General features: G+C 33.2%; 2 protein-coding genes and 1 long non-coding RNA gene across 4 annotated transcripts; all 3 read right to left on the reverse strand.

Annotated features, from left to right (window-relative positions):
* Positions 1–12,520: 12,520 nt before the first annotated feature.
* LOC130677787 (uncharacterized) lies at positions 12,521–21,599 on the reverse strand. Its single transcript, XR_008991704.1, has 3 exons — positions 21,511–21,599; positions 21,282–21,437; positions 12,521–13,083 (listed from the first exon to the last, which is right to left on the reverse strand). It is a non-coding gene; the product is annotated as an uncharacterized LOC130677787 (long non-coding RNA).
* Positions 21,600–23,430: 1,831 nt separating this feature from the next.
* On the reverse strand, positions 23,431–31,716 carry LOC130677733 (hemicentin-1-like). The gene is made up of 13 exons (XM_057484585.1): positions 31,618–31,716; positions 31,239–31,392; positions 30,954–31,117; positions 30,709–30,874; positions 30,507–30,621; positions 30,134–30,318; positions 28,618–28,790; positions 28,387–28,525; positions 26,999–27,144; positions 26,731–26,890; positions 25,188–25,333; positions 24,938–25,109; positions 23,431–23,591 (listed from the first exon to the last, which is right to left on the reverse strand). The coding sequence occupies exons 1-13, from the start codon at positions 31,714–31,716 to the stop codon at positions 23,566–23,568; spliced, it is 1,845 nt and encodes a 614-aa protein (XP_057340568.1). The 3' UTR covers positions 23,431–23,565.
* A 14,133-nt stretch (positions 31,717–45,849) lies between these two features.
* Positions 45,850–48,283, reverse strand: LOC130677250 (uncharacterized). 2 transcript variants are annotated; one of them, XM_057483932.1, is made up of 3 exons: positions 46,725–48,283; positions 46,432–46,624; positions 45,850–46,067 (listed from the first exon to the last, which is right to left on the reverse strand). In XM_057483932.1, the coding sequence occupies exons 1-2, from the start codon at positions 48,180–48,182 to the stop codon at positions 46,559–46,561; spliced, it is 1,524 nt and encodes a 507-aa protein (XP_057339915.1). In that variant the 5' UTR covers positions 48,183–48,283; the 3' UTR covers positions 45,850–46,067; positions 46,432–46,558. The 2 variants fall into 2 exon arrangements, with proteins under 2 accessions (XP_057339915.1, XP_057339916.1); XM_057483933.1 differs by having other exon boundaries at positions 46,432–46,642.
* Positions 48,284–72,089: the final 23,806 nt, after the last annotated feature.

The raw sequence follows: 72,089 nt of genomic DNA on the forward strand, positions 1-72,089 counted from the left end.
TTTCGGTCCTCCCCATACTAACCGGAAGTTTATTTAAAACATTAGCCATTTAAAGTTTGAGTAAATTCCAAAAAACCCCAAAAAATTGCAAAAAAGCGAAAAAATTCTTAGTGTTGTGATAAAAAAAATTTTTTAAAGCATATTAAAATTTTTTTATGTTTTAGGCCAAAATATTTTATATATATATATATATATCACAGATCAAACAATATGATTTCTTTTATTTATTTCGATTTAAAAAATGATTTTTGTTATACCAAATTTTATTTTTTTCGATTTTTTGGGAATTTTTGCCATTTATTTAAAATTTTAGAGATGTCTGAGCCATGGATGTTCGAGAATTATATGTGACAGATAAACATACATGAAAATAATTATTTATTTAGCCCTATAAAATTTTTTTCATCACAATACTAAGAATTTTTTTGCTTTTTTGCAATTTTTTGGGGTTTTTTGGAATTTACTCAGACTTTAAATGGCTAATGTTTTAAATAAACTTCAGGTTAGTATGTGGAGGACCGAAATACATAAAAATCATGCTTAGTTAGGGTTAAAAAAATTTATAAATTTTAAGAACGGTCGATTTTTGTGTATTTTTGAGGTTTTTTAAAGTTTTCTAAAAATCTGAAGGTATACGGGTTAAACGGACCTCAGATTCGGATTCAGCGGGTCAAAATACATGGGAATACATCGGTCCCGTCAAAAGTACAGAGAACTTTTTTTTTTTTGTATACCGGTGTAATTAAGTTTAGTTATATGTCAGTTTTCCATGATTATTGTTTAATAAATAATTAATGTATCAATAATTACTTGATAATAATTTATAAATTATTATTAATTAATAATTAAGTTTAGGTATTACTTATTTTTGCCTGATTATTATTTAATAAATAACTAATGTGTTAATAATCACTCAATAATAATTTCTAAATTATTATTTATTAATAATAAATTTAATTATTAGTTTGTTTTCTCTGTTTTTCAGTTTAATAATAAAAAATTATTTTATTGTATTAATCATGATATTGTTTAAAAAAAATAAAATTTGTTTAGTAATAATATTTTTAAATGTTACTTTCAATTATGACTAACCAAAGCTGCAGTAGAGCTTGAGACGCTCGGCCGCGCACTGTATTGAGAACGCTCAGCGACCGGCGCGCGGTGATAAATAAATTCATATTGTTTAAATTAATGACGAGCACTCAAATTTTCTTTTGGGATCTTAAACTTTAATAATAAACGCATGTAACCCATGAAAAAAAGTTTCATTTTTTGAGGGAGAAGTCAATGAAATTTTCATTTGTTTACTTAAAAGTTAATTAACAACGGGATAATAAACAAATAATTTTATGCTATTAATATTTTTATAAAATATAGATATTCGACAATAAATTCTGAAAATTTCATTAATTTATCTTTAACGGTTGTTTTGGAATCTATTTTTTAATTAAAAGTACTCAAAATTTTTATTGTAAAAAAAATTGTTGTTAAAATGAAAATTTTGAAAAATCGTTTGAGGGATTAATTTTTCATAGTGACTACATACGAAAAAAATACATAGACTTAATTTTCATGACCAAGTGGAAAATGGGGGGTCCACTTGACGTGATCTTGCTCATAGTTAAAAAAAAAATTTTTATGTTACATTTTCGTTCCTAAATTTTATTTAATCGGTTATTAAAATAATATTCGTCCATCTATTGGTGTACTTACCCTACATCACACAAAAAGAATAACAGTTAAAATATTTAGCTTTTCTGAACGTTATGTAAATGTAAATTTGACATAAAGTTAGGGCTGCTATTTGATGTTAAATTTATATGCAATTCAACGCGTACGTAGATAAGATGTCAAAAGTTTCATTTCAATTTTTAAGCTCAAATTTTGGTAATCTGGGGAACTCTTACTGAAGTCCGTCTTTGTTACTCAATTTTCAATCTCACGTTTACGTAAAATATTTATTTTGATTTAACGTCACATTTGCACTCAATATGATTATTTCTTGAGCTCAACTAGCTATCTGGGCATTAAAGGTGCTAGAAATTGTTTTCATAACTTTGTTTTATTTTTTTTATAAATCGTGATTTCTTTTCAATAGTTTATTCGGCAAAGATACACTTTTGTAGCGTTTTTAATTAAATTTAATAATATTTAAATTTTATTACAGACAGAAGATGAGCTGATATTTTATCAAAACGAAAGAACTAAAATTTGCGAAAAATACAACTTAAGTGTACAAACATATGTTGTTATCTCTGGGCCAATCAACAATTTAGTGTCGTCATCAGTGCATACAAATAATACCAAATACAATTTTGATTCTCCTGAAGAAGCCATTGATAGCTGTTTTAAAATTTATTATAGCTTAAATGAAGAGTACACAGCTGAATGCAGAGAAGTTTGGACTTTTCTCGCAAATTTTATTTATGAATTTAATGAAAAACATAGTTATAGCTCAGTGTATAATTTAATTAGTAATCTTAACTGTTAAATAAATTGATGATCAAACACTATTGGTTTTGATATTTAATTGGTAGATAATTTTTATCAATTTGAAAACATAACTAAAAGTAAAAAAAAACTGTAACATAATGGCATCTGCAGATGAGATCAGGATTAAAATTATCAAATTTACTTTGGATTTATACGGTAACAATCTTATTCCGCGCAACGTGGTTCAAAAGGTGATAGATTACATCCAGGAATTTATTAATGATATATTAATTCCTTCTCTTGACCAACAAATATCTTCACTTCTCGAACATAAATGCAATATAAACATTGTAAACGATGTGAAGGCTACTTTGAATTACAGTAAAAAGTTATTTGAGCCGGTTTCATCGGAGCATTTAAGATTTGCATTATATAGAAGAATGGGATGCTTTATAACACCTGAAAAGTTTGTTATTGGTCAAGCTAACGTCAAAAGAACATCAGAAGATGAATTGGTTTATGTTAATAATGAAGATGTTTATGCCATGCATATGCCACTTGCACCGAAACTCACTTTATTTTTTCAAATTCCTGGTGTTTTTTCCCAAGTAGAAAATAATATGGCCATGTTGCGAAAAGAAAAAAAAATTTTAGCAAATATAGTTCAAGGTAGTTTATGGGAAAACTTATCTGCGTCACATGAAAATAAATGATTTCTACCAATAAATATTTTTTATGATGATCTAGAAACGAAAAATCCATTCGGAAGTCATGCTGATCGAAATAAAATTGGTGTAACTTACGCAACGATTCCATGTTTGCCAACTCATATCGTATCACGATTAGATTCTATATTTTTAGCAACTCTTTTTTATAGTAATGACTGAAAAATCTTCACTAATAAAGGGATATTCAAAATAGTATATTACAACCCTAGGCCATCATATCACATGTGTCAGGGCATCCAACTTTTTGGGCGTGGGTCGTATACTATTTTTCTTGATCCTCCGCCGAAATTACATTCAACAATAATTTTAATACTTGAAAATAAGAGTTACTGTTAATTTATGACCGCATGTCTAATCTTTATTACAAAAATCAGAATATAGTTAGTTATTCTAACGCAACTCTCATGATTTTGCAAAACCGAGGCGAAGCCGAGATTTTTGCTGGTCGGGGCGCGCATAAATATCAAATGAAAATTAAAATCCACTAAATAACTACAAGATTAATAAACGTAGAAAATCGTTGAAAATTCACACTTCAAGTAAAACTTTATTATCTTATTCAGTGCTAATAGCATAAATTATCTGTAACTTTGGAACCATAATGAGCGATAAAACGTAATAACATAAATCCACCGTGCAAGTTTGACTGTTATATATCTATCTATTCGATATTATATATCTATCTATATCATAATATTATTATAGACTTTAATTACTTATATTAATTTTACTTAATTAATATTATCACAAGTACTTCTTCTTCATCTGTGGTACCTTCAGATCACGAGTCATTCATTTTTCTGCATTTGCTTATTTTTATTTGAGTTGATTTAATTTTACTGCTAAATGCTTAAAATTATAAACGATGGTGTGGAAAGAATTTAATATGAGAATTTAGTATTGTTATGCTACTGTTATATTATAAATTATGAGTATGATAATTTTAAAACGTTGTTTATTTCTTGTTATTGTCAAACTGGAGGTTATGTTTGTGAATGAAAACACCGGCACGACACTGAATATTGCTATACTATTCTAGCATGGGTACTGCTACACCGGCCAGAAAATACGGTTGCCCGTCCGAGCGCGCTGCTGCTCGAGCAGGCCAAAAAAAGCCGCTCTTCCCGGCCTAAAATGCGGCCGGGAACATAGTACGTTCGGCGGGTGGATCATGAAAAATTACTTGATGATATAAAATTATTGCAAACTGATGGAATTGAAATCATAGTTGATAATGTAAAAAAAAAAAAATTACTTCGAGTGTACATTAATTTTGGGAGATAATTTAAGATTAAATGGAGTTCTTGGATTGGTTGAATATTTTTCTGCACATTATCCATGTAGAATGTGTTGCATGAAAAATTCAATTTTACAAAAAGCGATTATTGAAGACAATCAATTACTGCGTACAGTAGAAAACTACGAGGGAGATATTTAAACGAGTGACGTAAGTTTAACTGGAATTAAAGAAAAGTGCATTTTCAACCAAGAAAACCATTTCCACGTTTGTAAAAATAAATCTGTTGATGTAATGCATGGTGTGTTTGAAGGTTCCGGTCATTACTGAATGTCAATGATATTATACAGATTGATTTTTATTGACTCACTATTAACTTATAATAGACTAGTTAATAGAATGGAAACCTTTCATTATGGATTATTAGAAACAAGCAACAAGCCTCCGGTTATGAAACTCGAAAATATATCCAACAAAAATATGTTAAAAATGTCAGCGTCTGAAATGACTTGTTTCATTCGCTACTTCGGGCTTATGATAGGCGATTTAATACCAAGAAATAATAGTGTTTGGAAGCTATATTTAAAATTGCGTCAAATCATTGATATTATGACAGTGCCCAAATTACTTCGCGATCACGCGATTGTATTAGATGACCTCGTTAAAGAATATAATAAATTATACATCGAATTTGTTGGGCCATTAACAATTAAATCTCATAATATGACTCATTATGGACGTCTGATACTTCAAAATGGTCCATTGGTGCATTGTTGGAGTATGAGGTGTGAGCCTAGATATCGATAAATAAAAGCAGTTGCGAATGCTACATGTTGCACAAAAAATTTACGAAAGATCAACTGACAATGACAAGTACCATAATTTCTTCAGATTTTTCCAACAACATCTCTTTCGGCCCTAAGAAACAAGGAGATTATTCTAAAATAAAAAAAACATACTTTCCAGCTACTGTTGATTATGACTTTGAATGTTATAAACATATCTCTATGAGTGGTCAAAAGTATCAAAAAAATACAGTTGTTTTCGTTGACGTTACTGATAATAGTAATCCACTGTTTGGAAAAATAGATGAAATTTTTTCTGTGAATGGCGAATTATCATTCCTAATGTATTCGATGCAATCGAAGTTCTTTGATGAGCACTATCATGCATTTTGTGTCTGCATCAGTTCTGAATCAGATATGATGAAAAAAATAAAAACATTACCCGACGTAGTACCTTGTTTATTAGTTAAGAAAAAAGAAGAATATTATGTGGTGGCTAGAAATTTGATTTAAACTTAAATACTGGTCATTGTATAATTTAATTTCCACTTAAATAAACACTAAAGGTGATGATGGTATTCAAGCAGATAAATAAATTCATGAATCTCAAATTGGTAGGCTAAGTTGATTATTTACACCACAAAGTAATGTATCTTATGGTAAAGATAATGATAATGATGAAGATGGCAATCATGATACTGATGATGACAAACTTCTACATGTAGAAAATAATAAGATAGTAAATGGAACTAACGAAAAAAAATTTTTTTTGTATACATTTCATGTGTATATATATATATATATATATATATATATATATATATATATATATATATATATATATATATATATATATATTAGGGTGATCCAAAAAATAACAAATTTTTTTTTTTTTCTTCCAAACAGGTTCAAAAGTTTCATTTAGATAAAAAAAGACGCCTGTAAAAATTAGAGCTCTTAATATTAACATTAAGAGGTTCCTCATCGCACTTTTCTATTTTCCATAAGAATAACATGGGAAAATTTTTTTTTACGGCTTCTGATTTTTATAAGTAGCTAACGATGCGTCATAGGAATGATTGGCAGGTATATTTTTGTAGGGAATTGAATGCTCTACAAAAAAAGATTCTTATCATATTTTGAGAAATCTATTTGTTCAAAAGTTATTTAAGGTTGAAGTCTAATTCATATTAAATTTTGAGATTTTCTACTTTTCCGGTGAAACTATCAGACTTATTACAAAATATTATCAGACCTTTTTTGTAGACAATTTTATTCCCTAAAAGTTATTTCCAATAAAGTTTTTTCGAATTCCGCATTGTTTTCTAGTTATTTTTATTTTAATGTCAAGCTCTTAAAATCGATGAGAAGACTATTTTTTTATGAGCATGACATTAATTTTCAGATTTATAATTCTACTTTATTTTTTTAAAGATCAAAGAAATTGAAATTGATTAAAATGACTAATCGCTCAAGCACTTAGTCATCACTCGGGTTTTTCCTTACTTACGAATCAATGTTATTTTTTTTTTTTTTTACTCAATTAATTTAAAAGCAATTAATGACCTTATTTTTTATAACTTCCAATAAATTTAATCTGCTGATTCTACAATTACTGTAACACAAAAAAGATAGACGTAATTTCGACTATCCCACCACTTAAAAACACTTTTTTATTTTAATGCCTTCCAATAATTTAAAATAATTATAATCTCAGATAGAAAATTTATGTAACAAATGAAAAAATTCCATTGATAATAATCTTTTTCAATGTGTCTTAAAATAGATTAATTTTCGAAATATTTATAGATTTCATTCAAGTAAAGAAGTAAAAAAATGTCCCAGAAATGCATAATCATTTTTTTCATATTTGCTTTGCTTGTCAGTACTATTTATTTTGAGAGCTGCATTCAATCTCATGAGCAAGTAAGTATTTATTTCTAAATTCTAAGTGATCCCCTAGTAGCATTACTGAGAAAGTCTTACACGGTAAGAAATGCATGGCATTCAACACCATGCTAGTATGGTCTCAAGACAGATACTAAAATAGTATGTGAAATATTCCAAGACAGTATTGTAACGAGCCCCAAAAGTATGACTTTATTGACTATACTGTATAGTACTGGAGCTATTGTATTGCTGACACATATACATAGCAGGCACGGCGAAACAGCATGGCTCTGAGACCCATACTACAATGTCAAGGGCACAGTGCTACTAGTTTTCCCCACCATAATTTCTGGCGTATTAATTAATGTATATTATCGTGTTACCACCAAAACTATATAAATGTCGGATGTCGTTAGACTAAGATTATCGGCCAGAAGCAATGTGGATACGGCAATGCAGTATGGGCCTGACGGCCATACTGACATTGCGGCGTCCTCGACAACGATCGCCAATGTTACTATTCCCGCAATAGTTGAATCATCAATGGATACAATTTTATAACCTATAAAAATCTTCGATACTATACAGTATGGCGTTCACGCCCATACTGGCATAGTGATCTCCGCAAAATATTTCTTTCCATGTATGTAAATCTGTGTCTTCAGTCAGCAGCAAGTCTGCATCATCAGTCTCAGACAAGTCTGGGGGACGATACTTCCATGAAATACGTTAAGTAAATCTCTAGTGATATTTGCTTAAGAAGAGATTTTTGCGCAAGATGCATGAGCTCAGACTTGCTACAGAATTGTTCAAAATACCTGGACATGGCTACCCTCTTCGTTACTTCATGATCCGTCTCTGCAGCATTAATATAGCAAATTCAGTGGCGCCCACTTAATGTTCAATGTAATTTTATAACGAGACAATACTATCAATTTGTAGCACTTTGAACTTAAATGAGGACCACTGAAGTTGCTAAAATACTGTGTTTGAGCTTCAAATGACTCGGGAAAATCAAATCAGTTTATCGGTTGACCCTGCGCGCCAGCCCTAAAACTTTCCGCTATTTTCAAGCTCCTTAAGCTTGAAAACATTTATGTGAATACATTTTCAAGTAAAAAAAATTGTAGACTTACTATAGTACTAATATTTTTTACTGTAAAGTTTTAAACTGCTTGTATCTCATGAACAGTGCACTTGAGCAATATAAGTGTGATGTGCAATTTTGTAGAAGACAAAATTTCCTACATGATTGGTCCTATGCAAATTTTTCGTCAGATTAGCCGTTTTCTCACTATTAACAAAAATAAATTAAAAAAGTGAAACATTGACTTTGGGAGCTGATTCAATCGACATAGATCGAGTTAAAGCAGAACCATTCTATACGCTTTTCAAAAACATCAAATAAACTACAAATAAAAACTGGTTTCAACCGGTTATCAACGATAGCTTTAAATCGGGCTAATTTACAGTAATTTAAAAAAAAGTTATTCGATTTACATGTTTTTTAAATAGGAAAACTTTGATGCTCGAGACGAAGTACTTCAAATTAAAATTAAAAGCTGAAATTATCAGGATGTTTTTTTCTCAACATGAACAACGAAATTTTCTTGTGTCCGCTAAAAAAAATTAATGTTCGTTTCAGACGAAGCACCTTAATCTATATATGAACATATATACCCATATATTGCCATGTATTCCCATATATTGCCAATTATGGCCATATATGATATAAAAGGAGGTATAAAAACTAGGGTGGTCCAAAAAATAACAAATTTTTTTTTTTCTCGGAAACAGGTTCAAAAGTTTCTTTTAGATAAGAGAAGACGCCTGTGAAAATTAGAGCTCTTAATATTAACACTAAGAGGAGCCTCATCGCACTTTTCTATTTTCCATAAGAATAGCATGGAAAAAAGTTTTTTACGTCTTCTGATTTTTATAAGTAGCTAATGATGCGTTATAGGAATAATTGGCAGGCATATTTATGTAGGTAATTGAGTGCTCTATAAAAAAAGTTTCTTATCATTTTTTGATAAATCAATTTGTTCAAAAGTTATTTAAGGTTGGAGTCGAATTCATATTAAAATTTGCGATTCCTGAGTCGAAATTTAAGTCGTAGATTCAACGTTTTGAACGTTGAAATCGTAGATTCAACGTTTTGAACGTTCAAATCGTAAATTCAACGTATTGGACGTTGAAATCGTAATTTGAACGTATTGAACGTTGAAATCGTAGTTTGAACGTATTGAACGTTAAAAACGTTAGTTGAACGTATTCAACGTATTGTGAGCGTAAATCAAACCGATAAGGAGTGTAAATAAGTAATATCAAAACTATTCAGATAACCACATGCTTTCAAATGGAAGTACGATAAAAATTATTTTTATAATTCTGTTAGGAGAATTTCAGTTTTTTGGTTGAAATTCTACCATCTGTTCAATGAAAATACTTAGTCCGAATTTTTTATTTGTGGAATTTTCTGTTGGGATTTTCTATAAGTGATGGAAAAATAATTTATGAACGAATTTCACGATATTCCACCCCTCAGCGGGTTGCGGGGGTGGGTATTAACAATGAAAATTTTAAATTTCCAAGCTATAGCTCCTATAGACTTCAAATTCGGTAGGAATCTTCTTTAAGTGATGTAAAAATAATTTATGAACAAATTTTACGATAGCTTACGCCACAGAAGTTGCGGGGGTGGGTGTTAACAATGAAAATTTTTAATTTCTAAGGTGTAGCTCTTATATGCTCTAAATTTGGTAAGAATCTGTTATATGTAAGGTAGAAATGATCTAAGAGCGAATTTTATGACAACCTACTTCCAATATGATCTGCAGGGGTGGGTGTTAACAATGAAAATCTCTCATTTTAACATAATAGTTTCTATGGACTCGAAGTTTTGATGGAAGCTTTTATTTATAATGTAGAAATCATCTCGAATAGGATCTTACGAAATTCTATATTTTTTTTAAACAGTTGAATCTATATTTTTTACGGTCAATACGTTCAAATTACGATTTCAACGTCCAATACGTTGAATTTACGATTTGAACGTTCAAAACGTTGAATCTACGATTTCAACGTTCAAAACGTTGAATCTACGACTTAAATTTCGACTCGGGTTGTTTTACTTTTCCGGCGAAACTATCAGACCTATTACAAAATATCATGAGACCTCTTTTGTAGAAAATTTTCTTCCCTATAAGTTATGTGTTAAGTGTTTTCGAATTGCGCATTGTTTTCTAGTTATTTTCATTTTGATGTAATGCTCTTAAATTCGATCAGAAGACTATTTTTTTTGTGAGCATGACATTAAAATAAAAATAACTAGAAAACAATGTGGAATTCGAAAAACTTTATTCGAAATAACTTCTAGGGAATAAAATTTTCTACAAAAAAAATCAAATGATATTTTGTAATAGGTCTGATAGTTTCGCCGGAAAAGTAAGAAAATCTCAAAATTTAATATGAATTTGACTTCAACCTCAAATAACTTTTGAACAAATAGATTCCTCAAAAAATGATAAGAATCTTTTTTTGTAGAGCATTCAATTCCCTACAAAAATATGCCTGCCAATAATGCCTGTTTCCGAGAAAAAAAAACGTTTGTTATTTTTTGGATCACCCTAATAAAAACAGACAGTGCGCTATCTAATAATACATAATACATGACTACACATTAAGAGTCTGCATTTATTGTAAATTGATAAGAAAATCGCTTTCATACTATTTTTTTACAAAAACAAAGTTTTTCGAAAATAAAAAAATATAAAATAATGCTGAATTATATTTACAAAAGTGATTTTGGAATGTATGGAAAACATGTAAGAAACAAACTTTTTTTGTAAAATTTGGGGAGTACCCCCCCCCCTCTTATAGTTTTATAGAATTACATCGGGCTACATTTTGTTTATAATTCTAAGGGAGAGATTGCACCCTTAAAAATTTTACTATTTTATATCAACACAACTGGTACATTCAATCACGACCGTCTAAAAAATTTGTATATTGGTGAGGGAATCAACTATAAGATATCATTTCTCGGTTACTTTACACAGAGATTCAAATTTTTTGATTTGGGCTGTCTTTTACGGCTTTCCGGAATCTTGACCAATTTCATGAGTCACATCTATAAATGTGTATACAGATATACACAGATATCATAGTTTTTGAAAATAAATATAATAACAATAGTAATAAACAACATAGTATAACGAAAAGACTCGAGTTGTAACAAGATGGCGTCGGTTGAGTGGCTATTGAGATTGAGATTGGTACGACGAATATTGGAGGCAATGAGCCAGCTTACTTTTAACAAGGCGTCTTGGTACTATCTTGCTTAAACTCGAATGGTCCCCTTAGTGAAAAAAATATGAAAATAAAATTCAAATATCCCATTGAAACTTACCACAAAGACGTATTATTTACTCAGTCAATTATTTTTGTAACCTAAACAAAGTTTGTCAACTGCTGAAATACTTATGGAAGAATTTGATTCATCTTATTATTTAAACTTAAATTTGTGATGCGGATATTTAATTGAATATAGTGATAGTTAGAGCTATAATTATTATAGTAATGAATAATTTATTCCATCTAATGTGTTGATGGTTATAATTAACAATCAATTACATGTGATATTGATAGTACTATTTAATGAATGAATACATCTAGAAAAAGATAATTATTCACAATCTAAGTAATTCCAACCAGGACTTTATTGAGAAATTCATATGGAATCATATGTTGCGTACATCCAGATGTTCAAATTGAAGGAAAATAAAACAAAAGATAAAAAAAACATTCCACCCACAAAGAGTACACTTGAAGAAAATCAATCAACGCACTATTTAAGAAAATCCACATAAGAATCTATCTGGATTCTTATGGATTTGCAGTTGGATTCTTATGGTATTATCAGTGGGATTTCCATGCACAGAAGAAAAAATTGACTTGGTTCAAGTAAATTATTATCTCCATGATATCATTCTTATTTCAAAACATTTAAATATTTTAATTCAAAAAAAGTTCAATCTTAAATAAATAAATTATTACTCTTCAATGGAGAATAAACATTTTTCTCTAAAAAATTTTACTCTTGAAAGAAGCATTTTTTGTTGTCAAACAAGATGCATATCTCCCAAGAATTTTTTTCTCTTGGTTTGAGGCTGATAATATTGATTCATGATGATAGTGACTCAATTCGAGTATGGCGCATTTTTCGAACCAGGATCTTATTTTACTTGATTTAAAAACATACAAATACATTTTTCAAAATTACGAATCAGTTTATTACTAAAATAGTTACTCATACCAATTTTTGATTTAAAAATTTAATGCATATTTTTCTTTGAAAAAAAAAATTTATTTATCCTGAAAATTCGCAGAATATTATTTTTTAATGACCACATTCAAAATAAAAGAACATTTAAGGTTACCCAGTAAATAAACATTGACGACAAAACTAACTACAACTAACCGAGAAAAAAATATATACGCTGTGCTCATTGAAGCGCCACCTGGCGTTGACATTTTTACTTCACTTTAGTAAATTTGTTACTTGGTCAGAGAGTTAGATTTGTTGTGTAGAAAAAAAGAACTTTTGAACAAAACATATACGAATCTTGATTTAAGAATCCTTAAACTCTTCGAGCCAAGAAATAAATTCTTGAAGCAAAAAAAAAAATGTCATTTTTCAAACTAGTAATCGTGGCTTAAGAATATTTCACTTGAATCAAGTTAACTTTTTTTTCTGTGTGGGATTCTTCACAGAGTATTATACAGATCTGAATGGAAGCACATATAGTTTCCGATGGGACCTCATATAGATTTAGATCAATACCTCCATGGATTTTCATGAGAATCAATGGAGAAACTCAAATAGATACTTATGGGAATCTAGATTGTGCGCCAGATGGATCTTTAGCTTGATGATAGTATTACATTAAAAAGATTACTAAAATTATCGATAATAGTACGCTAACTGAAGCTGAAAATGTTGCAGAACCTGAAAAAGATAAAATATGTATGGTATTAATATCACCGAAGATTGAGTAGTATTTACGAAATTGGCAATTATTTAGATGCAGCACGCCACCTATTTTTGTTTCGTGGTTATCTAATTTTTAACTTATTGCTTCCAGATATATTGTGTCAGCAAATAAGTAACGGCATGTTGATTATAAAATTTACTTTACTAATTAAAAATTCCCCCCCCCCCCGAGTTGCTCTCAACTGTGATTTGACTTGAATAATTTGAGTGTAATTTGCTCGGGAAAGTAGAAAATCTATCAGGGGATGAACAAGTGATTTATGGCTTATTGGGAACCCAAATGAAACAAGTGAAGGAAACCCTTTAAATAGGGTATGGGGAGAAGTTGCACCCCACCACTAATCCTACGCAACCATGTTGACCAGAGCTGGAAGTCTGGTATCACGGGGGGCCTTTCTGAGTCCAGTGCAACCAGAGTCTCTTTATTTCCTGAGATGGAAGCAGTGTTTGGCCCGAAAGAGGTAGCACTCGTGGTGGCTGTGGTTATATACCACGCGCAATGAAGATTTTTGATTATACCTCGGGTTAATGTCCACCTTAGTCGTCACTTGATTATATTTTCCGACTAAGAGTGTCGTCTGGGTAGAAGATGTGGATGCCCGCAGCACGTGTACGCCCAATAGGGTGAGGAAACGGCCTTCCGTCAAACGGAGGTGGACTCCGGTCCCGTTACATCAATTAATTAATGAAAAATGCCCCAAAAGCGGTTTTGGTGCCTTCTTGGAGGGGCCGAACCAAGTAAGTGCCACCCTCTTCGTGGGTTTTGGGATTATTACTCCAACCGTTAGCAGTAGCCACTTTATAATAATACTTGCATTATTGTAAATGTGGCAATTCTGTGGTTGCAGGAAGCTAATAGGCACCGCTGCGCGGACGATTCCAACCCTTCTGACTGTCTAATATATCTGAGGGATACTAGCCCGTACATAATGCTATCACTAGTATATCGAGGGCAATCTTTAATAATTGCTGTCTTAGATGCAAGTAAAGTGGAAGAAACCCTTATTAGGGTACTGAGAAAAAGTTGCATCTCACCACTAATCTGCAATCTAAAGACCAATACAGGGAATTGGTACCATTGGAGGCCCATTCCAAGCCCCACTTCGACCAGAGTCTCTCTATTTCCTGAAGTGGGAGGAGTGATGGGCCCAAGTGAGGTTGGACTCGTGGTGGCTGGTGGTGAAGCACCCACGTGCATTGCATGCCTATAGGGTAAGCTAATGTGAGCTTGCACTCACATTTCGCTTTTATAATAATATGGTAGAGGATAAGGTTTAACGCAACGCATATGCCCCAAAGGGCGAGGCATCAGCTTCTGGTTGGTGGAGGTGTACTTAGGTCCACTTACATTAATTAATTGATGAAAAATCGATTTTCCGTATATTAAATTATTGTTCACGCAACAACTTACGCCCGTGCGTCTTATTTTTATCCAAATTTTTCAAAATGATTAGTCAATCTCAAAGTTCTAATTAGCCAACATGCATGAAGTGACATAAAACTTCAAAGCCTAATGAGTTAATTGGTAGTCCAATCATTGAAATGAAGGCAAAGGATTTTTCGTCACCATAAATATCCTCAGGTCAATAGATGTGCTCCGAGAACGCCAACGAACTCATCAAAAAGGCTAAGATTAACGTATCTTAACGCAGAACAACGGTCTAATAATACAAGCGAAGTCGAAGCACTGAAGTAGATTTTTCTATATTAGCTCAATGCCGTTCAGAGGTGGATAGTAGCGTATCTATATTAGGGTGATTCAAAAAACAAACCATTTTTTTTTCTTCCAAACAGGTTCGAAAGTTTCGTTTGGATGAAAAAAGACGCCTGTGAAAATTGGAGCTCTTAATATTAATATTAACATTGTCCGCATTGCACTTCTCTATTTCCCATAAGAATAACATGGAAAAAAATTTTTTTACGTCTTCTGATTTTTATAAGTAGCTAACGATGCGTCATAGGAATAAATGACAAAAAAATTCTTATCATTTTTTGATAAATCTATTTGTTCAAAAGTTATTCGAGATTAAAGTCGAATTCATATTAAATTTTTAGATTTTCTTACTTTCCCGGCGAAACTATCAGACCCATGACATAATATTATTCGACCTTTTTTGTAGACAATTTTACTCCCTAGAAGTTATTTCGAATAAAGTTTTTTCGAATTCCGCATTGTTTTCTAGTTATTTTTATTTTAATGTCAAGCTCTTAAAATCGATCAGAAGACTATTTTTTGTATGAGCATGACATTAAAATAAAAAATAACTAGAGAACAATGCGGAATTCAAAAAAACTTTATGAGAAATAACATCTACGGAATAAAATTGTCTACAAAAAAGGTCCAATAATATATTGTCATAGGTCTGATAGTTTTGCCGGAAAAGTAAGAAAATCTAAAAATTTAATATGAAGTTGACTTCAACCTCAAATAACTTATGAACAAATAGATTTATCAAAAAACGATAAGAATCTTTTTTTGTAGAGCATTCAGTTTCCTACAAAAATATGCCTACTAATTATTCCTATGACGCATCGTTAGCTACTTATAAAAATCAGAAGACGTAATAAAAATTTTTTCTACGTTATTCTTATGGGAAATAGAAAAGTGCGATGCGGACAATGTTAATATTAATATTATGAGCTCTAATTTTCACAGGCGTTTTTTTTTATCTGAACGAAACTTTTGAACCTGTTTGGAAAAAAAAAAATTTGTTTGTTTATTGAATCACCCTAATCTATATGTATCTACTTACAACGTGTTGAGATTTGTAGTGGTTAAAATAATTGAAACATTCCAATTGAAACTCATTCAAAGCGTAAAAATGTCTACTGTCAACTTTATGTAGACTCTTCTGAACTTCACCGTCCGTATTACGGCAATAATTAACGAAATCTATTCGTGAAAATTATTTATTAAGTGAGTTCTTGTTCAAATAATGATTATTTGTCTCTACCCTAGTAGCATTTTCATAAGCAAGTTTTTAGACGAATATCTGTCAGCAAATTACTTACAGAAGATTCAAACTAGACTTTGAGAAGATGTATTTCATAAGTATACTTGCTGCAGTTTTGTCAAATCCTTTTTAAGGTTCCTCCTTAAAGACTTACGAAACTTTTTAGCAACAGCCTGCAGCAATTTTAAGCGATATAGGTACTATATAACAATTTAAGGTCAGTGTAACTGCAGAGTTGCTTAAAGTATTGGGTTTCTTTTTTTTCCAAGTCACTTTAAGCTCAAGCGCAGGACTTACAGTGAAATAAAATTAGTTTAGCGGGACCGAAGTACAGCCCTATTTGACGAGAGGCCAATTCCTCACCCTATTTCCTATCCCTAATCCAAGAACCTTGGGTATACAAGGGCCAGGTCTTAGGGATAGACAGGAGAAATGGCTGTTTGATCCATGGTGACGCGGAGCTGGGGCCTGGGGCCTGTATCTTTATCAATAAGAAACACACAGCGCTCAAGTTGCACCAACTCTGCAGCAGGGATCTAGCCGTTGCTTCCATGATAATCTCCGTAGGGGGGACTAGAACGGAGCTGATCGTCGGCTCTGCCTATTTTCCATATGAAGATGCCAATGTACCTACCAAGGAGGTCACTAACTTGGTAGAATACTGCAGGTCCAAAGGGCTACCACTCCTGATAGGCTGTGATGCAAATGCACGCCATACGGTTTGGGGTAGCTCGGACATAAACGAAAGAGGCTCAATACTACTAGAGTACCTTTCCATCACTTGCCTGGAGATCCTAAATGTGGGATCTAGGCCCACTTTCGTTACCTCTCGGAGGCAGGGAGTGATTGATATCACGCTGGGCTCTAATAAGATTGCACAGTCTGTCACGAATTGGCGGGTGAGAGAAGAAGATTCTCTTTCTGATCACCGTCGAATTCACTTTGTGTTGGAAGGCAGCAGGAACGGCAGGACTGGGAGCACATATAGGAACCCTAAGGCCACGGACTGGCTCATCTATAAGAAAGAGGTAGTAAGTAGGCTGGGGGAGCCTTGCGGGACCCTACGAACGGCCGGTAGGATTGAGCAGGCGGTTGAGCATTTGCAAATGGCCATTGTTCAGTCCTATGAAATTGCATGTCCTTTGAAAACTAGGAAATGTAGCAAGCGGTGATGGTGGAATGCAGAGCTAAGCAGGCTCCGTTCCTGGTCCCGGAAGCTACTCAACAAAGCGTTAAAAGCGAAACCAGACCAAAACTGGGCTGAGTATAGAGCAGCCCAGATTCAATACAAGAAGTGTATTAAGGTCTCCAAAGCTGAGGCCTAGAGAAAGTTCTGTGGGGAGATTAAGGATCTACCATTGGTGGCCCGTCTCCGTAAGATCTTCACTTCAGGCCCTACAGTTAAGCTAGGTGGTCTAACTCTCCCGGATGGGAGGGCAACAGTAAACCACGGAGAAATACTCGCTCATCTCTTTGAAGTACACTTCCCTGGCTCGGAATTGACGGGACAGGAGGGAGATCAAAGAGAGGAGAGAAACCTCACAGTTACCAGACGTGGTGACTGGAGGACTGCTGCAAGGGTGGTAACGCCCAGCAGAATTGAATGGGCAATTGGCAATTTTGAGAAGTACGAAGGCCCAGGGGTAGATGGGATTTTTCCGGCTCTCCTACAAGAGGGTGGAGAATTACTTCGCAAACACCTCCTACAAATTTTTAGGGCCTGTCTGGCCCTAAGTTATGTGCCCGAGGCATGGCGTGAGGTCAGGGTAGTCTTTATACCAAAACCTGGGAAAAGGCTATGACCTGACGATCCTTCAGGCCTATTAGTCTAACTTCCTTCCTTTTAAAAACCCTGGAAAGGATGGGAGACAGACACATAAGGGACGAAGCGCTGAGTCGAATACCAGTGCATCATTCACAACATGCATACCAGGCTGGTATATCCGTTGAAACGGCTCTACATGAAGTACTTAGCTACGTCGAGAGGGCCTTTCGGCAGAGGGAATCAGATCTGGGAGTATTCATTGATATTGAAGGGGCGTTTGATAATACACCGTTCGAAGCCATCTGCGAAGCAGCGGAACAATTTGGGATAGAGGAATCTATCACAGAATGGGCCCACAATATGCTTCGCTCGAGAATAGTGACAACCGAACTTAGTGACACTAAGGTACGGGCCCGTGTTAGAAGAGGCTGTCCGCAAGGAGCCGTAACCTTCCCTCTCATGTGGCTATTAGTCATTAACGAGCTCCTAGTAAGGCTGGAGAAGCTAAGAGTACACGCAGTGGGCTACGCGGATGACGTTGCTTTGATGATCAGCGGAAGTAGCCCAGTAGAGATAAGATGGAGGATGCAAAGAGCACTCGATCTTGTACAGAATTGGTGCACCGACAGATCTCTGAAGGTTAACCCTAACAAGACAGAGATGGTGCTCTTCACCAAAAAGAGAAAGCATAAGTTAAATGCGCCTTCAATTTTCGACACTGAGCTGAAGTTTTCAACAGAGGTACGCTACCTTGGAGTAACTCTGGACAATAAGCTCACGTGGAGAAGCCATATAGGGAAACAAGCTCAAAAAGCCACTGCCACTTTTTGGGCCTGTAGAAAGATATTTGGCACAACGTGGGGTCTAAAACCAAAACTAGTTAAGTGGATTTACACGGCTATTTTGATACCTCAATTAACCTTTGCCTCTGTCATTTGGTGGCCCGCAATACGAAGGGACGTCAACATCAAGGCATTAAATAAGGTCTACCGACTTGCTTTGCTAGGCATAACAGGAGCGTTTAAAACAACTCCTACCCTAGCTATGGGGGCACTCCTGAATGTAGTTCCTCCAAACATAACTGTAGAATCTCTGGCTGTGAAAACGGCTTTGAGACTGCATTTTGTTGGGTTGTGGTCGAAGGCTAGGACGGGACATGCGCCCATCCTACGGAACAGAGATCTCGAAGAGGTCCTGGCCCAAGGAGGGGACTATGGCTCTCGTAGCTGCCACTTCCGACACAAATACAAAGTCCTCTTTCCAAACAGGCGGGAATGGGAAGTAGGGAGCGATGAAATCCTATCACCCCATGGGCTAGTCTGGTTTACGGACGAGTCCAAAAGGGTAGAGGGAGCAGGTTCAGGAATTTATAGCGGCGGACCCAAAACTGAGATATCCCTCAGACTGGGACACACTGCCTCTATTTTTCAGGCAGAAGTATATTCGATCTGGGCCTGTGTAAAGCACATTTTAGAGCTAAGTCACAGGAACAAACACATATACATATGCAGTGACAGCCGTGCAGCTCTCAAGTCACTCACATCTGTCGTGGTGACTTCCAAGCTTGTACGGGACTGCATTACACTCGCTAACAAACTAGCGAGCGCCAACTTTGTCAATCTCATTTGGTTACCGGGTCATAGCAGTATCAAAGGGAATAACATAGCAAATGAATTGGCAAGGACAGGGGCCTGCAAAACGGACCCCGAGCCAGTCTGTTCAATTCCGGTGCCTCTCTGCTTTATAAGAAGCCACTTGGCTCAATGGACCTGCGACAGGTTCTGGGACCTGTGGCTTGAAGCCGGAGGCATGCGACATACGAGGGCACTAGTTGAAGGACCATCGAAGTCGCTTGGTACCAGTCTAGTAGAGCTCGATAGATCCAAACTGAGGATTATTGTCGGGCTTGTTACAGGACACTGGTTTACCGGGAGGCATCTGAAGCTCATGGGCATCACCGATGACTCGGTATGCCCCAGATGCAATTCAGAGGATGAAACTCCCCTTCACTTGCTGTGCCAATGCAGAGCCTTAGAGGATGTAAGGAAAGACATCTTGGGGATCTGTGATGGTACTTGGCCTAACCTATTAGAGGTTGGGATGGGCAGATTTCTACCATTCTCGAAATCCATAAATCTGCTTACCCAACCTTAATTTTAACGAGAATTGACCTAGTAGGGCCGAGTACAATGGTTCAAAAAAACTGAATGCGCGGCTCTACACCAAACAAAGGAGTCAAACTCACCTCAATTCAATTCAATTCAATTCTACCCTAGTAGCATTTTCATAAGCAAGTTTTTAGACGAATATCTGTCAACAAATTACTCACAGAAGATTCAAACTAGACTTTGAGAAGATGTATTTCATAAGTATACTTGCTGCAGTTTTGTCAAATTTTTTTTAAGGTTCCTTCTTAAAGACTTACGAAACTTTTGAGCAACAGCCTGCAGCAATCTTAAGCGATATAGGTACTATATAACAATTTAAGGTCAGTGTAACTGCAGAGTTGCTTAAAGTATTGGGTTTCTTTTTTTTCCAAGTCACTTTAAGCTCAAGCGCAGGACTTACAGTGAAAAAAAATTAGCTTAGCGGGACCGAAGTACAGCCCCATTTGACGAAAGGCCATTTCCTCACTCTTTGTGTATACACACGCTGTGTAGCCCCTACCTCTTTCCCGACGACACTCCTAATCGAAGAATATAATCAAGTGATTAAGAGTTGACATTAACTGGGGGTATTATCAAAAATCCTCATTGCACGAGGTATCTAACCACAGTCACTACAAGTCCACGCCTCTGTGGGCCGCACACTCCAGGCATCTCAGGAAAGAAAGATACTTTGGCCGAAGAAGGCTTGGATAGTCCCACGTGGCACCAGTTCCCTGTACTGGTAAACAGGTTGCATATGGATATAATAGAAAGATGCTACTTCACTTCTACACTCAAAAAGGGACCCGTCTATTTGTTAACATTCGGTTTCGAACAAGCTATTATCTACTAATGTAGTCCCGATTAAGAACCCGACTAATGCCGAATAGACGGTCACGGAGTAACGAGGAGGGGAGCATTGTCCAGGGACCTCATGCAATTCTTTAGCAAGTTTGAGCTAATGGATTTCAAGCAAGTATTACTGCAGATTTACTAAACGAATCATATGGAAATGTCTCGCTCCAGTCTTGTACAAGATTGCTGATACAAACTTGCTGAAGACTGAAGATACTGATTTTCGTAAGACTTCCTCAATGATGCTACTAGAATATCTTCCAACCTTAAAGGATTTGCATCAATCTAGTGTTAAAATAATCAGGTTGGGTGGGTTCAATGATTGAGTTTCCGATTTTATACAGAATTCGATTCTCATAATGTTTGGATCCCGTAAATTTAATATTTGCCATGAACTCTGAATACTTAAATATAAATAAACTTAATAATTACCATTAACTGTAAGATGATACTGCTTCTCTACAATACAATCATCAGTTCTTTTTCCTCTGCAAGAATAAATACCTTGATGCGATTTTTTAACATTTGCGATAGTCAATAGCGAACTATGCGACAGCAATGACGAAGTTTCATCAATCACTATTTCCTCTGCAATTAATTCATACAATATTTAGTTTATTCTTATATATTCATAGACTTTCTATAAACGACTTGATAGTACCATTGGATGTCAGAGGAACACTGTCATTGAACCATTTAAAGTTGTGGGAAAACCTAGCGATCGGTACGCTGCAGTTTAACCTTACAGTTTCACCAGCATCAGAAACCATACTAATATGTTCAGTTTCGACATTCTCAGTCCACTTATTAGTACCGTCTAGATTAAAGAATATTTTATATCGTTAACAAAATTTATTTATAACATTAGTATATCATAGTATGATTATAAAATAGAATATTCACCTAGAACAGTTACAGAGTATAATTTAGCTGTTTTACAACTGTGTATATTACATGCCCTGCATTTTATAGAACCTGAATTTGAACTATTTATTGCGATATATGATGATATATTTGTAGTATTGGAAATAGTATTCTCATTCTAAAAATTATATATTTATATACAAGTGAAAAAATCTTAAATCTAATATTATAGTCAGATTTGGTCAGATACATTTATCGCGGAGCATATATTGAAATTGGACGGTCATGTCTAACAGTATCTCATCAGATTTGATAATATCTGTTGGATATCTTTCAGTTTCAATCACATATCAATAGGTTTTACGATGCCTGGCTAAATCTGAATATGTATGAAAGATTTTGAACGGTTATCATGAAAAATATCTAGCAGATATAATTCAATTCCAAGAGATATGTCCATATATGGTTAAATCGAAATTCAATATCTGACGAGATGTAACTTGGTTTGATCGAATCTAGTCATATCTCGCCAAATCTGAAATTTTTTTCACAAGTAATTGAGTTTAATAACCCAAGAAGAAGTTATTAAGATCGATGTAGATCTACTGCTGCAGATCTACGAATATCTGAAGTTCGGAATAGAGTTTAGAAAATCTGTAAAGTGTTTGGCAGATCATCAATCATTTTAGACTTGTAATGATCTTCGAAGATCTCCAAAGATTTTGAATCTTCGATAATTTTAGACATATGGTGATTTATAACGATCTCTATTGGTCTCAGTAGATCTTTAAGCATTTTAATATAATATTAATGAAGGTCTATTTAGATTCCTGCAGATCTAAGCAGATCGACAAGTTACAAACATCAATTTTTTCATTAGGGCTACAGAGGTCACCCGAGATCTCTTATGATTTTTGTGAATATTCACAAATCTTTGTAGATTTTCTAAAAAAATGCTTGGCAACTTTAAGATCTGCATTGATCTCCGTACATCTGTTAGAAGGAACGTAGATCTAACTTTTTGAAAAATAAGATCTCCGTACGCCTACTGTGGATTTGCAATTCTGAATAAATCTTAGAAGATCTCTGATGATTTCGGCAGATCTTCAATAATTTTATACCTGTAGTAATCTTTAGAGATCTCGAATCTTCGATGACTTCAGATTCACGGTAATCTAAAATGATCACTGATCTTACCTGATCTCTGAACATTTCACAATAATATTAATGGAGATCTATTTAGATCTCTGCAGATCTACGCAGAACGACAAGTTACAAACGTCAATTTTTCACTAAGGCTACAGAGGTAACGGAATATCTATGACAAATTCCAAGAATTTTCACAAATCTTCGAAGATCTCTTTAAAAACATTGCCCTGGCAACTATGAGCTCTAATTTAATCTCCTCTGCGTAGATCTGTTAAATAGATATTGTTAATTATGATTTACCGGAAAATTATTATAAAGTTCTGTGCCTTCTATTGGCTTATCGTTTTCATCTAAGTAACTCCATACTATATTTGGCACTGGAGATCCTCTAGCTTCGCACTTTACGTTTATTCGTTCATTTAATGGATAAACTTCCATAGTTTTTTCTTTATTTATTATGATTGGAAATCCTGAACAACAATATTTAACTTAATAAAAAATCTTAAAAGAATCATATCAATAGTTGATAAAAACAAAATATTACCTGTGACTTCAAGATCAAAAGTTATAATTTTTTTTAATACCGAATTATCACTAATAAGTGTATAATTACCGCTGTCAGTGAAGCTTAAATTGTATTTTACCAAAGTGGTAGAAAACTGTTCTCCATTAACTTGATAATCATGAAAGTTCCAAGTGTTATCTATCTCCTGTCCTTTAGGATCCAACCTAAAATTATTCAATTTTAGTCAATAGAACCATGGAATTTAGAGTGAAATTTTCATTATTCTTATTTAAACCGCTCAATTTGGGTTCAATTGAAGATTTTTTGAATCTGTGAAGATGTAATCGATTCCAAAATACGAGAAATCCTGTAGAATTCTACCGAAATCATTAGGAATCTACCCGACTGGATTACATCAATCCATACGAATCAAAAAAGATTCCCATGGATTTCTATAAAATAGACAGTGGACTCATTCCCAAGAAATCTATCCTCAGTAATTTTATCTCTGTGTCGAGCATCGCGATAAAAAATTTTCAGACGCTTTGCATTTGAGGTGTGCAATATTATAACTTTTTTCTGTCAGAAAACTTGAATACACCCAATTTAACCCTATCAAAAAAGCCCATGTGAAAATTAAGCTGATGCTCTTATATGAATCCCTACTTGGCTTTTCTGATCTATTCCCATATAGATCTTATAGAAATCCTACAAATCTTAAGTGTATATCTTTCACAGAAATTCGGGTACTATCAATTTTGGATATAATGACTTTCCGATGTAGAAATCTATGGTATCTCAAATTATCCATGTATATTATCTATAAAAAATTCACTTATCCCAAATTATAGATAAATTACCTACAAAGTCATGTGGGGTAAGTACGTGCAAACCCATGCATTAGAGGCCAAAATAAATGGGTTTGCGCACTCTTACCTAAAGCGCACACTTTCCCTACCTGACGCTATGGGAATTCAGATCCGTAGGTTTCTATATGGATTTTCCACATGGATATGAGATATCCTAGTTCCTAGATCTATGTCTAGAATTGAAATCTGGGCACCTATCGTTTCTCATATGGATTTTCTGTATAAGAATTCAACTACCCAGACTCCGATATGAATTTCTCACATGGAATCCAAAATATCCAAATTTTTATATGAATGTCCTATATGAGAATCCAGATACCCAGGTTTCTATGTGAATTTTCTACAGGGAAATTGAGATATTCAAGTTTTTATATGTAATTCTTGTATGGAAATCCAGGCACCCATAGTTTCCCACGTGGACCCCCATACTATTTTACACAAAATTTTTTTAAGCAAAGGTATTGGCTGTTTAACACTTATACAGTGAATAAAATACATTACCAAGTGAATTTTGGTAGTGGATGCGCATTAACATTAATAGTTAAAATGAAATCTTTCCCAAAATCTTCTGAATAGGACTTTTTGAAACCTTCTATTGACACTTCCAAGTGATTTTTGACTTAAGTAGAATTATGTCGATCAATTAACAGTTCATCGAATTAATTATCATCACCATATTCAGTATGCATAAAGTTACTTACTGTGTAATGCTAAATTAATTGTTTCAGTTCTTATCACCGGATACTCATAGGCATAACATACATATTCACCAACATCTTCCAGAGTCACGTTTTTAATTGTCAATTCCAAGATAGCAGTATGAAAAATGTCAACTGTGATTTCACGAAAAAGTTTTGTCGTGGCTCGATTGCTCTATAAATTGAAAATTTTTATAAAATATAAAAGGAATGAATAGATCAATAAATGAACAAAGACAAAAAATTTTATTACTAGTTTTGGTATGAACCAATTGACAAAAGTTCCACTGCTTTGATAAATCGCAGGAACTGTACAATTTAGACTAAAGTCTTTACCAAGTTCCATGTGAGTGAGTGAATTGGTAGTAATTTTTGGTGTTTCTAGTTGATCCCATTTATCTGCAATTCAATTTGTAACATAACTATTACATATAACCCCTATCAAAAAAATCCATGGAGGATTGTACAGAAATCTGAAGAAATCTATGTAAGAAAGTATGGGTTCACGTAAGAATCCATCGGAATTAACCGGAGTCTGATGCTACGGGCAGGTCTTCGCAAGAATTTTTTAACCAGAGTCTCTTCAATTCCGGAGATGGAAGAAGTGCTAGGCCCACAGAGGGTCGGGCTCGTGGTGACTATGATTAGGCACCACGCGTCAATGGGGTGAGTTCTTTAAACTCACCTCTAGTTTACGTCACCCTTGGTCACTTAATTATATTTTTCAATTAAGGATGCCATATGGGGTGAAAGTAGGGGCATTATTGCGTGTGTATTTCTAAAATAGATGGGAGAACGGCACCCATAAATCGAAGTGAGCATTGAAAGTAACTGATCATCAGTTAGCTCCGTTTCATTACTATATTAGTTACCTTACAATATTAATATCCATTGGTTTTTATGTAAATCCATACGTTCCACAATCAATTCTCATAGGTTTCCATACAATCTTTGATAGATTTTTTTTCTATTAAAGAGATGTGCAGAATTCCTGACACCGGTGAAAAAAAAAAACTATTTGTTGACACAGGCATGTTATCAACTAATCAATGCAATAACTCTAGAGGCATTCTCCAGTAAGTCTTACGTTAATCTGTATCGTCAGTTTTCAGTAAGCCTGCATCGTCAGTCTTGAAACAATCCGATAAAACTTTCGTAATATACATTAAGAAAATCTGTAGAAGTACTTGCTGAAGATACGATACTTGATTACGATGGATTAACTCGGACTTGCGACAAAATTGCTTAAGATACCTGGACATGGCCACTCTTATCGTTACTTCCTGTGCTGTCTATCCAGCAGAAGTGTATTAAATTTAATAGCGCCGATTTAATGTTCGATATAATTATATCGAGTAATAATATTATTTATTTGTAGTACTTTCAATTTAAATGATGCTCACTGGGTTTGCTATGGGTACTGTGCTTGAGCTTGAAGTGACTGGGATGAAAAGAAACCAGATGTGTTAAGCAGTTCTAGAGCAACTCTGACCTAAAATTGTTATATAGTACGATATTGTTTAAATATTTCGGCAGACGATTTCTACAGATTTCAGAAAAGTCTTTAAGAAGGATCTTCCGGAAGATTGATAAAATTTTGGCAAGTAACCATATGAAATCCATTTTGTTCAAGTCTTGCTCAAATTTTCTGTGAAAAACTTGCTGGAGGACAATGCTACTCGGGAATATTTTCCTTTATCACATTTTTTTAAATTAAATTTTTTTTTTAACTTAGTAAATATAATGTGATAGTAAAATACTATCAGTGCTTCGCTTATAAATTCAAAGAAAATTACCTGACAAAAAAATATTGAAAGACTTCTGGTTTTTTTCGCTCTGTGCTTTTCCATTTGGATTAATAACACAATCATAAAATTTCGGACTATCACTGTGGAAATTTTTAATGGTGAATCCTTTCCTCGGATCGTACAATAGTGAATTATTTGGTTGTAATTTCTGTTAAAAATAACAAGTTTTGTATCTTCATATTTAAAGTTTCAAAAGCAGTCTCAAATATTCTTATTAAATTTACTTTGCTTGTTTATATTTAAATTATTAACTTACGTGTCCCCTTGTACTTAATTCTACTTGATATTCTAATGAAGTTGGCCGACATGGTATCGTAACATCATCACCGACGTTTACTTTTAACATATATCCAAAAAATTCGTACTGAATAAAAGGAATATTCACAAACAATTGGTCAATCGCTGAAATAAATTTTAATGGCAATTTAAAATATCTTATGTTGCTAGCTGATGCAAGCATGACCATTTTGTGTGACTTTCTGAATTATTGACAATAAGTACCGCTTGTGGGTATTTATAACAACGTAAATTCATAGTCCAAACAGACATTGAAATACAAGCTTAATGATTTATGAGGGCAGTGATTATAAGATTAGATATGTAGTTTAGTTTTTTACATTTAACAAAAACGTAAATCCATTTTATCCCAATGTCGTTGTAAATATCTGGTGTGATGGAATAATAATGTTGGAAAGATCTTTCATACTTTTGAGTTGTATTGGCACAGCCATACCATCCACTGTCAGTATAAACTGTTTGTTGACGTTCGAAAATATTTTGATAACTCTGATCATTTAGAAAAGCTCCTGTTATGTGCTCTGGTGAGTTCACTCTCTGTTAAAATGGCAATTTATTATCAAGTTATAATCATTTCAAATATTATTGAACACACTCTTGGCATTCATATTCATTAAATAAATTTAAAGGTAAGGTTTAGTTGGACTTACACTTTCGGGGTCAGAAACGGGATAAAAGAAAATTGTTCGTTCACTACTTAAGCAAACGATCGATAATGGATCCCCTTCGCTTAAAGAAATTGTTTCAAAATTCGATGTTACTTCTGGCGCCAATGTTATAACAGCTGTAATAATGCAATTTTGGTTAGCAAAGTATTAGAATTCATCAAACATTTCTAACCCGGGATAAACGATTCAGATCTACATTATCTATTTTAGATCAACGGAGATCTGATTTTTCAAAAAATTATCATGATAGCGAAGTTGACAGAAGTTAGCAACAACCTACTACTGCAACTTATCGATAAGTTGAACGCAAAAGTTTGTGTTTCCGTTAGTTGACAAAAACTAGGCTCCAGCTTTCTGAAAACGTTACAGGCAAAAGTTGTCTTCAATTTTCCTAGAAAGTATACGACAGGTTGCAGCAGGTGATTGTCACCTACTTTTCCAGAATGTGTGATTGTTAAAATAAATCTACGTTATTTTTAGTAGATCTACATAGGACCTCTGTTGTCCTAACAAGAAGAATTGACATTTATAACTTGTCGCTCTGCCTAGATATGCATAAAACTCAGTAAACCTCGATTGATATTATTGAAAAATCTCTTGTGACATAACGTTTTGGCAATAGGGGTTGTAATTCATGTTTCTGACTGTGAGGGATAATTTAGAAACACTAAGATCTTACCTGGTACATTAATAGTCTTTACAACATAAGAATCGCAGCTAAGGTGATTGCATGCTTTGCAAGTGAGTTTTCCGGTATTTTGGACATTCAATTTAATAGTAGATATAACTTTTTTAATATCAATAGGAGTCACGACTTCCTAAAAATATAGATAAATATTTAATCATCGATTCAATAGCCCATAGTATACAATTAGCAAATGTATTGATAATGTTATTTTTAATTACGGACATTGAATCTGTCATTTTTTTCTGTAGCAAACGTTGAACTGTCAAAACTGTTCGAATAACTCCAGGTAATAGTCGGCAAAGGATATCCCTCAGCTTCACATTTAAACTCTAATTCTTCATTTTTTGTAATTTTTTTGACCTCTTCTTGCGCACGCTTTGTTATAAATGGCTCAACTACAAAATAGTTATAAATACAAATATGTATATATAAGTTTCAAAATCAGCTGTCCGTGAATATCTAATCGTTTTTGTCTTATATCAATCCAAGCTTATTATAAGCAACCGTAAGGGGTTAAAAGGGAAAAAGTTTCGTCATAAATCCACGGTTGAAGATCTCTCTCCATTTCAATTCTGGGCGCACGTTCTAGATGCTTGCGTTACATATGTTAATTATTGCAATTCACTCGTTATAAGCCTTAAAAAGACCAATGATCATTGATAGACTCTGTAAAATTCAAAGTCAATGACATACAACTGGTATTTAATAGAAATACTATGCATTTACAAGATATTATTATTCAAAACAAACGGTTGTGATTAAGATGCGAGTGATGTTTATAACGAGCGTCAAGAGATGGAATGTGAGCGACCAAATGAGTGGGGGAACTTCATGGTCGTCATAAAAGACGCGATAGGAGGTTACTTATAATGAGTTTGAACTGCATATACATAAGTAAAAATACTTATATGAGCACCAATTCCAATATCTGATACCATAGTTACTATATATGACATAAAAGCTTCATTTAGTTTTATGCTGATATTATAGATGGTCACATATGATAGGGTTCTCGATACTCTATCGAAAAAATCCATGTACGATTGCACGGGAACTCATAGAAATCCATATAGTAAAGTATGTATTTATGTAAGAGTCCATAGGAAATAATGTAGGAGTGTATGGCTCTATGTGAGAATCCACATAGGAAACTATGGGTACCTGGATTTATAAATAGGAACTTGAATATATGTATTTATTTGTGGTAAATTCATATAGGAATTGGGGTCTTTATTTATGTGATTTCTATAGAATCCGAGGTATCTGGATTTCAATATCTATCGTCTATCGATACACATATACGAATAAAATAACAGATTAACATTTCTATAGGAAACCATATGGGAATCCATCTAAAAACACCAAATGAAAATCCACATAGGAATCGAAGCTGGATTCTCGTGTGGATTTATTTGATAGGATAAGCATGTATGATTATGTGCAGATATAAAAGGTTTATCTATATGTAGAATCATCGATCTTAACTGATCATGCGTACCCACTGATAATTGTATACGGTTTTGAAAAATTTAATCTCTATGTAGTTACTTGTGATCATTAACGAATGTTATTTGATCATCTATGATCATGTTTGCTCGTATATGATCATACATAGTCAGAAACTTTTTTATACGACATGATCGTAGATAATCAGATTGGACTGTTTTTGGTGGCTGATCAGGTATCAGTCCTTCATGTTCTTAACTTGAAAAAAATATACTGAAACATTCATTCTTACGTAAGACATCCAGGAAAAAATTTATAGTTTCAGTTTTTTCTGAATTCGTAGCGATCAGTGTATAGTTGCCCCTGTCTTCAAAGACCAGGTTGCTTTTCAATAAAGTGATCTCGAAATGTTCACCGTTAATTTTATAATTATGGAATGACCAATCGTTGTCAATTTCTCTTCCCTTGGGATCTAACCTGAATTGAAAAAAGAAGAAAATTGAATATAAAAGAACTAAATAGACGCTAATAATATCATCGAGGGACTTGACTGTAACATTCGTTTCATTCTCTCCGCACTTCTTGTGATACGAAATTAATAGTTTCAACAACAAATCCATTTGAGAGCAGAAATTCATAAGCTAAGAAATTTCTAATCGAATTACCACTTAAATGATGGCAAGGGATAGGCAGCAACATCAACTTTCCACTTTATATCTTGGCCGATTATTTGTTTATACTGGTTTGAAGGGCTCTTTGATATATTAAGATATTTTTTCGCTAAAATAACAAATGTGAAGAAATCAGTCCTGATAATAATGCCATTTTTAAACTTATAGAGATAATCTTTATGAGAAAATAACGTACTATGCAGTTTAAGATTAACTTTTATTAAACGTAAAATTGAGAACCCATAAAAATGGCACTTGTATTCACCGACATCTTCATTGGTGACGTTTTCAATCGTCAGCTCATTAGTGTAAGAAGGAGCATAAGTTCCAGGTTCAATAATAAATCTTGTCTTTGGTTTACCCTAGAATTCATCGAATTTTAAATGAGCAACAATACTCAAGATTGGATATTGATAATTGTTTTTTTTATACAATGGATACCTGTCTTGGTGTAAGCCATTGAAATAAATTTTCCGTAAAACTGAAATTTCCATAAATAGTGCAATTCAGTTGATAATTGTCACCGACACTCATTTGCTTCGGTGGATAACTTGTTATATATAGTGATGAAGACGTTCTAAAGAGACCTGATTCTGTATCTGGAACTATAAACAAGTATAAGTTAGTTTCAATATATTGTTAAGCATTTTGACAAATAAGTTTAATTATTTTCTTAGATTCATTTTCGGATAAATTATCCTACAAAAAAATCATAAAGGTAATCACCTTCAACTTTTAGTCTAGCTTTGAGTTGGTCTCTATCTGGTTTAACATCACATGCGTAAGTTTTAGCATTTTTTGACGAGATGTTGTGTAATGTAAATCCTAATGTTTCATTATAAGATATTTCCTTACCCAAGGAAAGATATTTGGTAGGTTCCTTATGAAAATATAATATAATAAGTATCAATAAGAAAATAAGTATTAGTACAAATAATAATTCATCACTTAATGAAAAAGTTATTCAGTAACCCGATGGCCGACACCTTAATATCATATTAATATACACTGTCAAAAAATAATGATTTCAGTCAGTGAGATCAGATGTCATTGAGATCAGTTATCCTGGGATCATTTGTCGGGGATCAGTTGAAGTGAATTATACCCCCTCACGAAAGTGGACAAGCTCGTCATAAATTTTAGCAGTGTAGTACTCAGAAATGGAGCTCCAAGCTACCACCCAGCTGTGCGAGCTGTCCTTCATGTGATTATGGAATCGTTGTCCCCATGGTTGACTTACGCGCTAATGAAAAGCGTATGCTCAATAATTGCAAAGTCTAATTAGTAAGGGTGTTCCGGACTCGCCTTGTGGAAATGTTTATCTTTGATCAATTCATTGCATTCATAGATTAGGGTTGTTGTTCGAAAGAAGAAGCACTTGAAGTCCACGTTTTTTTTTAGCAGATTCGCTACATCTATTACTCAACTAACTGTACCGTCATTGTCTTCTGTCGAAGAGATGGTATCTTGTGAAAATAAACCTGTTGTCTACTCTATAGTCACCTCGAGTCTCTTTCTACTATTATTTGACGTGAATAATTAGCGTGTGACTTGCTCGGGGAATGTAGAAAATCTATCAGGGGATGAACAAGCGGATAATTGCTTGTCAGGAACCCGAAAGAAACAAGTGGAGGAAGCCCTTTACATAGGGTATGGGAAGAACTTGCAACCCACCAATAATTCGACGCAAGCAGGTTGACTAGAGCTAGGAGTCTGGTACCATAGGGGGTCCCCATTGCAAGCCCCATTTCGACTAGAGTCTTTTTATTTCCTGAGATGGAAGAAGTGGGAGGCCCGAGTGAGGTAGGACTCATGATGGCTGTGGTTATATACAACGCGCAATGAGGATTTTTGAGTATACCTCCAGTTTATGTTCACTCTTGGTCGTCTTTTCGGCTACGAATGTCGTCTGGGTGGAAGATAAAGGATTTCGCAGGGCGTGTTTATCCAAAAAGGTGAGGAAACGGCCTCCGGTCGGCGGAGGTGGACCTCACAGCCCCGTTACATTAATCAATTGATTATCTACTCTATAGTTTTGCGATGGTAATAGTTTAACCAATACTTGATAGATTTATGAGAAACCAATAGTATGACTGTAGATCACAAAGCTTATCTACAGTTGAATTTCATTATCTTGAACAGTTAGTTTACAAAGGAGCAGAAAATTCTAGCTTATCGAATTACCCTATTCTTCTAAAAAGCAAACTATAACGAATGCGCTTATATCTACATTAATGATGCACTTATGGATATACACAAACACATACAAATATCGGGTGGAAGACAACGTAGTTCGTAGTGGAGTTCAAGATTGAAGGCAAGTTTAGAGTTAATGGAGTTCGAATATATTTCTTTTATCAATGGAATCTAGTTTATGTAATGATAATAATAATAATGATAATAATAATAATACTTCTTAACTTACACTATTATAGATCGATAATTTCACGTCATATTCTGGTGAAGTTGGGCGACATGGAATAACAACATCTTTGCCAAATTCGCCTTGAAGAAAATAACTTAGATGATCAGACACGAGCGTTTTGTTTTCAGCTAAAAAATCAAATGACAATAAAACTATCAGTACAAAATTTGATAGGATAAAAATCAAAAGAAATTCTTCTGACATACATTTGACAAAAACATAAATCCATGTAATATCAATTTCGCTGTAAATAAATGGCGTAATCGAAGTATTTCTTAAGTTGAGTTTTCGATCATTTTCACTCGCCTTTGCACATCCATACCATCCAGTGTCTCCATGAACTGTTTTGGGTCGTTTCAATGTTACTTGAAATTCATTTTTTTTTCTACTAGTTATTACTTCTGATGGTGACGTAAGAGTCTGTGAAAACAATGTAATTTGTGAAATTAATAACGTGATAAAACAAAAAATTGCACGCTGAGAATAACTTAGACTTTTGCTTTTTTATAACACGGTCCATACTGATGTTATTTTAGTCTCCATTAGGAAATCACTTACCGCAAAAAGTGGTACAACTATTACTCTGAATATGTGAATATTCACTATTTGCTAGTGAATTTCGCTAACTACCTTTTAGAGAGTACTTCCGCAAATGTGAAATATTATTCATTGATGGTATATTCATTCAACTATCCATTCTTTGCCTGATTTTTAACCTGAGGGCCATGAGTAAATAATATTTCTTTTACAAGATAAAGAAAAATAAAAAAGGCAACATACTCTACAAAGGTATTTCAAGTATATTTCTAGGAAATTAAGATATTATTAAAATATTTATCAGGCAAAAAATGAGAGTTAGAACACCACTCAAAAATATAAAAATGATTACAATAGTTAGTATAGGTGTTACTTCTATAATTGATACTTTGAAAATACTGTTTCTATAAGATATAGACATCATATCAAAAAAATATTGTAATCGTGACTGTCAATTTATCCCTGCGTAAGATAAAAGACCTAGTACCTGATCACTTCATGTATTTTTAATTCTATATTTAGTAAAATTTAGTAAATATAGATATACAAATACATAAGTGATCAGGTACTAGTTCCCTGATCAGGTACTGGGTCTCTTGTCTTATATATAAGCTTAAGGATTCCTGCGTAAAGCATGGAAATACTTATCGACCACCTTCTATGACCCTACCAGGTAAATCTAAGATTTTAGACTGGTTCTTTACTCATGTAAAATATCTATAATGATTGTATAAGATCCTTGTGAAAATCATGAAGTCTAACGCAAAATCTATTTTATATTCTCACAGAGCTCTTAAAATGACCCACATATGAATCTATATTACAATAATGATAACCCCAGTAGCATTGTCTTAAGCAAGCTACTTAATGAATGTCCTTCAGCAAATGTCTTACGGAAGATTCTAACAAGACTTGAAAAAAATGTATTTCATAAGTATACTTGCCAAAGATTTCAACAAGTTTTGCTTAAGATTCTCCTTAGACTTACGGACATCTATAGAAACAGTGCAATGACTTTTAAGCAATAAACGTATTATATAACAAGGTTAGAACAGAAATGCTCAAGATATAGGGTTTTCACTCCAAATTCAACCGCAGGATCTATAGCAAACCCAGTGGACCTCATTCAAATTTAAAGTGTTACCAATACTGATATTATCACTCGATCAAATGACATCGGACATCAAGTGGGTACCACCTAATTTACCATATATTACCTTGGACATATCCAAGAATGAAGATACAGACTTTCGTACGACTTCCGAAAAGATGTTACTAATAAATCTAGCGGTATAGGCTAGTGACTCAAATAAACTGATAATCATTTTAATATAAATACAATCAATTTCTCAATTTAACTTACGTAATAATCATTTTTCGGATAGAAAATATCGATTTCCTCTGACCCAGTGCATGATACTTCCAATATATCACCTTCATTTATCTGTGTTTTTCCAACATTTGTTGAAATCATTAACTCTGACGCTAAACACACTGAATGAGAAATAACCCATTAAATATTTATAATGTTTTTACACATAATTAATTTTTATAAAAAAAAAATGTGTTTTTTAATTTTATTAATTAATTTAAAACTTACGGTAGCTGTTTGCTATTAACCAAATAAAACATTTCGAATACGTGATCGTCATTGTTTTGTTATTGACCAAAGACCTTAATTATTACTCAGATCATTTGTTACTATTGCTGAGAACATTTGAATATATGGAATGAGAACTACGCCTAAAGCAATACCAGTAATTAAGAAAAAAATTCCGTTCAGTCATTAATGAGTTCTAAATTTGATAGAAAAAATAGTTCAAATTTGATTCCAAAAAAGATAAGGTTATCAATTTTTGTAATGAATAATCATAGCTTTAATATTCATCAATAATCACACAAGTGAATGAAATAGTTGCAGGATTATTAACAGTCTAAAGAATATACTCAAAATTATAGAAAGAGCCACTCCGCAGCTGAAACAAAAATGGCTTTCTCACAAAAAGAACATAAGGCGTATCCTCTGTGTGACGTCCTGTTTTTTAAGCACATTTTGGGAATTTTTTTGACGACCAATGGTAAGATAGAACGTCGTTCTTACCATTTACTTGTTAATATTTCAAGAGAGTGTGAAACAGATTTCGAATAAAACTCTTCATTACAACTTAAGTTGGACCGCTCTAAAGACACCCGCTTCGGAAGAAAGTACGCTCACTTCCTCCACGGATTCGGGTCATCGGGTTATCGAAAAAAAAAAAAATGTTTGGAATATTCAAAAGTGCACGACTCATAATGCTCATTTATTTTGAAATAATGAAATAATAATAAAAAAATGGCGGGAAGCACGAATAAATTTAAAATATATACAATTTTCTTTCATTAAAAATTGTTATGGTTTTTTTTTAATTATAGTCGTATTTTTTTTATAATTATAGCAGAACCTTCTTAAAAAAACTTGATGAATAACAAAAAAAAAAAAAATATATGTAATTAAAAAAAAAATTTCTTTAATTGAATTGAAAAAATTCAGGCTTACCAATTAGCAAAAAAAAAAACAGCTGTATTAGGACGGTAATGCGCAAGCGCCTCTGGTGGAATAAATGTACGTATAACGTATAGATATATCACCATCCATGTTAATTTTACATAGATATATACATAGATATAGCTACACAGCCTTTTTTATTGTTTAATTAATTATAATCAAACGACACTGAGTTACCTAGTTATTCGCAATAAGGGACCTACAATTCTTTCAAACAATTAAAAAAAAAAATAATTGATTCACTTACTGCATTTTTTCGCAAGTTATAATGTATACAGGTTTCACACTTGATGGATAGGAAATTTTTTAAACTATTCTGATGTTTTTCCGTTTTTATTAAACTAAATAAATTTTTGAAAAGTATGGAATTAATCTCCATTAAATTATCTTCAAAATAGTATGCAACATATTGTTACGTTTTGAATAATTCTCAATATTAATTTTTAATTATTTAATAATTATTTGTATTGTCTATAAACAATGGAGACTGATCCTGGTTACAGCACCATTGTTACTTTTGGGAATTACCCTAAATAAATTAAAAATAAAAATTGTTTTTAATTATTTAATTTAGTCCAGGCTTGGCCTCGTTGGAGTATCGATGGACTCCCGGTGGGCCTTGGTCGTCGATTATTTGATAAATTATTATTTTATTTAATTTTCGCAATTTAATTTATTTTCGATGCCGATTCCAGCTCTATATTATTTATGACAGCAGGTGAATGGATAGGTCATCGTGTCGGAGAAAATATTGGGGTGCAAATTGGCACCCCAAAATAAGGTTGAATTAATTTAGGATTAATTGTAGTTTATTAATTACTTAAGAAGCAGAGGATCGAGCTCCATGAGCTCTCTCTCAAGACTGACTATTTAGTCATTATAAAAATATAATAAAGTCAACAGAGTTGACAAAATATTGACGCTGCATCTCAGGTTCCCTGTGAGAGAATTGTCGTGGCCCGAGTCTCATGCATCGTCATCTGTTTTGACTACCCGCGAGCCACGGCGACTCCCTTATCGTAACCGATTTCCAGTACATTCCAAAAAAATTAATATATTAAAAATAATTAATTTAATTTAATCAATCAAATATTACGAGAACGTAACAATATCTTAATTCCGTGAACTAACAAAGGTATAATAATTGAAATAGTTGCCGAAGTGAGTCAAACAAAATTTTTCGATCGTAAAGCACACTCTGATGCTTCGCATCATGAGTTGTGCAAAATGGCGTTTTAATCTGTAAGCTTAATGCATCGAGTAAACTCGAATCGTTTGCAAATGTTGAAAATTGGGTTTTTGGCTGACTTCTAAAAAAAAATTTTCAAATTTCACGATTGTTTTTTTTCTTTCCGAAAAAAAAAAAAATACTTGAAATTTCCGGATGATTCTAGTTCACTCCGTGCGTCTACATGTGCTGAGCCTACCTTAGAAATTTCGAGTAAATTGGTGAAACCGATCTCAAGATATGATGGAGGAAAGTTTAAAAAACAAAGTTTTCGGAAAAACGCATTTAAAGTTTCAGGATTGATTAAAACTATGAAAATCTCAACTTACCATCAATCTGCGATGCTTAGTCCATAGAGCACTCCTTTTTCTTCTTCTTGGAAGTTGATCAGATTCGATTACGCTACTCTTGCTTCGATTCTGGCTTGTTTTACTCGTCACAATAGGCCCAGCCTCTTAACTTACCATATTTTATTTTTACATGTGCCACAGAAAATTGAGTTGCTAGACACTTTAAAAAAATTCTCACCAAATATAAGCTCGTAATTTTAATAAGGAGATCCTCCGCATCGCAGTTTTTAGTTTTTTCTCAATCCAATAGAAAAAAATTCATACCTCATCATTAATTGATTGTACAGAAAAATGTTCGAAAAGAATTTTGGAGGAGATTTGATACTCTACAAAAAAAATATCCTATACTGTTTCCGTAAGCTTCACTATTTGAATGATATTAAAGATTTAAGTTTGATCATTTTAAGACAAATTTCAGTTTTGTTTATGAATTTTATAACTTGACAAAAAATGACTATTATAAAATGCGCAATACAAACTGTTTTAGGTTTTGGCGATTGAATTACGCGTTTAAAAGATATTCATCATCAAACTATTATTTGTACTGATTTTAAGAGTTATTGATATGATAATCGAAAAATTTTTTTTATATGTGTCTACAAAAAAAAAATCGTACATTATTTATCACTCAGTTAATTGTTTATTAATTAAAGAAGAAAAGTTTTCGTTATAAATATATTATGATATGTTTCAGTTTTAAAGAAAAAAAACTCCAATTAGATATAAAAAAGTTTTTTATTTCAATTTTCAACTGAGTTATTAATTTTTAAACAATTTGTTGGTGCAAGTAGGGTTAATTTTTCAATGCTCTTTAACATCTTGCAATGAGAAATAAAATACAAAACAAAAATTCTTTAGAGAAGAAAATTTCCATAGGCCAATCTCCAGCTATAGTGGAAACATTTTTGAAGACGTTTTAAAGACGTTATCGAAAAAAAACATGATCGTGATTTCTAATGATTTAATATAAAATGTTTAGAATTATTGAAGAAAAGTTTTCGAAAATTTTTAAAATAAAACTCAAATAAAACAAATTTTTGAAAATTTTCAATTTTCTTAGCGGAACGTTAAAAATCTGTCTGTCAGTTGACCCTGCGGGCCAGCTTTAACACTTTCCAGTCAAGGAGCTCGAAAAAATTGTTGTTAATACATTTTCGAGCTCAGAAATACTTTTGTATACCATTGTTTTCGAAAAAAAACATTTTAGCATTTCTTTCTCCCACGATATCTCTCGAACGAATTAACCAATTTTGATGGTTGAGGTAACAATCGACGTGTTTTATTAAGTTCGAGAGCTGATTAGATTTTGGAATTGTTTAGTTCAGTTGTTTCAAAGATATTCGCAAAAAACTGTTTTTTATCGTTTCTCTTTCCCGCGATATCTCTTAGCAGATGACCCGATTTCGATGGATGAGGTGGCAATCAACGCGTTTTGATAAATTCTGAAGTAAATTAGATTTTGGACTTGGCTAGTTCAGTTGTTTCAAAGATATTCGTAACACATTGTTTTTCACCATTTTTTTCTCCCGCGATAACTTTCGAATGAATTATCCGATTGAGATGGCTAAGGTGGCAATAGACGCAATATATTGAGTTCTAGAGCTGATTAGATTTTGAAATCGATCGTATAAGTCGTCTGAGTTATCAATGAGAAACTAAAAAAAAAAATCTGTCTACAGGTTGACCCTGTGGGTCAGCCCGAAAATTTCCCGCTGTTTTCGAGCTCAAGGAGCTCCTTGAGCTCGAAAACATTGTTAGGGGTACATTATCGAGCTCGAAAATACTTTTGTATGCCATTGTTTTCGAGAAAACCGTTTTTTAGCATTTATTTCTCCCACAGTATCTCACGAACGAATTGCCCGATTTTTATGGTTGAGGCAGCAATCGACGTATTTTGTGAGTTCTAGAGCTGATCAGATATTGGAAGCGTTCAGTTCAGTTGTTTTAAAGATATTCGCCAAAAACTGTTTTTACCATTTCTTTCTCCCGCGATAACTCTCGAACGAATTATCCGATTGAGATGGCTACACAATAAAAAATATTGTGTAAAATCAACACAGTTTGTGTGTTAAAATATCGCCACAAGAGGGCGCAAAAAATTCCACAGAAAGACAGAAAATGTGTTAATAAAGAGTGTATAACACATTTTTTATGTTACAAAAAGTGACACAGACTTTGTGTTAGTTTAATACAAACCGTTTTCGACACAAATACACAATATTTTTTACTGTGTATGGCGGCAATCGACACGTTTTATTAAGTTCTAGAGCTGAATAGATTTTGAAGTTGATCGTATAAGTCGTTTCTGAGAAATCAATAAAAAACTGAAAAAAATATTTTTTTATTTCGTAATTCACCAATATTTTCGAGTCTACTCGATCAAATGATCTGAAACTTCCAGAAAAATTGATGGCCAACAAGCTCTTTCGATCGCCTTCTTAACTATCCAAATCGGTTCATTAGTTCAAAAGTTATAAAGAGTTTACATACATACATACATACACACACACACACACACACACACACACACACACACACACACACACACACACACACACACACACACACACATCCATACATACAGACGACGGACATCATTCTGAAAATAGTCAGAATAGTTTCCTAGGACCTCAAATCGTCGACATCTGATGAAATTTCGACTTTCGTAAATCGGGGTAAAACCAATAACTTCCTGAATTTTCCGAAAATCGTCGATTTTCTTAGCGAAAAGCTGAAAATGTTTTTATAAAATTCTACGAAATTTTGTAAAACTTTACAATGAAAATGGCCTGGTTAAACTTTATAAAATTTTACCAGGCTATTTTCAGTATAAAATTTATAAGATGTTAGTACCAAAATTTTGTAAAATTTTATAAAATTTTAAAAAAACATTTTTTACCAGGTAATGAACAAACGTCATTAAAGAGCTATTAAGAGATAAAAAATACACGATAAAACAAAATTTTAATTAACAGCTTAGATTAAGGTCAACTATTCGTTGTTATAAAAAATTTCTATTTAGTAACCACTTAGTCTACATACTATGATTAATAAATTTTATAAAATTAAATCACCCCAAAAATGGACAGTTTCATCTACACTTTAAGTCAAATTCTAGTCTTATTCATCTTATGTACCTATCAACTAAATGGGAGCGATGAAGCGAGTCATAAGTGTGCCGCATACAATCACGAAGTATGTACTAATCAACATAATTATCTCAATATTTTCTAATTGAATGTTAATGAATTTTTTCATGCCTTAAGCGCAAAGCGCAGATGCCATGCTCTGTATTCACCTAAAAAACGAGTCATTAATTTCGTCACGCTAAATTTTTCTAAAATTTAAAATATACTCTAAAATAATTTGAAAATGTCCCTGATTTAACAACCGGATTCAACCAAATTAAAAATATCAGTTCTGTTATATTCTGTTAAATTCAGTAAGTCAGAATTTAAAAGAATTAAAATATTAGTTCTGCTCAATTCTGTTGAATTCTGCAAAACAGAATTTAACTGTATTGGATATTTCAATTCTGTTATATTCTGTTAAATTTGGTAGGACAAAATTTAAAAGAATTAAAATTTCAATTCTGCTCAATTCTGCTGCAGGCACAAAGCATGAGATCGGCTCTTAAAGGTTCCTAGGTTCAAGTCCCATCTCTGAGTAATTGATTTTTCTTGACAATATATCTAAGGCCTACAGTTTCTTGTCTCAAGAAAGGTTTGCTTATTCCACTGAAACTGACAATCTTCAGTCGAGTAAGTTATTTCTTGAGTTAAGACTGAGGTATTCTTCAGCTGAAATTAAAATTTCTTGTCTTAAGGAACTTTTTTTGATTAAAGAATTTCGAGTTTCAATTCAAAAATTTTGGTGTTTTAAATTAAAAATTTCCTTTCGAGACTTCATGAAATTTCAATCTCCAACCAAAGAAACTTTTCTTCTTAAGTTAAGAAATATATAACTTATTCAAAAAAAGTCACTTTTTTGGTATGAAGAATCAGCTCCTTGTAATAAGCACAATAATATCTTCTGCCCAGTATTTCATTTCTTCAAGTAAAACTCTTTTCTTTAATCAAGTGCAAATGCTCATTTTGGTTCAAAAGATAAGTAAGGACGAAATTTTTTTACTTGCGCCAAGTGATTCTTTTTTCCGTGTAGCCAATGTGTATTTCGACATTGAAAATATTATCGACATTCAATATTCACTTAAATTCAGTATCATTCAAAATCTGAATCAAAAATTCGCGAATTACTTCCGAAATGAACACAAGTAAATCAATTAAAAATATGCTAACGTGGTTTGATTTAAAGCAATATTCAGAAAAACAATAATTATTTCGTTATGAAAAAGAATTAAACCGATTAAAAAATTTTGAATTCGTTTCAATTTGGTTTAATTCAGAACCAGAAATTCCAGGATTATTTCCCAATTAAACAGAATGAAACCGAATAGAATTATTTAAATTCGTTTAAATTTGGATAAATTCTGGTTTTTCTGCCAAATTAGACAGAATTCATTTTTAAGTTCGGTACCGAATGAACAGAATTTATCTGAATTATATAGAATCAAAATTTAAATTCTGTTTAATTCGATCAAATTCAGTTGTTTCATCAGGAGTACTGTTACAAAGCAAAGTGATTAGATCAAATTATATCCTGGCAGATCTATTTATATCTGATCAGATTGAATATTTGGATTTGATCAGATCTCATTATGCCTGACCAACCACCGTTTATATCCGGTCAACTCTAATCAGATATAATTAGATCTGCGCTAAATACAATATTAGACATGATTATATCTAGTCAGAACAGCGTATATCTCGTACGATCTGATCAGATATATCTATACTAAATCCAACATTTAATATAATCAGATCTTATTATATCTGCTCAGATATAATCATGTATACGTCTATTTTTTATCGAAAATTGTTTATATCTGGTCAGATCCGCGTATCCCATACAAAGTTTGGAAATCGGCCCTAGATCGGGCCATTACTGGGCCAAGAATGTCGATTAATGGCTCAGCAATGGCAATTTTTATTGGCCGATAAATGGCTTGTAGCCAGGATGATAACCTCAGCTCATTAATGGCGCTCGGCTATCGGCTGATTAATGGTAGCCAGCAATCAGACAAGCAAGCAAATAAATTTAATTTAAAAAAAATTTTATTTGTATTATCTTAGTAGAATTCATGATCGTTAACGTTTAAACTATCTAAGTGCGGTAATTGATGTGAAAAAAACTCGGTGAATATTCTGCCGAGCTCCAGGCGTGAACTGCCGTTCTTCTGATTGCTGGGTCTGAACACTGGCTACTGGACAAACCTACTAATGTGGAACTGATACTTTTATATGATCTACTTAATCAGTCTACTTCAACCATTTGGTTTTATGAAATAGAACGAGCAATTTAATTAATGCTTTTGATTAAGAAAAAAAAAATAACTTCGTATTATTTTTATTATAATTACATAATTTTTCAAAATAAAACTCATTAAATTTAATTGATTATTTATCAAGAACCCAGTTGAAATATCTTGCTCTACCGCCATTATTAAAAATGACATTTATTGTACCAATTTATGACTTATTTTTTAATTGAATTAATTTTTGTAAATAAAGTTCTAAAATTGCGGTTGTTGATTGCAAATAATAAAAAACTCAAAAATATATAAATTGTTAGTTGTAAATAACTTTAATCGGAAAATTTAAATTTTTAATAATTAAAATTTAGTTCACTTCAAAAAAAAATAATTGTTAATTATAGAAAACTATAATAACAACAAGTTGAATAATTAATAATTGATTGGTAGATTTTTCATTCAACAACAATCAATCATGGAACATTGATTCACCAACAGTAGCCCAACGGAGCGAACCGATAATTGGCCAGTCGTAAGTAGCCATTCATTGGCCAGCCATCGGCAGCGTTGTACGACTGACGTTCCCTCTATGGAAAGTAACATTTTAATATGAAACCAGCAATACCGTAACATATACATTCAAAAATTTTATCAAAAACTCATTTCGATTTGACTACGCTATCTTGATAAAAAATTAAACGGCTGCTAGTAATTAACCAGGTTTGGGCCATTACTAATTGCCAATGCTTGGCCGAGCGATGGCAATCAGACATCGGCCAACCTACGGCATTTTTTCCATTAACGGTGACTTTGTATGGGATATTTCGTAAGATCTGATTAGATATAACTATATCTGAACTACATACAACGTTTAACATAATCAGATCTTATTACATCTACTCCGATATGATGACGTCTACGCAATGATTATGTATACGTCTCATTTTTATAGAAAATTATTTATATCTGGTCAAATCTACGCATATCTCTTAAGATCTGATTAGATATAACTTTATCTGAACTTAATCTGAGCGAAAAAACAGATCATTGGGACGTTTTTGGGATTACCCAATGCAAAACATATTATTACATTAACAACTTTCATGAAGAGTACGACGATCATTGAATCTCGGATTTTTTATTTCTTCATCAGTTATTCTTTGGTATTATAATAAATATACTATTTACACTCACACGATCGCATATGTGGGTCAGCGCAGTGGATAGCATCCAAAACTTTAAATTGGAAGGATGCAGGTTTGAGCCCAACAGTCACCGGGATATTTTCATCAATCATAATCATGTACCATTCTTCTAAGTAGCGTTCTTAATACGTCAGATTACATTTCGGATCGAATTTAAATTATCTTATTCGTTTTTTCGCAATTTAATATTTTTTAAATAGGGATCCCCGGGAAAAAAGTTTAGATCTGACTACATATGAATATATCTGATTAGATTTGACTAGATCTCGTCAGATAGAGACAATTTAAATATTTGGCCAGATCTGCTTTGTCAGATCTGATCAGATATAATTATATGTGGTCAGATCTAAACCTCTTTTCCCGGGTAGAAATATCCGGATCTGACTAGAACTGTGCAGACCAGGCTCTATTTAGTTTGTTATTTGCTCGGTTATACATCCGAACAGATATGGACAATTTGAGATCTGGCCGTATCTGCTCAGATATAATTATATCTAATTTATTCTTTCACCCAGGTCATATCTGACGAAATCTGGCCAGATATGATTAGATCTCGTCAGATTTTTAAATTGTCTCTATCTGATGAGATCTAATCAGATCTGTCCAGATTTCGTCTGATAGAGACAAATTTATGATATGGCCAGATCTGCCTTGTCAGATCTGATCAGATATAATTATATGTAGTCAGATTTAAACCTTTTTCCCCGGGCTGATGGGCTTCAAATGTTAATAACACAAAATTAAAATGAATTTGAGTATATTTTTTTAATCAAACGTTTTATTTGAAGTCCTTAAACGCACAAAATGATAAAAATGATAAAAATAATAATATGCAACAAAATTCATCGTAAATAGTTAAATAATTTTATCCTTGATTATGTAATCATAAATAATATACTTGTTTCTTTATTTATAACCTAAAATATTTTAATTTTTATTAGTTTGAATGAATAGTTTTTTAAATATATAATTATATTTGCTTTTTCATTTTTTTTATGCCTGCCCCCGACCAGTAGAACTTGCTTTGCTCGTGCTGCGAATCTCAGGGCAGACATCGTCAACAGGTGCAATTTTTTTCGTGCTTTTGATCGGCTATAAAGAAAAATAGTATACACCAGGCGTGCAGTAATTTAAAAGCACAAAACGTCGTGATATGATGCCCTCGGCTTTGAGTCGGGCATCATGACGCGCAGTGCAGGAATTTCAATCTTTCTGCTTTCGTAGTATAATATACTATTAATGGATAATGATTGTTTATGCAATAAACTTAAAATTCACTTGAATACCTATTACATGACACGAGTGCGGAATGTATGCACAATTGATTTTTCAACATTGGTTTTTTTTTCAAATTATTTCAGTGTAATCCTGATCATTTGCAGCCGTGCTGTGATGAGACTTTATCGTGCAAATCAAAAAAATCAAGATATGGGTTAGTCTGCGCAGAAAAAGGTGTAGTATATTACATACCTAGGCCAGTAAAATAAGAAAAGTCTCAGAGCACATGTAATTGTGGGCCGAGGCGAAGCCGAGGCTGACAACCATGTGGTCTGAGATTTCCTTTTTTACTACTTGAGCATCGCATACAATCTATCGGTCTATCCCCGTCAGAATATATTTGGAATAACTTTTAACAGATATTCTGTTACTTCTTTAAGGGGTTAGGGGTACTCAGGGGTATGAAAAAATGATGATTTTCAATAATTTTTTTTTTGTAGTTAATTACTTTATTTGACAAAAATAAAAACATAGCTTTATTAGAACACGTTTCGATTTGACTTCACGAAAATTTCAAAAAAAAAAATTAATAATTCAAAAAGTTATCGCTGTTTTTGTAGAGCCCGTTCCTCCCGAAGTCCTTTGCGGTGATCATCATAAGTCCTTGGAGATTCATCTAAAATCAATCGGACAAGAAAAATTAGTTTTATTAATAGATAATCTTGTGCCTGATCGAAGCTTTTTTTTTTTTTTTCGAAATTAACAAAATGGCGGCCTCAGGAAATTTTTTTCAAATTTTCGAGAAAAAAACCGACAGTTTATTGTTAAAAAAAAATCGAAATTTTGAAAAAAAAAAAAAATCCTTCGATCAGGCACGAGTTTTTAATGTATTTCAAAAGTACAATAAATTTTATTGAAATCTACCGAGCAGTTTTTAAGTTACAGTGATCACCAGTTCAGAAAACATAGTTTTGAGAAAAACGCATTTAAAGTTTTGCTATGGATTTATGTCGAATTATAAGAATTATTTAATAACTTACACTGAGTCATCTATTCCTGGACCATATAATAGCTCTTCAGCCGACATAGCAGCTTCCAAAATATCGATTTGCTGGTGCCTACGTTGCAATCGACCTTCTCGGGTGTTATCATTAGCGCGCTTATCTGCTACTTTGATACGTGCAGCATCCATTCTTTCTGCATACCGATGAGAATTAGGCCCACAATTAAGTCCTAGTGTATTCATCAAGACTAATAATGAATTTATACCCTCATTAAATATACACATAGCAACGTATGCAGCTATTTGTACGATGGTAAAACTAGTATTTACCGTTTTTGGGCATATTTTCCATACTAGTTGGTTAAAGCTTTCATTATTATTCTGATTGAATCCACCTACACATCTTGAAAGTAAATTTTCATTACTAAGATCTTCGTATATAGGCTTGATAGCTTTTAAAACATCAGAAGGTAAAGGAGAATAATCGTGAGAAAAGGTATCAAGCTCTCCTCTTGCTTCAGCGCGCTGGTAAGAGCACCAAGATTCTTCGCCTTTTGGACACATATCATGATTCGGTTTTTCATCACTCGAGCCGTAGTGATAAAAGGTTGCCATTATAGCAGATTTCATATTTTCAATAGAATCACAATGCCGGCGTATTGCTAAACCATAGTACACAGTTAGTTTGTCTATTAATTTTCCTGTGAGCTTACCTCGACCACCAAGACCTTTTTGTTTACTCTTCAGCGTACGTAATCGACTCCCCATCCGCTTTTGGACATGCCCTATACATTCCTTTTTATTTACAGTTGTATTTTCGTAAGGATCTGATTTTATAATTCCTGAATAGGTCTTGGAGTCACCATCACCAATATAGTTGGCATACTTAACTCCATATTTAGTTTCAGAATACGAAAACATTTCGACCATCGCATCCACCTCCATTTTCCCAGAAGACCCTTGATGATTAGCAGAACACACATCTTCATGCGATTGATACCATTCCTCGAACTCAACAGTATTTGTTTTTTTTTTCCAATACTCACATAGCTTACAATATGCACTTTTAATGTTTATGTCAAGAATCTTTCCAGTAAAATAGCCAATTATAGAAGAAACTCCAAATGACGATGTATATCCCCGTTTTTGCCAGGTTCCATCTCCCGATACAGTTAGATGATTTATATCTTCATTTTCAGTTGTTGGCATTGCTTGCTTTTCTTCATTCACAGCTTTCGTCATGAAGGTTTCTGCGACGGCTTTACTACAATTCAAAATCTGTTTCAGTAAAATTGTATGCGTAGATTTATCTAAAAAAGACGGCATGTCCATCAGGCCGCAAAACTTGCACAATCCTTCGTATCCTATTCCTAGTATTCTCATTACAAAAATGAAACGTCTGTTTATTTCATAAGAATGCCCAACGAAAGAACAGGAAGGAATATATTCATTTCCACAGTTATTACATGCAACTACAATTTTGAATCCCAGCCCACGTGTACTTGCTGTTTGAAACACTACATTTCCATCACATTTTTTACATTTTATAAGAGCAGAAATTGCAGTGAATACCTGAATAAAATTTATTATTCGAAATTCAGTACTGCTGTCTTCAGGTACATCATCTTCAGTGTTTTGTTTTAATTTTTTAGAAGATGTACTCTGAATACTTTCATCACGTTCGGCTGTTTTCGGATTAAAAACATTCTTTCTTTTGACTGAACGCGACTTATGAATTTTTTCAGAACTCCGAAGTTCTCTTGAAACCTTTCTAGAATCACGTCCCATGGTTAATAATTTAATTCACTTGAGAAATAATTTATCACAAAACTATCGACTGATCAGTGCAACGACTACAGGTATACTGGCAACCAAAAATTATTTTTCAGTTCTTGTACTACCTACAAATTGTGAATATATGTAGAAGGATATATATATATATATATATATATATATATATATATATATATATATATATATATATATATAATTATAAATACATTAAAATGGGGAGATATTCATGACAATGAAACCCGAAAGGTCGGTTGCTTGCAGCTGTTTCTAGCTACCTGCTCTCGAATGCCACGTAGCACCCGAGCGTCCTTTGGTCATTGTTAAATAACTCGAAAAGAATTTGTCGGATTCACTTCAAATTTTCACACAATATTTTTAAAATATTATACTTTAAGAAAATGCAAAAAAAAAAAAATCGATTTTTTGAAAATTCTGACTACCCCTAACCCCTTAAAGCATGGGAACGATGATGATATTTCATATAAATTTGATATAGTAAATAAATTTAAGAAATAATAGTACATTGCATAACGAGTGGGCTAGGTGAGTCTTTAAACGGGATGTACTATGCTTCTAACTGGAGTTGTAAGTGTATTGACCCGTTTATACACAAACGCAAAAAATTAGAGGAACAGGAATATTTTATAAAGTTTGTAGTGATTTTTGCAATATTGTAGCTTTGTGAAAAATAATCGTATCGAGATTCAAAAAAATGCATTTTATAGCTTAAAATCTTCAGTTTCGGTGCATTTTCATCAAAATTTGTCAGATCTAGAGCTATTGCGCAAACATGAGAAATTCCAAGACACAAAAAATTTCCAAAATTGTTATTTTTTCCAAAGAGCCCACGGGCCGAGGAAAATTTTTTCCATCTTAACTAATTAAAAATAAGTCCAAAAAAATGAATTTTTTTTTTGGTTTTCCAGTAAATCAACCACTACTTTGTAAATATCGATGAAAAGACTAATGTTGCCAGGTAATTTTTTACCTTTATGTACCCCCAAAAACCCTATAAATTTTTTAATCGATCTATTTAACCGTTTTTCGGGGGTGATCGATCAAAGTTTTGCTAAGCAATTAAAGAAACAAGTTTTGTTTCTTTAATTGTGTAATCATCATCAAAATGAAAAAATAATTTTATTTTTGACTTTTATTCCATTATTGCGTTGGTTACTCCGTAAATGTAAGGAAAAGAGAAAAAAAAAAATTTTCAAAAAATGTCAAAACAAAATTAAAGAAAAAAAATGAACTTGTTTTTTGTGTTTCAAATTTTTTTTCGACATTTTTTAAAAATTTTTTTTTTTTCTCTTTTCCTTACATTTACTGAGTAACCAACGCAATAATGGAATAAAAGTCAAAAATAAAATTATTTTTTCATTTTGATGATGATTACACAATTAAAGGAACAAAACTTGTTTCTTTAATTGTTTAGCAAAACTTTGGTCGATCACTCCCGAAAAACCGTTCAGTATATTGATTTGAAAATTTACATGGTTTTTAATGGTACATAAAGGTAAAAAATTACCTGGCAACATTAGTCTTTTCATCAATATTCACAAAGTAGTTGTTGATTTACTGAAAAATCAAAAAAAGTCGTTTTTTTACTTACTTTTAATGGATGGTAAAAAAAACAAAAAAGTTTTTTCAAAAAAATTATGAGAAGATCTTGTAGGGGATTTATTCAAGTTTTCAACGCTGCCCTCCGATTTACCGTGCGATTGTTAGTAGCTGAAATATCGATGATCAAAGCAAAAAGGATCCTTTTTCGTTTGTAGGCTGATATCAGCGCTTCAAATTTTTCTAAATAAAGCTATGTGATTTATTACCAGTGATAAAATTTTAACTTAAATAATAAAGATTCATTTTATTTTAAATATAGCTGAATTGGATAGTCCGTGTGTCACTGATGAAGATTGTAGCGAAATATCGCATAGTCAATGTTCGGATGATAAAAAATGCATTTGTCGACTCAATAATATAAGAATAAATGATACGTACTGTGCGCCGTCATTAGGAGCATTTTGTTGGAAAGACGAAAAGTGTGGAACTGATAACGCTGTGTGTTTAGGTAACGAGTGTCGATGTAAAAGAGGTCACGTGAAATATAATGACACATGCTCACCAGGTAAGTAAATTACGATTAAATAGTATATTCCATACTAAGGGAGGAAAGTAGGACGGTCCAATCCGCGTGTATACTGTGTAGCAAATACGCGGCTCAAGACGCCCTACCTTTCTCAGTGGTGTGCATACATTTTTTTACTAGATAAGTACCAGAAAGTTTAAATTTCTGCCTTCGTTTATTTGAGGAATGGCGCAGACGCTAATTTTTATCCTTTATTTTCTTATAAGAGAAATGAACGATTTTTTACCTTCTAATCAGGGTAGAAATTTAAAATTTCGGTGCAGACATGATGAAAAACTACTTGAATGTACACCTTGGTAGCAATGGTTGCTTGAAAATTCCTTCAGCTGTTCAACAAAACAGTTGAACAAGTTACTTTGTCTAGATCTGTAAAATTATTACCCAAGAGCTATAGATCAAGGTTCTAATGGTAGACTAACGGAAGATTTGTTCGAGTTTCTAACGCGAACTTAGTGATCAATTTTCACGATCAAAATTATGCAGAATTGATTCTTTCAAAAATTACTTTTGTTAGGGGCTGATACAGTAGAAGCTTTTGGAAAATTCACTTGCCCATAAAGTCTTCAACATAAAGATGACATTGGTATAGATGTGACTATGAACGGTATAAATATATAACTTCGATTGTATTTTTAGATAGATTTTTTTGAAAATCTAACTATTGTACTTGTCCTTATGGTCGATTTTTCAAGGAAATTTCCTCATAAACCATCATAATGAGTTGAGTAGAGTTCAAAAATACCAATCGTTAAAAAATTTATATATGTATGTATGTATATATTGTGACGTTATTTTTTTGGACAAGGCTTGGATTAAGTTGACGTCACAAGTACCAACTGATTTTGGGGCATAACCGAGCATGGTAACTCAAGATTCAGAATTTAGCTACAGTAAATTGCGATTTTTATACAGTTTTTTTTTGGTGATCGAAATATAGTTTAAGAATAAAATATGGAGTAACGTTTGGCTACAGAAAATTTATATGGGAAAGTTATTGTGGGATATGGGTTGAGATTAGAGTTGGGTAAAAGATAAAGTTTGAGTTTTGAAATTTACAGATTTTGGTTTATTGAGTATGTGGAAAAGTCGGAGCAACCGTGGAATGGGGCTCAAGTAATTGCCACCCGGTTGTATCTGATGTAAGGATGCTTGCCTGACCCTATGAGACTTCCATGTGGAGTGCAGAGGTCTAGCTGAAATTCTAGCACTCCAAAATAAGGACTATGGACTATGTGTAAGAGATCAGTTATTGTTATTATGATTGGCAGGACTCAGCGATGGTTCAGTGACCACTATCGCTGTGGAAGCCGCTATTTCTGGTCATTTTTGGAGTTTTGGGTTTTGTTGGTAGGCCTCAGTGGACAGCTTTGACCAGTGTGCTGCTGAGGGTAACCGTTGGTCACTTAAATTTAGGAATTTTAGTCTGCGATCTCACCGAAGCCAAGTCCAGGAGAGCGCACACATTGGGATATCCATACTCAATATCGAGTTGAAGTTACGGAGTAAAGTATAGAGAGCCGGTATAAATGGCGATGATGTTTTTAGTTTGGGAAGTACAGTAGGGGATTCGACTCTGGTCGCTCGAAGCGAGCAGACGTGTCAGGAGTGACGCTCCAGAAAGCTACAGGTTGGAGTTATCGTTACAGAAGTATTGTTTTAAACAGTGTGAGACGTTACTTGATATTTTATTCATCAGTAATCAGGTATGAGATAATTATTATAAATAACTAATCGAGTTTGAGTTAGAATTTTGAGGTATTATGCTACGGTTTTGGTTAAAGAAAAGATGTAAGATCTGTGAAAGTCATGAGAAAGTAGTTACAGTTTAGAGTTATGTTTGCGATCTAGTGTTAATATTATTTTTATGAGATAATTATAAGGAATATGTTAGTCAGTAAGTTAATTATTGCGGATTTGCAATTTTTATTTAGCAATAAACAAAATACTAGAACATAATACAAATAATCTTACTTTATAACAAAATACTGAATCGGAAAATACAAAAAAAAGATAAATCCGGACGGACGGTAACTTGGCATCTACATGATGCGCGTCAAAACCTTATAACTAAATTAATTTAAAATAATTAATTAAAATAATTAAGTAACTGGAGCCAACTGATACTCAAATAGGACTCGGTAAACTAGAACAATAATCTTAAATTCATTACTCTAGATATTTTCTTTAGCAAAATCGTACGACTATCGTACCTGGATCTCATTTTGACGTTAATTAGGCAATAATTAACTTACTGACTAACATATTCCTTATAATTATTTCATAAAAATAATATTAACAATAGATCGCGAACATGACTCTGAACTGTAACTACTATCTCATAATTTTCACAGATCTTACATCGTTTCTTTAACCAAAACCGTAGCATAATACCTCAAGACTCTAACTCGAAATCGATTAATTATTTATAATAATTATTTCATACCTGATTACTGATGAATAAAATATTAAGTAACGTCTCACACTGTTTAAAATGATACTTTTGTAACGATAATTCCAACCTGTAGCTTTCTGAAGCATCACGCCTGAACACGTCTGCTCACTTCGAGCGACCAGAGCCGAATCCCCGTACTGTACTCCCCAAACTAAAAACATCATCGCCATTTATACCGGCTCTCTATACTTTACTCCATAACTCCAACTCGATCTCAGACTCAACGATAATAATTAAGTCGCATTCTATTAAGTATGGATATCCCAATGTGTTTGCTCTCCTGGACTTGGCTTCGGTGAGATCGCAGATTAAATTCTTAAATCTAAGTGACCAACGGTTACCCTCAGCAGCACACTGGTCAAAGCTGTCTACTGAGGCCTACCAACAAAACCCATAACTCTAAAAATGACCAGAAATAGCGGCTTCCTCAGCGATAGTGGTCACTAAACCATTGCTGAGTCCTGCCAATTATAAAAACAAGAACTGATCTCATAATCCTAATCCATAATCCTTATTTTGGAGCGCTAGCATTTCAGCTAGACCTTTGCACTCCACACGGAAGTCTCATAAGGTCAGGCAAGGATCCTGACATCAGATGCAACTGGGTGGTAACTATCCCATATCCCATAATAAATTTCCCATATAAATTTTCTGTAGCCAAACGTTACTCCATATTTTATTTTTAAACTATAACTCTATCACCAAGAAACTGTATCAAAATCGCAATTTACTGTAAGCTAAATTCTAAGTCTTGAGTTACCATGCTCGGTTATGCCCCAAAATCAGTTGGTGCTTGTCACGTTAACTTAACCCAAGCCTCGTCCGAAAAAATAACGTCACAATATATATAATATATATTGATAATAATAATCATTTTAATAATTTGAAAAATATAATATAAAATGAAAATTATAATTGATATTTTATTTTTCAAATTATTAAAATGATTATAACTCGGAAACTATGGACTTTAGCGACTTGACTCAAATGACTTTATTCGAAGGGAATAAAATTTCCTATAAAATTTCCACAAACATTTTTGATGCACTTTCACTGGTTTATGTTCTGTAAGCCAATAAACGTCAATTTCATAGGAAAAATGAGTTCCGCAACAGATACAAGTGAAACAGCTGGAATTACAACTAAGTAACAATGGGCACTTTTGAAGAACACCAAATTTCCTACAAGTTGCGACCAAAGCCGCCTTGATATCGTGAAATGCAGCTGAGTATTAGAAAGTTAAAAAAAAAGTAATTTAATTTACGTGTATTTTAAATGGGAAATCTTTGAAATCAAATAGCAAGTACTTAGAATTGGAATTAAGAGCTCCTATTTGGTGAGAATTTTTTTTATCGATGTAGATTGAGATTTTGCTTGAGGACTTAGAATAAAAAAAACTTTCGCGGAAATGAATCACCCTAATAAATATATATATATATATATATATATATATATATATATATATATATATATATATATATATATATATATATATATATATATATATATATATATATATATATATATATATATATATATATATATATATATTTAGCGACGATACTTTAGGATTAGATTGCAATAATCACTGCTTAAGTCGCCAACTACCAAAGAGTGAAACGTTGTGAGAGAGGATGAGAAGAGGAGAGATAGAAAAAGGTATTGGTGGGGAGAGAGGCGTATCGTCTAAGTATACGATAGCTGAGACTCCTCAGTTAGGTGTGTCTATCGTATACCCCACCTAAGACGCCGAGTTGGAAGTAACGTGTTGGAAAATGTTATATATTGAAATAGGTGTAGGAACGAGATACTGCGAGAGGCGCGAGTTGTAGATGCCATCTCGCGGAGTGAAGCCGAACCACCACATATATATCTATATATATATTTATGGGACAGAACCGACGTTTGAGGACACGATTGCGTCTACAATTCTTATCCGATCTTAATGAAATTTTCTACACTTATTTTATGTGTGATTACCACGATTAAGTTCGAAGATAAGTTGAATTGGTCGATTAATTTAGAAATTATGGCTATTTGAAATTTTAACGATTTTTTGAAAAAATCAGTTCTTAATCATTTTTAAAGTCCATATAACTTTTAAACTAAATCTGATAGACAATTTCAGTAAAAAGTATCTCAAAGCTTGTTTAGTAAGCTTTGATTTTTTACCTTAAACTTTATATTTTGATCATTTCTTCCAATAATTTGATAGCCTTGAAAATTCAAATGGAATCAAAAAATGTTAAAAAAATGGTTTTCATTCCACATAACTTATGCATTTCCCATTATAATACAATTTTGTCATTTGCATTATATTGTAAACAAAATGACCTGTGAATTTTACAGCTATTTTATATTTTTAAAGTATTTCTTTTATTATTTATGATGTTTCAATCGTACACAGAAAAAAAAGTTATCTTGAGTCAAGAAAATATTTTTGAAGACAAGCGTTTTCGGCAACCAAGTCAAGATTTTCTTGAGCCAAGAGAATTTGTCTTGGTTAAAAAAAAATTCGTCTTGGTTGGAGAAGATTTCTACTTTATCTGAGAAAATTAAAGTCTCCAAAAAAATTTTCTTGAATCAAGAATATTTACCTTCAGCCGAGAATTTTTTTTTTTCTGTGTACCTGTACGTCCTATAATCATAACTGGTCTTGCCATCGTAATAGCGATTACAATTACGATCTCATACTAATTAAATTTTCTATAATTCATTTACTTGAAGGTTAGTTTGGTACATTACCTATATTATGTTTTGTCAAATCAACTATCTGAAGTTCTCTATCGAAAATAGTCATTCTTTTTTACCCTCACTCTTAGAAAACGAGCCTAACTTCATATCATGACTATACACTTACATGTATCACAAGATATAGGCTGCGGAATGGCCTTTTCTTATTCTAACATGGTCATTTAAGGTGTGCGTTTCTGAATTTGTCGAAATGTTTTATATTATTTTTAATTTTACACAATAATGATTATGGATTTATCTCATAAAATTATATTTTTTAAATATTTTTTTTTTCTCTGATTTAGCTTATTTAGGCATGCCATGTATAGATGATTCATCATGTCAAAGATTTATAAACCGTTCTATATGTTCCGAAGATAAACAATGCCTGTGTAACTTAGATAAATATGTAACAAAATATCATAAATGCTTACCAAAGTTTAACGCAGAATGTGTTACCGATGAATCTTGTGCAACAGACAATGCTATGTGTATTGATAATAAATGTCAATGTAATCCTTATCATATCTTTCGAGGAGATAAATGTGTTCCAAGTATGTAACGTTATTTTTGTAACACCCACTCGAAATGTACGCCAATACACGCCTATCGTCGTCAGCTAGAAATGTCATATATAACAGCAGTTTACAAAGATACCTAATCATTCAAATTGTGACGTCAGCAGTGCAAAAAATATAAGTTATAGTGGCATGGACTATAGCTACCCTGACGGAAAAAAACTAATAAATACAATTGAAAATTTATTAGTTTTAATAAGTTTTTGTTAGTGATCATTAGTACTCTGACTCGTGAGTTTAACAAAACTATTGGCAATGAATAGTGTTGATCAAACTTTTTCAATAATTTTGATAATTAGTCCTATTAGTGAATCTACATCACGATCAAAAGTGATGTATGTATCGATCATGTTTCAAATAAAAAAATTTGAGAAACGGTTGACCCCATGGGCTGACCCTAAACTTTCCCGCTGTTTTTGATCTCATTAAATTTCGTTTCGTATTAATCTCCGAGAAATTGAGAAATTGAAAATGATCGATACGAATCGTTTGTAAACGTTTCGATGACAATTACACTTGGAAAAATCAATGTTTTTGGTAGAAATTGATAGATATTGTAGTAACTGGTAACTTATAATTAATATCACTGATACACTACAATGATAACACACTTAAATTATGAATAACAACACCACAATTAACAGCAGTAAAAGAAGCAAGAGCAATATATAGTTTATTAAATACAGATATGTTTGCCAATAAGATGTCAAATTAAGACTGAATGACTTTAGTCGGGTGTCTATAAATAGAAATCAATAGTTCAATATTGTTACGTTCGATTAATTTTTAGAATTTTCCAAATAATTTTTTTTTAATTCACAAAATTTTATAACATACAATGAGCCACGCGAACATCAAAACATCTGTTAAGGAAAATCTGAGTGGGGAGAATAATGGGTGCGCCGACCAAGGTTACACATATGGAGGGGCACATAAGAAAATTTTGGGCCCGAGGAACAAAAAAATAAATTCGCTCTTCTGGCTGCAATCATCAAGGTGCGAACAAGTTATTTTACAATTTGGCTTGGTCCAAATACTTACAAAAACATCATTTATGTCAATTTCTGACGTAACAATAGTGTATATTAGTATTTTTCGATAAGGATAGCATGCAAAAATATTGAAGTGACTCATTAAGCCATCTTGTGACGAAATTATTTATCATACTTCATAGGTTTTTTGTTACTTGCAGTCGGTAACCTAACGATATAGCACGATATAACCATATAGCACTTATTGTCGTACGTTTCGAGTATTTCTAACAATAACTAATGTCTATATCTAGTACGATTCCTTCTTCGCCTCTGTTTCGTAGTCAGTTGTAGCAACTTGCGTCTTATATGAAATTGCACTTGATATAGAAACTACTATTTAATAATACTAGTGATCGATAAACAGATAATTTGATTTAATTTTAATGATATTAATTCCAGTTCATTTAAATGATGCATGTCAATTACATGCAGACTGTTCCGAAATTAGATTTGCAACTTGTTCAAAATCAAAAAAGTGTGCTTGCTTTGATAAGTATGTACAAATTGATAATTCAACTTGTGTGCCATCCTTTGGAGCATTTTGCTCAAAATATATAAAATGTGAGCCTGCTAATTTAGAATGTATTGACAGTAAATGTCAATTTATCTCAAATTCTTCTGTACTGTGGGGTGAAAAATCTATTCCTGGTAAGTATAAGGCTTTAATAATGAAAACAAAGAAACAAATAATGGATAATAATTATTTTTTCCTATTTTTGTAAAGTTGTGTTGGGAAGCCCATGTGAAACAGACGCCAATTGTTCGGATATTCAAAATTCGAGATGTTCTCCAGACAAAATATGTATATGTCATGACTACTTCTTTTCATCTGATAATTCAACTTGTAAACGAACTTTAAACACATTATGTTCTAATGATGATGAATGTTTTTCTGATTTATTTCGTTGTTTAAATCATAGGTGTAAATGTAAGCCAAATTATTCAGCAGTCTCTCAGAATCAATGTCACAAAAGTAAGTACAATTTATTAGTGCGTGTGAATTTGGAAGTTATGAAGGATATAAAGTCGAATAAATAAATTAAATTTACCCTGTCAAAAATCGTATGTGGTATTGCGTAGGATTCCATAAGAATTTATATAGAAAAGCATAGATTTATGTTAGAATCCATAGGAATTAAAATAGAAGTGTATAGATTTATATAAGAATCCATGTTGGAAACCATGTGTATCTGGATTTCCATACGGAAATCCACATAGAAACTTGGATATATGAATTTCTTTGTGGGGAATTCATATAGGAATCTGGATTTCTATGTAGAAATATAAGTCATTTTCAAGCGGCAGAGGTAGCCGTTTGGCACGCGTGTGGTTTGGGCGATCACCAAAGTTAAGTATCATCGAGCGTGATTGCTACTTGGCTGGGTGGCCGCTTAGCCACGCGTCGGGTTCGAGCGAAGGTCTCCAAGTGTTAAGCACGAGATGACCCACACGGAAAAATTATATATCCGTATATATTCATATTTGCCCGAATATATACGGATATATAATTTTTCCGTGTGGGGAGGATCTAGTGATCGGTAAAATGTGAATTTTATTGATCACTAGAGCCTCACCCAAATTGAACTGTACTGGCTAGGTTTTCTCTGTGGTGTTTTTACGCCACAGCACCTTCATCGCAAGGTGAAGTAGTGGGGCATCACCGTAATGATGGAGTACAGTATAAGCACAAGTCAGGCCACAGCCGCAAAAATAAAAGGGGTAGAGTTAAAAGTAGAAAGAAAAGTTTGTGCGCCTACTTTCGGAAAATTAAGACTTTAATTAAGGTTCAATCGGTAGCGAAAGGGACATAGTTTATAAATGGGCAAGACAACCAATAAAGGAGGCAAGGTTTAAAAGTATGTAAAAAAAAGAGGGAGAGTTTGAATCTTGAGTTCTGTGAAACACAATAGTGATACAAGTAAAATTAAATTAATTATAAGTAATTTCTAAAGAATTCGGGATATCTAGATTTCTACGTCTATATCGTCTATTCATACACGTGTATATTGAAAAGAGCAGATTGATATTCTATTGGCAGGATACTTTTCAACAATAATTACAAATACTGATCAACTGACGCTTTGTATATGAGTATTTGTAATAAGTTGATGATTGATTAAATAACTCAAGAAGTATTTTATCTTGATAGGAATTATAGATAGTTTTGATAACACACTAAATTAGGAATCGTACATAGGTCTGTACCCCAAGAATGTTTATGAATACATACACTTTCTATGGTATTAATATCAATAGCGTGACACTTTTTGTTAATTTTCCTAATTCCTTATCCATACGAAATTCCCAGATGGATTTTGACATGGTGCAGACTCCTGTGGGAAATCGAGGTAAAATTCCACTTGGGAATCCGCATTAGATTTCTATATGGATTGGCCATGATGTGAATTCCCATAGAAACTCATGTGAGAATCTATAGCAGGATCTATACTGCTTTCCTATAGGAAACCATACGGGAATCCATCCAAAAACTCCATGTGGGAGCCTGCATAGGATTCTAGGCTGGATTCCTATATGAATTATTTTTGTAGGTTAGTGTTCATACTCATATATAAATTTTTATTTGTTTTTTCAGCAAGTTCGCTGTATTCCTGTAACACTCACGTCGAATGCAGTGATCTGTGGCATTCACGATGCTCGGCAAAAGGAAAATGTGTTTGTAGAAATAATAATATTGCAATAAATAATTCTACATGTCTGCCTATTTTGGATGGACCGTGTTGGAAAAATGATCAATGTGTAGCTGAAAACTCTTTCTGCAGTAATCATAGGTGTACATGTAAACCTAAATTTATTAATGTTGCCCGAAATAAATGCGTTGCTAAATTGAATTATTAGCAATAGAAGAAATACTTGAACAAAAATTTGAAGAGTTAATTTATACGGAATAGCTTATAAATCTATGACGATGAAAGTGTTAAAAATATCAAATTATTGAAAACAAACTCTTAATAACTTATTTACACCATGAGCTAACTCACACTAGTTGTCAGAGTATTTTAATTCAGTTAGATAATATACTATTTTTTGTATGTCTATTTCTCATTTTCTGTATTGATGTCTGTAATTTCACATATTTTATAAATAAACTCAATTAATCTACATTATTCTTTAAAATATATTGCGACGGCCCGTGCAAAAAAAAATTTGCCTTATTATGAATTTCATTACGAATTTGATAATTGAATTCAGATTTTGAAACAAATATGACTTTGATAATGAATTAGCTATAGAAATCCTCTAATTTTCTACTACAGCTGAATCTAACAGGTCTTAATTTCTTTCGATTAAAAAATTTTGAATCTTCTTCAAAGCTAGGAATATACCATTTTTATAATGTGCTTATCACTTGTTTAAAGTGAAAGGTATGTTTTTAAAAATTACCCATTAAATTATTAGGTTTCAGCTGTTGGTTACCTGTCAGATTCAGCTGTAGTAGAAAATTAGAGGTTTTTTATAGCTAATTCATTATCAAAGTCATATTTGTTTCAAAATCTGAATTTGATTATCAAATTCATAATGAAATTCATAATGAAGCAAATTTTTTTTTGCACGGGGGATTTATCACTACCGGGTATCTACCGGAGTGATGTCCGAATACACTTACTATTTGGCAATTTGTTCAAATGTTTAAAAGTTGGGAGCCAGGTGATTTAATAATCACCAATAAACAAATCTCAAAAAGCGGCTCAGGGTGGCAGATCGGAGAAAGGTTAGGCACTTAAGATTTTAATGAAATAATTATTCCAAATTTAAAAAAATAAATTATCGGATATTGAACACACAAAAAAAAAAATAAATTGATCGATATCACATCTAAAAATAATCAGTTCACAAAAACACATATAATTTGTAAGTCGTGGCTTAAGACTCGATGTAAACAAAATGAACAGGCAAAAATACTCATTTGATCTAACAGTTTTAAATTGCAGAGTAATCATTGCTTCTTGAAAGCCAAGTCGATTTTGCTCTAACTCGATCTATATCGATTATATCAGCTCCTTAAGGCAATTTTTTTAAGTTTTTCATATATTTTTCATAATAGTGAAAGAACGGCTCATCTTACGAAAAACATGCATAAGACTAATCTTTTAGGATATTTTGCCCTCCATAGAATTATTCATCACACTGACATTGCTAAAGCGTATTGTTCATAAAATGCCAGAAAAGTCATTCTACAGTCACCAAATTGAATTTAAGATGTATTAAACATAATATAATGCAAATTTTATAAGTGTATCATGTTTAACTGCGTGCGCAGCAGTATTTAGGTGTGTCAGCGAAATAACAAAAAAAAAAGTTGATTTTTTTGGAGCATCCTAATAGAAATCCATAGGAATCCATATAGGAGACCATGGGTTTCTGGATTTCTATATGGGAAATATACATAGAAAACTGTGAGTACCTGGTTGGTTCCGTAACAAATTACCCTCGGACAAAATAACCCTGTTATAATAACCCCGACAAAATAACCTGAACTAAAATAACATCGTAACAAAATAACCCGCAAAAAATAACTGTGTTATTAAATAATCTGAACACAATTAACCTTCAAATACAAATTTTATCGTTATAGATTTATGTGACGATTAATACATGTATTAATCTCCGTTTAATTTAGTGTTCTTTAGTGTTAATTAATTTCCATTTGAATATAGTGGAAACCTAAACATGCGAACCTTCTCAATAAGACAATATATAGATAAATTGAGAAAAATATAGATAATAATTAATGAATTAAAATGTAATAAAAACACAAAAATTATTGCGGATGATTATAAAGTTTATCAATATAAAATAAATGTTATAGTTTCACATGAATAACAACTATTTATCGATTAATAATTGCACCTCATACATACAACCCGGGAAAAGCAATTTATATATAATTATATAAAATTTTAGATAAAAGTAGATACGAGTTTTGGTTTGATCTAATTTTATATAGTTATATATACTTTTATTATGTCATTGAAATAACTGAAAAATAAGACAATTTCTATTGAACAAATAGATAGAAACCCTATCAAAAATCCATACGTCAATTCAGCCTTGATTCCTATGTGGACTTCCAGGCGGCGTTTGCAAGTGGATTCGCACATGGTTTCCTGCAGGAATCCACCATAGATTTTCACAGGTGTTTCTATGGAATTCCACGCAATGACAAATCTATATAGGAATCTAGTATGGATTCCCATGTGGATTTTTACGCAGATTTTCCACGGGAATCTGGAACACGTCAAAATCCAAACAAGAATCTCGAATGGATGAGGAATTGGTTAAAAAATATCCTGTGGATAAAATAGTGATCTGTTCTTTAATTCAGATACACGTATCAATAAACGTCAGACACAGACATCCAGACACCCTGGATTCTTCGAAAATTTCTTTCATAGACCTACATTTCTATATGAATTTCTCATAAAGAAATTTATTTATCTAAGTTCCTAAGTGGGAATTCAGCTACCCACAATTTCCTCCGGGATTTCCCACGTGAGTTCATACATCGATTCATGCATGAATCCATACACGACTATGCTATTTCCTATGGATTCTTACATAAATCTATACTTCCCTATACGGATTCCTCTGCGTCCCCATACAATCCTACGTAGACTTTATTAGGGAAGATAAAAGTGTGATGCTTTTAAAAAATAATTTTTTGGTATAAAGACCCCATAGTTCTGCACTGCCCATGAACACGCGTATGCTTGCACGGAAAAAAGAGCAGTTCAAAAATTACAGTTTCAACAGTAAAAACAGGCCTTCCAGGCGATTGTTTTTGAATATTAAAGCTTAATCTGTAATTTTAGAAATTTTTTATCGTAATAAAATTGATACAATTTTAAGCAGCAAATTTTACAGTTAAAAATATAATTTTAGTTCAATAAATCTTTAAAGTATCACTGTTCAGTTACGAGCTTAGGCAATTTGAAAAGCTTCGTGCATTTCCGCTACAATCGGGAGTAGCCGAACTCGCTACTGACTTGAATGTCAGAATAGTGCTGGGTCACTCACTATTTGGGCCCGACATATAAAATTTCGTGCTCATGACCGTGTCACGGCGGCATGAGAACCCACTACCAGTCGATCAATCAGAGAAATTGGCGGCTAACTATTTCCTGTTGGCGTGCTTTTAAGCCAATGGAAAAATTCGTTACTGCAGCCATGCTGCCACGTCACCACCGAGCAGCAACGGAGGAGGAAGACGCCGCCTCAATTTCCAATCTACATCGTGCAGTCTTAATAACTACCACGCGTGTTATACCGCTTTACTCGTCACATTCGCTATCGCTTATCTATCTTGTCGCATTCGCTATCTAATGTTAATTCTCACCATATTTAACTGTATAAAGTGTAAATAAATGAGGATTACCACTTGAATTTGTTGATTATTTATCGACGTTATACCGCGAGTCTAACACAGTACTTGACGTCAATGGAGTCCACTCAGAGCCGATTTATCCAGGTCGTGGAGTCAAAAAAGGGGATCCTTTGTCATCACCAGCGTTTAACTATACAATGAATGATGTCTTAGAGGCTTTGCCAGCAGAAATTGGGTTTCTTTTTCATGGTATCAACATCAACGCTCCATCGTTCGCAGACGATGTAGTTCTTGTTTCTAGCACCAAACAAGGCCTTCAAGAACTTCTAAATAAGCTTTACCATGCACTCCGCAAACAAGATCTATCTCCGATGGCCCAGAAATGCAGATGTTTATCTTTAATCCCATCAGGAAAGCTGAAGAAAAATAAAGTCATCACAACACCAATGCTTACAATTGGCGGATCCAAAATCATGCAAACTGGTTTACTGGACGCTATCTACACAGTCTCGTTCTGGGGAAGGTAACGCATTGCATCCTAAGGAAACAGACAGAGTGATAAGGCATTATGTCAGACAATGGCTAGCGCTCCCTGAAGACGTTCTTACACCATTCTTTCATACGTCAATCAGAGATGGTGGGCTGGGAATCCTGTCATTCGCCTCTAAAATTCCACAACTTGTCAAGCGTCGCTTGGATCAGCTGGCCAACTCTTCATTTAATGCAGCGGCAACATCAGCAACTAATGGATGGGCTGAAACTAGACGTAAATGGTCGTGCAAAGCGTCGATTAACGACAATGACTGGGCTCGCAAACTGTATCGTTCAGCTGATGGATATGAGATCTTGGAAGCCAGCAAAGCAATAACATCAACAAGCTGGGTCAACGACCCCTATTTAAGCATTCCATCAAAAGACTGGTTACATTACATCAAGACTAGAATAAATGCCCTTCCATCGTTAATGTGGACCACACGAGGAATACGGAGGCAAAACCAAGACCATTTATGTCGAGCGAGTTGTCGTGTCTCTGAAACAACTGCTCATGTCATTCAGCAATGGCATCGCACACATGGTGGTAGAATTTTGAGACACAACGCAGTAGTAAACAAAATAGCTGAACTTGCAGTCAAAAAAAGCTACGATGTAAGCGTCGAGGAGAAATTCGAAACTTCCCATGGTAAAAAAATCCCAGATCTTATTGTACGCAAGGACAACAAAATTTCCATTGTTGACGTCCAAAGGGTCTCAGGTGATAGTAGTCTTTCTGATGCATACAAAAATAAATATCACAAACGTTGTAATCTTACTCATTGTGTTGCAGGTAAATACACAGTACCACATTCAAAAGTTTCCGTTTCCGCGGTAATAATATCCTGGCGAGGAATATGGGCAGAGCAATCATATAATAAACTAAGATCACTCGGCATAAACAATATGGAACTCAGAGGCATTACTACTAGGGTAATACAGGGCTCATACTTAAACTTTATTAGATTTAATCAAATGACAACTGTGCAGTATCACAAAAATTGGCTCTTTAGAAATAGATCTTGATCGTTATGTTTGTTTTATTTTTAAATAAATGTTATTTTTATTTAGATAAATTTAATAACTTCAATATGTGATTTTATGCTATTGATGAGGTTATTTATGAAAACTATTTATTAACTCGTAATATTTGTAACTATGTATGCTATCAAAGGAAATCAATTGATATTATAAGGTTATATTTGACAATTTGAACCTTTACTACTCAAAGTATTATTGTTATTATAGGAGAAAAGTATTCGTAATGTGAAGATTTATTTATCCTTTCTATTGTAATCGCCTCCACACGAATCCATGGATAATAAATAACATAAATACAAAGTTTAAGCTTGTCAAGCCAGCTTTAATATATATTGGGTAAAAATTATCTAAAATATTTAGTTTTAAAGTTATACCAAACTTCATAATTAAAAGATCACAATAAAATATAACTGCCGGAATGGAATTATACTGGGAAATGCATAAGTTATCAGGAATAAAAAACCATATTTTTAAATTTTCTTGATTCTGTCCAAACATTCCTCATCAATATGACAGAGATTTTAGTGGAATTTGCCTTTCTGATCGTGCATGCTTTATTCAGGACTTGGTTGAACGCCTTTAAAGAAATTTGAGTTTCAGATTTATTATTCATTAAACCTGGAAAAATTATTTAATTATTAAAAATTTAATAATTAAACGAGCTTGCCTGTAAGGAAAGTTCAATCATAATTGTATGGAGCGCCTCTTCCTCAAGATCAAGTTGTAGTACCTCTACTTTGTGCCTCCGTCACCACAATTTTTCAAAGTGTAAAACAGAAAAAGTTGTGTCTGCGCATGACCTGCACCGCCATGACACTTCATTCTTCATCTTTGTGCCCGAGTCATCACATGTTAGTAAATAAAAAATTTAATATTTTTATATAAAAATTGATCATTATTGAAAAATATAATTATGGAAATATCAAGAAAACGCAGCCGAGAATATTCATCGGTCAAAAAAAGCAATAGGAGTATGAAAAAAAGACTAGATCGTATAGAACAAATAATGACTGAATTTTTTCGCGGTTGCAAGTAAAGACAAGCAAATAATAAAATATTACATGGTAGTTATTATTATATCTATGTATAATAATAGTCAAGCTGATATTGTAAAATTCGGCTAATCGTCTGCAACTAGTGAGTCAAAATAATTTACATACAGCTGCTTACTAACCTCGCTGGTACAACCGACGCTGGAGTGATCCCACACCAAAGTAATGTTGACAATTCCTTGCAAGGTTTGTCAGAAAAATACTTGGTGGATTTAAATCTTAGTGCCAATTTAATTTACACGTAAATTTATGTTATAGTTGCAACATGAACAATACCTTGCAAGGATTGTTTAAAATGCAATTGCTAGTCAAACAGTCTAACCTCTGCTAGGTTATGATTATGACTGTCAGAAAAAAAGATAGACCTTAATTTAAGTTTGTCTGCATAATTAAGTTAATTAATTTAAGTTTATCTAATAATAAGGCAAATCCTACAGTTGATTTGGAAACTCAGAATACTGCACCACAACAACCTTTGGAACTAGAAGTTTTAAAAATAACTGGAGACCAATTGAATCTAGACAGAGTTATATTGCCAGCTATATAGATAAATCTTGCCGTCAGAGTCGAATAGATTATAACAAAGGTCTTCCTGCAGCCAAGAAAAAGACTCTCCTGCAAAAATTTCTACCTCCAGAAAATGGTCTATTTGTGGACCAACTAAAGCTTAATTTTAAATTTTAAACCAATATTCCTGATAGTATCGTCAAAAGATACGATAGCATTGTAGAAAAACAGGCCCGTATATCAGCGAGTCTAGATGGTATAACTAAGCTGATGTCAATGTCCTTGCAACTTCCACAGGACTAAAAATTGGCCATACTAGAGATATTGGGTGTTGTCTTCAGAGTTTAAGCAGACTTGCAACATGAGGAATCAAAAATTAGAATGAATTTAATCTTAAAAAATATTTACCCGTTTAAACGTGATATTCTTAAATCTACTTCATCGAACGAGTGGATTATGATTCTAAGGATATGGTAGTAGAATTTCCAATCTAAAAGAAAAACAGAGTAACTGAGTTAGTTGAGAAGTTAGATCGAATCAAGAAATGTAAGATTAAAGATTTTGCTGCTTTAATTGGTAATCTGGAATCGTGTAGTCCAACACTAAAATATGGTAGAGTCCATATGCGAAGTTTTGAAAGAGCGCGATTCGTAACTCTGCGAAGTCATAAAAATAATTATGATCGCTTTATAACTATTACATCAAACTTAAAAGATGACCTTGATTGGAGGAAGAAAAATGTGTTGGTAGCTAAAAACTATTAAAGTATTCAATCCCGTTATAGAAATCTTCTCAGATGCTTCGACGTCATGATGGGGAGCAGTCTGCAAATACAACCGAGTACATGGTCATTGGAAAGAATATGTATGTTCCCTACATATTGTAACCGGTTTTTCACCACCGGGGATCTACCGGAGTGAAGTCCGAATACACTTACGATTATTGACAACCTTGTTCAAAATTTTTAGTTGGGCGCCAGGTGATTTTAATATCACCAAATAAACAATTATCAAAAATGTCGACTCAGGGTGGTGGATCGGGGAGAGGTCAGGCACTTAAGATTACGATAAATAATTGATCAGAATTAAACAAAATTAATTAATCGTATATTGAACACAGAATACTAAATTGATCGGTCTCACAAAAATAATCGGTTACAAACAAAATAATAATTTGCCGTTCTCGGCTTGACTCGATATAAATAAAATTATCAAAAAAAAATCGTAGTTGATAAAAAAAAATACGATTAATTCATTGCTCGGAGAAAACACAGTCGGTTGACGAAATTAAAATAAAATCATTTTATTTTTCACACAAAATACTTGACGAATGACGTCAGAGTATTGTAAACGTAAGACTCGACTCGGTACGAATGAGACACGGATAATCCGTAATTCTCAGAATTACTCGAACGAAATAAAATAAAATATAAAATTATATTTTATTTCTGCAACGCGTTCAATTTCACTATCACACAGTTATTACGCGAATTTAATTATTTTATTAATTGATTATTATTGCACTTCACTCGTTTAATAACAAAACAATTCAGTCGTACACTTTGTTCAGATTCGCGCCGATGCTTCGGCTTGTTCACTTGTTCACGGAAGCAGTTATTATGGGTCGAAATTAATTGTCGCGATTTATTGTTCCTTGATCAAACTCGGATTGATCTTCAGTCGTAATTCAAATTGTTCGTACGCCGAAATCGAAAATTGTTCAGAGTCGAATTGTTCAAATAAAAAACGTGGCCGTTCAGTTCGGCGTCTATCCCGGATCTCCCCTGACAATCAATGCGTCGAGTCAATTGCTTGGTCAAAGTCGGAATTTTTGCTCATAGGTGTCACCAGAATTGGCTCACCGGATAACTATTTATTTTATTCAAATACTTTCAAACCTCGGGTCGATGTCGAATTTTCCTCATGTTACAATATAAACATTCTAGAACTAAAAGCAGTATTTTTTGGGTTAAAGTGTTTCTGTAAGGACTTAAGATACTGTGACATGTTATTAAGGGTAGATAATACCACTGCTATTGCGTACATCAACTAGAAAGGCGGTATAAGGGTTCCGCAGCTGAGCATGTTAGCTAAAGAAATCTGGACGTGGTGTGAAAAAAAATCTGTGGATTTTTGCATCCTATATTCGCTCAAAAGACAACTCTATTGCTGACTTTGAGTCTAGAAGATTCGAACCAGAGACAGAGTACAGCCTTGCGGATTATGCTTTTAACGCTATTATAGATAAGTTTGGAGATCCAAAAGTTGATCTATTCGCCACCCGAGCTAACAATAAATGCACGTGGCATGTGCCTTGGAAAAAAGATCCGGGATCAACAGCTATTGACACATTTACCATCAGTTGGAAATCAAAATTCTTTTAAGCTTTGCCACCTTTTTCTACAATTCTACGGGTGCTGAAAAAAGTCCGAGTGGATGAACCTCGAGGCGTATACGTGGTTCCCCATTGGCCCGCTCAAGCTTGGTTTCCAATATTTTCATCCATGCTCGATTCAGAGCCTATTTACTTCAAACCAAGCATTAGTTTACTTTTTACTTTTAACAGACAACCCCACCCAGTATGGCGGAGGATTACCCTGGTATCAGGCATTATATTAGGAGAGCCTACGCATTAAAAGCTGTCCCAGAAGACTCTATGGAGGTCATGCTAGAGTCTCTGAGTGAAGGATCTACGAAGCAATATTACACTGGATTCGGAAAATGGTGGAATTTCTGTAATGTCAACCGAATAGACCCTTCAGTTAGTACAACACAGAATGTACTAGAATTCTTGACATCGGAATATAATTATGGCGCTACACATGGGTCACTGAACAGCTTTCGATATGCCATTGCTCTTATTCATGGTCCTAAGCTTAGAGAAAACCCGGAAATTAAAAGATTTTTTAAAGGTGTATCAAAACTAAGACTATCTAGACCAACATATGACTGTACTTAAGATCTAGGACTAGTTTTAGATTGTTTAAAAAAATGGGGTGATAATGACAAACTCAGTCTTGAAGAATTGTCCCTGAAACTCGCGTCTTTATTAGCTTTGGTAACAGGACGCCGAATGCAGACGCTATTTCTAATTGATGAAAAAAATATTTGCACACGGAGAAGTGCTGTGAAAATAAGAATACCAGATTCTATAAAACCATCTGGTCTGAACAAGAATCAACCCTTGTTATCAATTCCGTTCGATAAAAAGCAAATTTTGATTAGTCCTGCTCCCACATTAAAACTACACCTAAATAAAACCAAACAATTGAGGTGAACTGAATATAAACTATTTATTTAATTCCGGAAGCCGCACAAGGGCGTGTCCTCGCAAACCTTGAGTCGATGGATAAAGGAAGTACTAAAAGACAGTGGTGTAGACACGACTATATTTAGTGCTTTCAGTGCGAGACACGCATCAACTCCGGTGGCTAGCAGAAGTAGAATTTTCATCAACTGTATTTCGAAGACTGCAGGATGGTCATCAAAATTCGAAACGTTTGCGAAATTCTATAAAAAAAATCTAATTAAAGATAATAACGCTTTTGCTTTAAGTATATTAAATAATTAATTGTTGTATTATTCCTTTAGAATTAATAAATATTCTACTTACTAGATAACTTGATTGAATATACAAGAATATACAAGAATTCAATAGCCGTTACAACTTTCAACAGCTACAACTTGATCTCAAGGAAAAAACGCGAAATACAATTTAATGATTAAACGAGCTTACCTGTAAGTTAAGTTCAATCATAATTGTATGGAGCGCCTCTTCCGACAATATCAACTCTATCCTAACGAAATTCCCTTTTCTTATTATCTATCCAGGTGAGTAAGAACCCCGTTATTGTTATGGCACAACTTTTGAAAGAATGAAGTGTCATGGCGGTGCAGGTCATGCACAGACACAACTTTTTCTATTTTACACTTTGAAAAATTGTGGTGACGGAGGCACAAAGTAGAGGTACTACAACTTGATCTTGAGGAAGAGGCGCTCCATACAATTGTGATTAAACTTCCCTTACAGGTAAGCTCGTTTAATTATTAAATTTTTAATAATTAAATAATTTATTTAAAGAATTTTTCCAAGTTTAATGAATGATGAATCTGAAATTCAAATTTCTTCAAAGGCGTTTAACCAAGTCCTCAATAAAGCATGCACAAATAGAAAGGCGAATTCCACTAAAATCTCTGTCATCATCGATGAGAAAAAAGAAGACGAAGAAGATGACGATAATGGAAATTTTCATCGAGATATATCTCTTTTATCGAATCGTCAGTACTTACCACCACGATCTCTATCCTCATCATCGTGCTTCGATAATGATCAAAGAACACCATCACCAGTGATAGTTGACGACCAAGAAAAATTTGAACAAGTTCTGGAGGACAACATTGAAAAATCAGAAAATAATGAATTAGCACTTACTTATTCGGAAATAAATGTAAAACTTAACGACCGATCATCGACAGTATTACTGAAGCCAGTAAATGACAATCGACTATCTACAAATGGTGAAGAAAATAATGTAGGAGTGAACCCTTCACAACTAAATATGCCTTTCAATAATGATACTGAACAGCAATCAACCCTTACGTCAGCGATTGATCTTGCTCATTCAAAACCAAACTTTAAGAATCTATCAATTATTCTATCAACAGCTCCATCCACTCAATCAAATCTATATCCTAGCGCACAGTCGATAGTTACATCGACAATCGCTTCAACTGACTCCAATCTACTCGATCGCTATCAATCAAAACGGTTCCATCAACAGCTCCATCCACTTAATCAAATCTTTATCCTAGCGCACAGTCAACAGTTCCATTGACAATCGCTTCAACTCACTCCAATATACACTTCCGCAACCAAGCAATGGTTCCGTCAACAGTTCTACCCAGTGTTTCAAATCCACATCGTTACGTACAGTCAATAATTCCATCAATGATTACTCCAACTTACTCTAATCTACACTTTTATAATCAATCAATGATCTCACCAACAGTTTCATCCACTTACTTAAATCAATATCCCCAGATAGGCCAAAAGTTACATCAACAAATGCTGTAACTCACTCTAACTTTTATTTATATTTCCAGAACTAAACAACTATGACATCTGTCAATTCACATGCGTACCCTCAGCATTAGTCAGAAAAAAAATCCGCGCAATCAACTGCGCACATTCAGACCCAATCAACTATCACACCTGCCAACTTAAATTCATACTTTCAGCATCAGACAATAGTTACTTCGACAAATAGCTTACCTCACTCCAATTCATATTTACCAAACCAACCAATGAATCCATTAACCGCTTCACCCATTTACACAAATTCATACATGTATAATCAACTCAAAAATGTTTTTACTGGATATCATCATGAACCTCAATGGTATTCACATCAACAAAACTATTTTCCAAGTAACCAAAGTAAACACTACCAGCATCAACGAAATTTTAATCAAAATTTTACGAATC

Source organism: Microplitis mediator, chromosome 11 (assembly GCF_029852145.1).
Source record: "Microplitis mediator isolate UGA2020A chromosome 11, iyMicMedi2.1, whole genome shotgun sequence".
Taxonomy (NCBI): domain Eukaryota; kingdom Metazoa; phylum Arthropoda; class Insecta; order Hymenoptera; family Braconidae; genus Microplitis; species Microplitis mediator.

What these genes read in the sequence shown, in the direction of transcription:
- LOC130677250 (XM_057483932.1), bottom strand. Translation starts at nt 48,182, where the DNA reads ATGGGACGTGATTCTAGAAAGGTTTCAAGAGAACTTCGGAGTTCTGAA. An exon ending in GGAAAATATGCCCAAAAACG is followed by an intron (nt 46,625 to 46,724) that starts GTAAATACTAGT and finishes TGAATACACTAG; the next exon opens with GACTTAATTGTGGGCCTAAT.
- LOC130677733 (XM_057484585.1), bottom strand. Translation starts at nt 31,716, where the DNA reads ATGAAGGACAGCTCGCACAGCTGGGTGGTAGCTTGGAGCTCCATTTCT. An exon ending in AGCTAGACTAAAAGTTGAAG is followed by an intron (nt 31,118 to 31,238) that starts GTGATTACCTTT and finishes ACTTGTTTATAG; the next exon opens with TTCCAGATACAGAATCAGGT. An exon ending in CCCTTGCCATCATTTAAGTG is followed by an intron (nt 30,319 to 30,506) that starts GTAATTCGATTA and finishes TTTTCAATTCAG; the next exon opens with GTTAGATCCCAAGGGAAGAG.